The sequence below is a fragment of the Peromyscus leucopus genome, chromosome 5 (assembly GCF_004664715.2).
Source record: "Peromyscus leucopus breed LL Stock chromosome 5, UCI_PerLeu_2.1, whole genome shotgun sequence".
Taxonomy (NCBI): Eukaryota; Metazoa; Chordata; class Mammalia; order Rodentia; family Cricetidae; genus Peromyscus; species Peromyscus leucopus.
Window position 1 is genome coordinate 77,842,354 of NC_051067.1, and position 72,089 is coordinate 77,914,442.

General features: G+C 45.2%; 2 protein-coding genes across 4 annotated transcripts; one reads left to right on the forward strand and one right to left on the reverse strand.

The window, feature by feature from the left end:
- Nucleotides 1-259: 259 nt before the first annotated feature.
- Nucleotides 260-28,055, reverse strand: Siah1 (siah E3 ubiquitin protein ligase 1). Of its 3 annotated transcripts, none has more exons than XM_028893974.1 (2): nt 27,888-28,055; nt 260-1,662 (listed from the first exon to the last, which is right to left on the reverse strand). In XM_028893974.1, the coding sequence occupies exon 2, from the start codon at nt 1,658-1,660 to the stop codon at nt 812-814; it is 849 nt and encodes a 282-aa protein (XP_028749807.1). In that variant the 5' UTR covers nt 1,661-1,662; nt 27,888-28,055; the 3' UTR covers nt 260-811. The 3 variants fall into 3 exon arrangements, with proteins under 3 accessions (XP_028749807.1, XP_028749808.1, XP_028749806.1); XM_028893975.2 differs by lacking the exon at nt 27,888-28,055 and adding an exon at nt 22,436-22,458; XM_028893973.2 differs by lacking the exon at nt 27,888-28,055 and adding an exon at nt 4,363-5,930.
- Nucleotides 27,179-28,752, forward strand: LOC114709960 (serine/arginine repetitive matrix protein 3-like). The gene has a single exon (XM_028893965.2). It carries the CDS (start codon nt 27,321-27,323, stop codon nt 28,446-28,448), a length of 1,128 nt encoding a protein of 375 aa, XP_028749798.2. The 5' UTR covers nt 27,179-27,320; the 3' UTR covers nt 28,449-28,752.
- Nucleotides 28,753-72,089: the final 43,337 nt, after the last annotated feature.

Below are 72,089 nucleotides of genomic sequence, written 5' to 3' on the forward strand. Positions count from 1 at the left end.
CCTTTCAAAGAGTAAGCCTGACAGTGTGACTCACACAGACAAGACCATCCTACACCTGCTGCAGCTGTGACAGCTGCTCTCACGTCGCCTTTCCTTTCTGGAATTCCTATTTTCACAAAAGGGCTGAATTAAAAATATTTCTAATAAATTGACTGAAGGAAAAGAAAGTATGTACTGAACACAAACTATTGACATAAGCAATTATGAATATAAAAAAGACACTAACTTAAAAGGTACAAAAGTGAGAAAAACCTGAATTACAGAAAAGAAAGTCAAATTTATTTCATGAAAAACTAGAATAAAAATTAGCAAATACACACACACAAAAAAAAGGAGAAAAAACCCAACAAAACAAAAAACACAGCAGCACTATGTATTGACTCACAAGGGGAAAGCAGTGGTCTATGACCACGCAGATGGCTTGTCAGTTAAAGGAAAACCAACCACACATGTGCACGCATGTGTGCACAGACACACACCCCCCAAAAAATTGTTGTCAACAATACAATCAATCTACAACAAACACAAAGTTCAGAAATATTTTACAATGTTTCCTTTCTTAATACAAAAGATGCCCATCTTGGGTATATATATATTTTTTTCAGTGGTTTACTGTTGAATTATTTTTAAATATATTAGTGTTACTACATGCAACTGTTTCCTGTATTAACAGCCTTTCTTTTTATTTACCTTCATGTGTCTAGCTTCTACCTACCAGGAGAGTTTTAGGTTGGCAAGCAGATGGGTGCCTTATTCTCTGTGAAGTCAAATGCAAATTTTAAACACTGGCCAGAAATATTTGATTGCCGTTTCAACACATGGAAATAGTTACATTGATGCCTAAATTGCCATTTTCTGCAAAAAGCTGTGCAATGCTGGTGTCAAACACTAGGCAGTCACTATTCATAATGGCTGTTGCAATTCCCTCATGAATAGATCGAGGAGTCGCTTCCCAAGTCAATCGCCGCCTATGACCATTTAGCTCAAGTCGATAAGCAAAATTTTCAGCTTGCTTGCGTGTTCCTATCAGCTGTACAATTGCGAAGAACTGCTGGTGACCATCGTATTTTTCCTGTTTCTCCAAGACTAACATGAAATGAAAGCCAAAACAAGACTGCATCATCACCCAGTCAACAGCACCAGGAAGGTTAATGTCTGTAGCAAGGAAAACTATGTCTTCTCCTTGCAGGGTTGTAATGGACTTGTGCTGATGCATCAGGTGGGGCATGACAGCATCCAAGGAGCCTTGCCACTTACAGGAAGCACCAGGGCAGGGGCAGGAGTAAGGCCTGAACTCACAGAGCTCCTCATGCTCTGCCTTTTCTGTGTGCGGCAGAGTTATTTCACATCCAGAAGAGGCATATTTACAAGGGAAAAGTACTGAATTGGCCACTTTCTCCATAGCCAAGTTGCGAATGGATCCCAATGGGCCCCGGCAGGTTGGACAACATGTGAGTTTGGGGCGACAGTTGCTACAAACAAGATGGCCACTTTGACACTGAAGAATGGGTGGCAACACATAGTCAAAGCACACAGGACACTCAAAAAGACTCGCCAAGTCATTGTTGGATGCAGTTGTGCCAGTCAGGGCAGGTACCCTCTGGGATGGCGGACACTTTGATGTGCCAGTGGGTAATGCTGTAGCAGTCTGACGGCTCATTTCTGTAATAAAACACAAGAAAATAAAAGGAGGCAGGAGAAAAAGTTATAACTATAACACATTTATAAATAATGTATATATGTCATAAACACTTGTAAAAATTCCACAAAATTATCATGAGCAAAAGAATAAAGTTAAATAAATATGGTTTTAAAACTATATACAAATAAAATAAAAATTAATGTTAAAAGGTGAGTTTTATTAGAGTTATAAGTAAACCATATTTCCAAAATGTTCTATAGCACACTTAGAATACCTTTCTGTTTAAAACAAGTACTGGAAATATTCGGGTAGACTACATAAGAACCACAACCAGGCAGCGGTGGCACACACCTTTAATCCCAGCACTTGGGAAACAAGAGTCAGGTGGATCTCAGCGAGTTTGAGGCCAGCCTGAGTTCCAGGACAGCCAGGACTACACAGAGGAACCCTGTCTCAAAACAAAACAAAAAAACACAAAACAAGCAAACAAACAAACAAAAAATGTAAATATAACCAGGCAGTGTGGTGCACACCTTTAAGCCCAGCACTCAGGAGGCAGAAGCACATGAATTTCTGAGTTTGAGGACAGCCTGATCTATAGAGAAAGTTCCAGAACAGCCAGGGCTACACAGAAAAATCCCATTTTTGGAAAAAAGAAAAAGAAAGAAAGAAGAAAGAACATAAATACAAGGCTGGAGAGATGCCCTAACAGTTAAGAACACTGGTTGCTCTTCCAGGGACCAGGGTTCAAATCCTAGTATCCAAATGGAAGTTCAAGAGACGCCTCCAAGGCACTGCATACATGTGGTGCACAGACATACAGGCAGGCAAAACACCCATACACATAAAGTGGAAATAAATCTTTTTTAAAAGACGAAGACCTTAAAATACAACAGAAGACTTATTTGGCCTGACTTTTTCTCCTCAGAGTCTCGCTCTCTGTCTATTTCTTCTCAGGTCTGAATTAACTCTCACAGCTTCAGGACCTACAGCTTGCGTCCTATGTACTTCATATGCCAAAGACTATCACAGCCAGACCAACTCTTCCCGGCAGTGAACAGCATCTTCTGGAGAGGTGTGTTCTGGGAAAGGGGCTCAGAGGGCCCAGGGAAAGGAAAAGCTATTATTCCGTTATCCACCTGCAGCTATCTACTAGGTCTTCATTTGAATCAGCTAAGCATCATTTTGTTTCTTGTCAATCAATGCCCACCTCCAGGCTGGAGAAGCAGGGAGAAGTGGGGAAGCATCCTTCAGTAAGTTATTGCTCTGGTATTTAAGAAAAGTCCTTATTTTGCTTCCATTCTGCAGCACAAATCTCATATAACGTACAAGGGGAAGGGGAACTCAGCAAAAGATAGGAGGAAATAAGGGTAAAAGCACCACAGAAACACAAATACTGGATGGGAATGAGGAGCGGACTCCACAAGCAAAAAACTCTCTGCCCCCTTCGGTTCCCTTGTGCCGCTGCAGCACACACTAACTATACACACAATTTCAGTCATCTGGAAAGGACCAGCGAGGGAGCATCAAGCACAATAAGCTCCTTTCCCCAGGACTCTGCCTCTGAGGGATATGGCAGGTCATAATTGATCTCAGAAGCTGACAAAGATCAATGTCCTAACAGTGTACTCTTGAGACTACACTAAATACTTAATGTAGTAATTCCTCCTAGTTATAACCATCCTGTTGTAAAGACCTTTAAGTTTCAAAAACAACCACAGTTATAAATGTAACCAAGTCAATACAAACGGATTTTTGGATTGCAATAGACAGTAGACATTGTAAATAAGGGAGCTAAGAGCAGCATTGAAGGTTTAACTTTTTTTTCTTGTTACTAAAGCATACTCTTAAGTTCAAAGGATGAAAAAGTCTAACAAATGTTTAGCTTGCCCATGTCCTTCGGGTTTCATCTCCAACACATACATAAAGTATTACAAAACTTATCACAACAGCTCTGCTATGGAAGAATATAACATGAATCAACTCTCATCATCTGAAGCCCTGTGATCCTGGTGTCACAATAAAAAGGGCGTTCTGTAATCTACTTCCCATCTGAGCAAATTCTTTATTTTGCAGATGATTTATCCATTTTAGGTCACTTGTAAAACAACGGGCTTGGCATTACCAAAGCCATCAGTTTCCCACCTACTCCACCATGGTAAGTGTGGCTCACTTAAAGGAACACAGTAATTGGAAAGTGATCCCTTGAAACCAGCCTCAGTCACATCAAAGAGCTCAGTTTATATTTAAACACAATATAGCCAAGTTCAGAAGAAAAACACTAGCCCAGTGCTTTGACCTGGCAAAATTCCTCTAACTTATCAGCGTAAGTTCAAGTCATGTTACAACGTATTTTTATTACCTTCCAAACACTGGAGAAAGCACACTGATTTCTACTGGCATGATAAACAAAATGTGGTTGGAAGTAAAAAAAAAAAAAAACTGCTACACGATTCCCAAGTTAGAAGGGTGGAATGTTACTCCATCTTGAGTCACAAAGACTCTCTCGACCAGGCAGCAGCCCAAGGTAGAAACCAAGGACAAGTCTTCAGAAGTCGTGGCACACCTGAAGCTAGATTTAAACCCGGAGTTGCCGAAGCTCCACTGAACCCTCACTGCCCACCCCTCAGCCAGACACAGCCATGTGTGGCCTAAACCAGAATCTATGGATTCACACAGTCCAGTTTCTGTCTTGAGAACAGATGCTTTTATGCCCGTACCTTTCCTCTTCCTGGTCCTGGTCCTAACTGTTGGCAAGCATGTGAGCAGGAATCCCTTCCAGGAATGCAGAAAGGGTGCAGGCGGCTTCCAGGTCATGAGAAGCGAGGCGTCAGGTTCCTGCAATCCACAAAGCCAGCCTGCACCAGAGGACCCTCGTAGGCCCTTGGCTCCTAAGCTTAGAAGGCTGCTCACTTCCATTCAGTCTTAAAGTAGCTCAAGGGTGGCCTGTCCCCAGGAGGGACAACACCTCCAATGAACTCTAAACTGGGTGGTCAGCAGAAGGCAGCCTGCGGCTCTGCTGCTTGGGCTCCAACACCTGGCAGGCATAGCGAAGGGGCGGACTTTGCCCCAAGCCCCGCCCCACAGACCACCTGAGCAGCTCTGGCAGGCACCACCCGCAACATGAAGCCTGTGCACTTGGCAGCACTGAAGTCTGGTAGAACATGTTTCCGGAGATCAGGATCTCAGTGCTTTCTAAAGGCTCCAGGGTAGGAAACATACAGGGACTAAGTCAAGTGTGCAGCCAGGCAAGCACTCCTAAAGTCAACTTCATCCTATGAATTCTCAAGTTTGCATGGAATGAAAGACATTCTCCCCAACTCACTCAATACTTACAGGCCTCAGCTACTATTTTCCTCAATTCTAACTCTGCCACTTGTGTGCCAGCCTATTTCAAGCACCCCCTTCCAGTGCAGTAAGAATCATAAACACACTCAGGACACATAAGACTCTACTTCTACCTCCAAATTGAGATTATATTCTCATTCCACTCTGGGAAAATTTTAACTGGCCTCATTAATCTGGAGTAGCTTGCCTTGTTTTTAAACAAGCATTGCCCTTGCCCCATAAAGTCCTATGCACTTCAGCCCTGAATGGTGTCAGCTGAAGCTTCAAAGGTTTCCGCTGGTATTACATCATGCTTTAGGACAACCTTCAAATACAACCAAAAACTGGCAGTGAGTGTCTCCAATACAATGGGTTTTACCCACTTTCAACAACTTCAACTCTCCAATCACTTGCCCACCTTTACTGTATTCAATTACTTCCACCTAATTTTAATACTAGACTACAATAAACATCTTTAAGAACAAAAATACAACCTACACTTTCTAAATTGTACACTAAGCCCATTTTTGGCAGAAAGCTTAAATAGCTATTATCTATATGGAAGAAAACAGTATTAATGCCTTTAATTTTCTCTTAATAGTTTCAGGGCATTTAGCCATGGCTGGGGTTTTTTGTTGTTGTTTTTTGGGGTTTCTTTTGATTGTTTGTTTGTTGAGTCAGGACTCATTCATTAATCCTAGACTGCCACTGAACTTTAAGAGCCTGAAAATGACCTTGAACTTCTGATCATCCATCTTCCACCACCTTCTAATGAGTACTGGGACTGCTCAGCACCACACCTTTTATGTGGTGCCATGCCTTTGCAAAAACTAAGCAAGCACTCCACCAACTGAGCTCTGTCTCCAGCTCATACACATTTGTTAACGTGTATCAGTGCTTTGCCTGCGTGTGTGTATATGTATACTACCTGCATGCATGGTGCCAGCAGAGGCCAGCAGAGGCACAGGATCCCCTAGAACTGGAGTTTGAGCGTTGTGAACCACCATATGGGTGCTGGAAACCAATCCACTGCAAGAGCAGCAAGTGCTCTTATCTCTTAAGCCATCTCTCCAAGCCCTGCATTCTTTATTTAGAGGAAAAAAGTGATAGAATGCAAAGACTATTCACCTCTTCTTGATTCTCTAAAATTCTCAGAAATTACATGTTTTACTATAAAGCTATAATGATGAGGGTATAAGATCAATGGTGTGAGGTCTCAAACTCAGAACAAATGGATGGCTGAGGTGCCTATTTAGCATATGAAAGTGGACCTGGCTGCCAGGTTCTCCCTGTATCCCACAATCTACCTGTTACAGGGTATGGCTGGCATACCCCATCCCCTTCTCTAAATTTCTCCAGACCAGGGGCTGAGCTGCACTTCCCTATATAATCCAGTCATTTTGGTTACTCCCCGCCTCCCACCTACTCTGTCTACTCTTTACTCTCCTGGGTCTCCCCTTCCTTGACATGGCCAGGCTCACTCACGGTCATGTTCACTCTGGACTCTCCCAGATGTTCCTGCCTCTGGTCTATGTTCCCCCTTTTACCTACAATTAACCTTCTCCTCCACCATACCTAGGAACAGTCACATCCTTCCTTTTCTTTCTTTATTTTCATTCATCTGGTACCCAAAGCCGGGACTGACATACATGAGCTCCCTTCCAAGGAACTCGGCTGCTCTGAACCAGACTGCTGACCTGACTCTCCTAAGCTATGTACGGATCATTTGTTTCCGCTGACTCCTGTCACCCATCAAATCTGACCCCACATCTACAGTCTGCCTTCTCACTATTTCTCCCCCCACCCCACATGCTCTAACCATGCCTCTCCTTGTCTACGCCATAAATGGATCTCTGACTCCTAGAGCCCTCTACATCCCTGGGATGGGCACCCACCCACCTGGGCACTCGCCTCACATCTCTCAGCTCTGGCCTGCTACATCCACCTGGGTCTCTACTAAAGATACTTAGCGTCTCCCTTCTCCCTGCTCGTTCATCTCTCTACAGGTAAGTGCCACCCCAAGCTGCCTGCGGTGTCTACTATTACTGTTAGTATTCTGACCCGCCCCTTGAAGCTGCCCTGTGTCCTGATGTAAAGTCCCCTTAAAAAAGAAAACCCCTCTTCCCACCTCGCTCTCTCTTTCTCTCTATCCCCACGAGATGTGCTCCCCCACCCTATCTCTCCCCTCTCTCTTCCCCCCACCAAATCAAACTCTTCACTGAGCGCTGTCTGCATGGCATCTCTGTCTCTCACCTGCCGTGGGCCACCTTGGTTCTACCCACCAAGGCCTCCCGCATGCTGTATCATAACAATTACCACAAAAGCCACACCAGTGTGCCAGAAAGCTCCTCTCGCCCTACTTGGGCCCCAGTCACATGGGAAGGGACATCTTTCCTCGTGATTTGGAACACTTCTCTTTGACAAGTTTCCCGTTCCCCTTGAGGATGCCCTGGATGGAAAGTCTTGTCACAAAGACTCTTTATCCACCTCAGCTCAGCTAGCTTTCTCTCGCCTCCCCCTAGGAACTTCATTCAGTCCTGCCTGCTATCTCTCAGCTCCCAACTACAGTGCACAGCTTCTGCTCTCAGCTCCCTCCTAAAGTTTCCTCTCCCTCTTGAGTTGCCTGCTCTCTTCTGAAGCCCTCCCAGGCCTCTCCTCCTCTGGCACAGTCTCTAAGCCCTCCTAGCCCAAGCCCCTCTGGGCCACTACTTGCTCTCTCAGCCCCTCTTGGAGCTTACAGAAATTTCCTCCAGAGGAGTTTCATTTTTCAACATCCACTACCCTCCTGTCCTCCAACTATAAACAGCTTGGCCTCAGTACAGATCAATGGCCAAAAACTGGCACACTTGATTTTCAAATTCTCACCAATCTTAACATCTGCCACAGCATAAACAACTGACCCCCAAACCTCTTATATCTAAACTAGCTCTGCTCTACCCTTCTACTTCCTACTCTTAAAAACCTTTATCTCTATAATTTCTCTTTGCTCTGCTCTCAAAAAAAAAAATCTCTTAAAACTATACTATAAATCCTATCTCAGGATTTGTAAGTTCTTTGGGTATAGTTTAAAAAAAAAAACAACTATAAATCTGTAACAAAACTTAGCTTTAAACTTTTAACAAAAGGCTTATAATTAAAAATCCATAAATAGGCAATCTTAATTTGCTACAACTTACTATATATATACATATATATACATGTGTGTGTGTGTGTGTGTGTGTGTGTGTGTGTGTGTGACTCAACTCTTGTTTAGAATATACTGTATATGCAACTCGGATTCAATTCAATTTGTTTTGGTTTTTTGGGTTTTTTGTTTGTTTGTTTGTTTGTTTTGTTTTGGTTTGGTTTGGTTTGGTTTGGTTTGATTTTGAGACAGGTTTCTCTGTGTAGCCTTGGCTGTCCTTGAACTCACAGAGATCCACCTGCCTCTGCTTGCCAAGTACTGGGATTAAAGGTGTGCACCATCACCGCCCAGTTGGATTCAATTCTTGTTTAAAAAAAAAAAAAATCTTTAAGGGCTGGAGAAATGGCTCAGTGGTTAAGAGAACTAGCTGCTCTTCCAGAGGACCTGAGTTCAATTCCCAGCAACCACATGGTGGCTCACAGTCATCTCTAATGAGATCTGTCTGGTTCCCTCTTCTGGCCTGCAGGCATACATGCAGACAGAACACTGTATACATAATAAATAAATAAATCTTTAAGTAACAGCTATGTGGCTGGCAGCCATCTTTACTAAGGTTAAAAAGTACATGCCATGGGACTTATCCACCATCTTATGATGACCACATAGTATAAATCAACTAAGGCAACACCTATATAACTTTTTAGTCCTATTGAGCCTTCTGCTTTCTAATGAAATAACAGGTCTCCAAAATATTTTGGATTAGTATAGATCATGATGATAAAACTTTAAGGTTATAAAGGTCTATTCAGATTAACATAAGCTGACTTAGAGGTTTCTACCTAACTACTTATATCTTTGCTAACTGTTCAACCCCAGGCTTCTAGAAAATTTAGGTAAGTAACAACATAAGTTTGATAAGTAAGGTATATTTGACCAATAAGGTTTATAAATTCCTAAGGTCCACTCAGGATCACAGTAATATCTGTCTAGTTCCTTTGTCTATGTTCATCTTGTTTAAGCTTTAGCTACCTGGATAAACTAAGTTATACAAAAAACTGATATTCTATAACAGCACACTTTTATAGTATATAGGATTAGAAAAGTTCCCAGTCTCCCTATGGGCTGTATTTATGGCTTAATTTTTATTTTGATGCTGCCAGGGACACTTCTGGGTTGACTGCTCTACTCTGCCTGGTCAAGGTGAGATTATCCCCAAGTCCTTCTCCACAGGAACATCTCTCAGACCTGGGTCTGGCCAAGCCTGCTCTATGTGGCAGCTACAGATTAAATGCTGTCCTAAATGACAGTCAAGACCTACGAACACTGAGACCACAGGAACCTAGGGCAACCATCTAGGTAATGGCCTCAGGGAATAGACTCGAATCCACCACTTGCAGGCCAAACAGACTCAAGTACTCCTTAATTCCCTCTACCTGCCTATTCCTGAGAGTGGGATTCCAACCCCCCCCCCGCCCCCCAGTATTGGGAATCCAGTCCTCCAACTACCAGGGACCATGGGTCTGAAAGTTTCAAATGTACACCCTAGATAAAAAAAATTTCCCCTAGGGGCTGGAAAGATGGCTCAGCAGTTAAGAGCACACTGGCTGCTCTTCCAGAGGACACAAGTTCAATTCCCAGCACCCACACAGCAGCTTACAACTGTCTGGAACTCCAGATCCAGAGGATCTGACACCCTCACACAGACATACATGCAGGCACAACACCAATCACTACTCATAAAAATAAATTATTTTTAAAAATTCCCCCTAAAATTCTTAACTTTACCTTCTGTCCCTAATCTATTTTATCTGTTTCAGCAGATCTCCAATCAACTAAATACTGCAAACTACTTCAAACTCACCAGCCCCATGTGCTTCATTCAGATGGACTTTCCAACCAGTCTGAGCCTCTGCATCCTAGACAGCTCCAAAGCAGCTGGTCCCAGATGGTCCAGCCTCACAGACTGCTCCAATGCAGGCCTGCACTTTCTTAGCCCCACTTTCTTGGTCCCACAGACCTGGACAGCAAGTGAAGCACCCTGCTCTTCCTGGCCTTGGCCAATATTCCAGCTGTCTTGGGTCCCCAACACCCCAATGTCGGCAGGAAGTAGTCACAGAAAAGATTGTGTCCCCCTTATCACTGATTAGCAGCAACAAAGAGACTGGAGGGGATGTTAGGTCTCAAACTCCAGACAAATGGCTAACTGAGGTGTCCATTTAACATATCAAATGGACCTAGCTGCCAGGTTCTCCCTGCATCCCTCTGTCCCAACCTGTTACAGGATATGGCTGGCATACCCCACTACCCTAAATTTCTCCAGCCCAGGGGCTCAGCTGCCCTTCTTTACATAATCCAGCCATGTTGGTCCCCTGCCTTCCACCCTGCACCCACCCCTTGTCTACCCTTTACCCTCCTGGCTCTCCCCTCGCCCCTTCTCCTCACATGGCCTGGCTTAGGGTCATATTCACTCTGGACTCTCCCAGATGTTCTGTCTCTGGTTATGCTCTCTCTTTTATCTACAATAAACCTTCTCCACCATGCCTAGGAGCACTCACATCCTTCCTTTTTTATTTCTTTTTTCATTCAAATGGTAGATCTCATGCCTAACTACCAGATGCAAAACCTTGAGTTCAAATTCTAAGTGGCAAAAAAAATGCTAATAAAATCGCAACTATCCAATTGTGAATTTACACTTTTTTTTTTTTTTTTGGTTTTTTGAGACAGGGTTTCTCTGTGTAGCTTTGTACCTTTCCTGGAACTCACTTGGTAGCCCAGGCTGGCCTCGAACTCACAGAGATTCGCCTGCCTCTGCCTCCCGAGTGCTGGGATTAAAGGCGTGCGCCACCACCGCCCGCCAAATTTACACTTTATATTATGGGTTTGAATTAAAAACATTTAAATATGATGGAGATAGCTCACTTCTGCAAGCATGAAGACCTAGTTCAACTCCTCACACATATAAAAAGCCAAGTGTAGGGGAGTACTTGTTATTCCAGCACTAGCAAATGAAGAAAGGAGGATTCCTGGAGCTCAAGGGCCAGTCATTCTAGCAAAAAATGGTGCATTCCAGGCCAATGAGACTCATTCTCAAAGGAGGATTTCTGAAGACAGGGGTTGTCCTTAGGTCTCTCTGTGTGTGTCAAGAAAAGGACCTGACAGACAGCTGCTATAGAAAAAGAACATAGGCATCACTACAAGGCAACTCTAATCTGTGAAGCATCTGCTTTTTCCAAGATTCCCTATTGAGGCTTCCACTTCAGAAAAATACCTGATCAGAACCTCATAGGTACTATATAAAAGAGATCCTGCAATATGGTTAATAAATAAAGTACAAACTAAGAGTAAGTCATCTAAGCAATGAGACATCCCAGCATCTGACGTGTTCATTAAAGAGTCCATCCCAGCCGGGCGGTAGTGGCACACGCCTTTAATCCCAGCACTTGGGGAGGCAGAGGCAGGCGGATTTTTGTGAGCTCGAGGCCAGCCTGGGCTACAGAGCGAGATCCAGGAAGGCGCAAAGCTACACAGAGAAACCCTGTCTCAGGAAAAAAAAAAAATTATAAAAAATAAAGAGTCCATCCCTAGACCACAATGGTTGTCAAGCCCACTGTGCTTACTAACCATCCAGGGGTCTTGAAAAAAAACATAGATTCTAATTTGCAAGGTCTGAAGCTGGACTCTGTCTTTTGGGTTTCATTTGGTTTTATATGTTGTACTGCTGAGGATCTAGCCCACGCATAGCCAGCCTGCCTGGCAAGTCTAAAGACATGCTTGTGCCTCTCTTACTGAAACCGATCCCCCAAAATGAGAATTCCTCAGGAATTGCCTGAGGCACTGAGGTACAAGAGGAGAATCTTGTTTCCAACAGAAAGATTTACAACTTATCAAATGACCTTGCAGGAAAGACAAGGAATAGAGACAATGATAAGGCAATACCTTGGCTACCTGGCCACACTGCTTAATTAGGTATATCTGTCCCCTTCCCTTTAAACTCTAGTTGGGGACAGGCATCACTTATCTTTATCCCTCTTCCCGATGTGACTACGTTGAACAAATCCCCCTTTCTGCTTTTCATTATTTTTTAAAGATTTATTTATTTTTTATGTATACAGTGTTCTGTCTGCGTGTATGCCTTAAGGCCAGAAGAGGGTACCAGATCTCATTACAGATGGTTGTGAGCCACCATGTGGTTGCTGGGAATTGAACTGAGGTCCTCTGGAAGAGCAGCCAGTGTTCTTAACTGCTGAGCCATCTCTCCAGCCCCTGCTTTTCATTATTAATTTGGCTCTTTTCATTGGTTTATTGAGGATGGGTGGCCAAACCTGGCATAATGGGGTATATTCTATGAACCTGAGTCCAGCAACACAGGGCTCTCAAATACTCCAGGGAAGTGCTCCACCAGCAGGCCTTCTGCATTTTCACAGAAGAACTCCTCCTAAGTATAGCCAGTTCTGCTGTCTACATGGAAAACCGTAACATGGAAGCCATAACAAAGCATAAAAACTGAAAAGGAGCCAGGCAGTGCTGATACACGGCCTTTAATCCCAACACTCAGAAGGCCAGCCTAATCTACAGAGAGAGTTCCAGGATAGCTAGAAACCAGAGAAACTCTATCTCAAAAACAAAACAAAACAAACAAACAAAAAAAGTTTAAATTATATTAATTAATTCTTCAAGAAACTCACATTATTCATATTTTAAAAAAAATAGTAAAATGATAATAAGCAGACATAACTATGCAAGGACTCAAATAACAGTGATGGAAGGAATCTTTAAGAAAACTACTACTGAAGTAATCAAACTAATCAAATAATTAACAAGAAATGGAAGTCTTAGCCCAGCACAGGGATTCAATCCCTAATCAGCACTTTGGAGAGGGAAGAGGGGAGGGCCAAAATCCTTGAAATCTTTATATGCTAATGAATCTGGGGTTGATATCTGGGGTTACAGGTTTGCTAGAGGACAGAGCTGGTGGCCATGGACACAACTCGACTTTTCAAAGAGGGGAATTTCTTGGCTAAAGGTAGGGTTGACTGCAAAAGGCCAGAGATTTAATCAACTATGTTTAAATAATGAGGCCTCCATAAAAATCCCAGAAGGATAGGGCTTAGTTTTCAGAAAAAGGAGCAGGAAGAAGTGTCTGGAGGATATACACAAGAAGACACAGAGCCCCTTCCCTCCTAACTTGCTTTATTCATTTCTTCTACTTGGCTGCTCATCATGTTATTTGTATCCTATATAACAAATGAACATCAGCAAAATATGTAACAGAGTTCTGTGAGCCACCCTAGCTAACTACCAAATCAGAGAAAGTAGTCCTGTAAACCCTACTTTATATCCATCCATAATGTATTGTTGGTCAGAAGTGTAAATTACAGTCTGAGAATGACATTCGAACCTCTAGACCCAGTGCTTAACCTGTAGGCTCAAACTTGTGACAGTGCACAGAACTGAATTACAGGATACCCAACTAGTACTGGCGGGAGATCTTGGTAGGTATGAAACCCCTACCTATCGAGGTTAAGGGCTTTGTAATTGTTGGGTTTTGTTTGTTTGTTTGTTTGTTTGTGTTTGGTTTGGTTTGGTTTTTGAGACAGGATTTCTCTGTGTAGCCCTGGCTCTTCTGGAAGTCTTTCTGTAGACGAGGCTGGACTCAAAAGAGATCCGCCTGCCTCTGCCTCCCGAGTGCTGGGATTAAAGGTGTGGGCCACCACCACCCAGCTGAGGTTCAGGTTCTTAAAAGTAAAGCAAAAGGGGTCTTTCACCCTACTCCCTTCAGCAAGGTAGTAATCACATGGTAAGGAAATAGCCCCAATCCAGGCCACCTAGAGGGGACTTCATCAAGAGCAGCCTTGGAGATACAATAGAGTAGAGTCACACAGAAGGTTGAGGAGGGTGTGCTCTGAGAGTAGCACTTAAGAAGACCATAAAGAGAAGCAAGTGCATGGTAGCTGGAAGGCTGAAACTTTAAACTTCTTTTCTGTCTTTAAATAGGAGATACCAGAATACTGCAAGCATTAGAGCCAGTAAACAGGGAAGGAGAGCGAGCACAAGAAACAGCAAAGCAGTAACATTCTTAGTAAGAACCAGACTGTTGCAAGAGAGAACTTCCCCCATATATCCAGGCCTGCTGGGTCTGGCCAGTAATCCCAGCTACATGGGAGGCTGAGCAAACAGACAAGAAAAGTGAGTTCAAGGCCAGCCTGGGCAACTTAGTGAGATCCTGTCTCAAAAACTAAAAAGACAGATTGAGCAGATACACAACTCTGTGCACATCTCTCAGTGCCTGAGAAAATAAAGGAACTTCTTCTATATCAACAGAAGAAAGTATATACATATAGTCAGGCTGGAGAAGGCTAAGAAAAAAACAGATTTCCATTTTCCTTGTAAAGGAAGCATAGTCACCCTCTCTTGGGGGAGGGGAATGGGTGATGAGAAAGACAAAGTAAGTTTTAAGGAATCCCTTTGAAACATCAAAAGAGCATGTAAACCAGGCATCGTAACAACTTGTGCCTTTAATCCCAGCAAGCAAAAGCAGGTGAGTTCTCAGCCAGCCAGAGCTACATAGAGACCCTGTCTCAAAAACAAATAAACAAACAAACAAAAACTCAACCAACCAAAGAAGGCATTGCAGACAGAAGTAAGCCTGCTAAATGTTACATCACTGTGAATCCCCTAAACCTCTTCCTACTGTCTTTCTTAGCCAAACAAAAAGTGATCTGTCATTAGCTTATACCAAGGAGAACTAAATGACTGTCACCAGGACTGAGTGCTTTAAGTACGTGGAGCCCTGCAAACATCAGACTTCACTGTAAGAAAGGTACAGTCATAACTTCACCACTGTAGTCAGTTCTGTACACAGCACACACAATTTGTCTACATAATGTCAAAAACGAAGTATTAGCATTCCCCAAACAAAACACTTTACCATCCACCGAGTCTTTTTCCTTCCTTATTCATGAGCAGATCCAAAACCCAGTTGATGCTAGAGATTGTGGACAGTATTGCACACTACATATATTGTGGTTTGGGGTAGTATATACATATATATTATATACAGACCTGTGACAAAGTTTAAATTAAAATTAGGCACAATTAAGAGACTACCAGTAATTTACTCTATGTGTTCTCTGATAACTTTTCTTCCCTATTAAATCAAGAGCTTGATCTTTTCATTTAAAGAAAGCTGTTTCTACCCTCTCAAGATCTTAATCACCAGTAATAAAACTCTTAGATTTCTGAGCTAGTGTTTAAATTTTCTTTTTCTTAAAATTCTATGTGTATAAATGTTTTGCTTGTGTGTATGTCTCTGCACCATGTGTGTGTCTATTGCCTATGGAGGCCAGAAGAGGATTTCAGATATCCTGGAACTGGAGTGACTGCCAGAAGCTACCATGTGGGTGCTAGGACTCAAACCTGGGTCCTATGGAAGAGCAGCCAATGCTCTTAACTGCTGAGCTCTCTCTCTCTAGCCCTCTTTTTAAGCCACTTTTTAAGTAAAACAAGGACTATTCAGACTTACTCACTGTAATGCCATAACAATCTATCTTGTTGGTAGATGGTATGATAACTTAGTTGGCTGCAGGTAGCACATACAACATGGACACACTAGATGAGGGTAATTCATGACTCAAGTGATTCCATCATACAAATCTGAAATTCATGTATTCTCTCGAGAATTTTCCATATATTTTTGAGACATATGATCACAGATAAATGAAACTTCAGTAACTAAAATAACAAATATAGGGAAATACCATAATAGATTTTTCCCTTTCCCATTTACCAGGAAAAATAAATGTGGTACCTTTTCTGTTACAACCACAGTATCTCAAGAAAGTTTTGAGAAGTCAGACAACTGACTGACTCTCGACATCTGAAGGTCTTGCCTTTTCCACTTGGGCTGTGTGAACTCTCTGCTGTGTTCTGATATTTAGTGACACACATGAAATGCAATATATGTTGATTTTAGGTAGCCTTCACCCCCAACAGGCTGTCTAGACACACACAAAGCATCAATAAATTCAAAATCCAAAATGATATGACACTTAAACGCTTTTTAATTTTGAGGCATTTCAGATTTCTAGATGAGAAATGCTTAACTCACAAAGTCTATGCAAATATCCCCAAATCCAAAGAAACACCAGAATTTGAACTATTTTGGGGTTCAATGAGACAAACTGGCCTAGACATTGAGCTCTCTAATAAAACCGTGTGTGTGTGTGTGTGTGTGTGTGTGTGTGTGTGTGTGTGTGCGCGCGAGAGAGAGAGAGAGAGAGAGAGAGAGAGAGAAGAGAGAGAGAGAGAGAGAGAGAGAGAGAGAGAGAAGAGAGAGAGAGAGAGAGAGAGAGAGTGTGTTTCATGTAGTCCAGACTAGTCTCTAACTCACTATGTAAATTCTTGAGCCTCCTGCCACCATGCCCAGTTTTATCAAGTCCTGTGGATCGAACTCAGAGCTTCATGCTAGGCAAAAATGCTATCAACTAACCCGGATCCCAGCCAGCTATTCTGACCTCCAGAACCAACTGCCAGCATGCTGACCAGCTCATTCCACAACTGCCTTAAGACATAAATTTAGCACACAGTATCCAATATTTCAGGACATTTTGTTTGCAAGTTGTGAACCGTCAGCCTCCTGCCTTATAAACTTTAATCACTAACTGATGACTTTCTATCCTTTTCACCATCCTTTGATTACTCATTTTCTCTCCTAACTCCTGAACGTCAGAGTTGCCCACAGCCACCTTTTCTTACACTGGTAACTTGTATGATTCTTTAAATTCTCCAAGAACTTTAATTTGTATCTCTAGGTACATCCTTCACCAGAGTCTAGACCGGCAAATGGAGAGAACTAGAAAAGATAACATTGAGAGGGGTGAACTGCAAGTTCTCTCTCATCTGAGGCTCCTAACTTCAAATCTTCAGATGTGAGTATAAAACCTGGAGTAACCTCAGAAACTAGGGAAGTAAAGGGGACTGTGGAAAGGGGGGAAGAGCAACAAAGAGGAAACAGATTATAAGTGATTTTGTGGAAGAAATGGTAAAAACCGGGAGGGCCTTTAATTATGGAGGAGGGAGATAAACTACAGGAGGGTAAAATAACAGGAAGTCTGTCAGAAAGTCTTAAGGAATCATTTATTATCTATCTACTGAAATTATACATAATACATATAAATCTCTGTGTGTGTGTGTGTGTGTGTGTGTGTGTGTGTATAGTTTAAATGAAATTTTTCCTTCTGGGCTAACAATGCTCCCACAAGAACCATAGCATATCTAGCAAAAATCCCAACACCATGCATGAAATCTTTTGAGTTGTTGGTCAGGGTTGTCCAATAGACTCCCAAAACATTACAGGCTATTGCTATTGTCCTTGGTTGCCTCACAGAGGTGCAAGGTTAAATCCCTATTTTTGAAGACACCATGTACTTTGGACACAGGACCCAGAGGACCTGAACTAGACCTGACCTGAAAGTCTCCTCTGAGGACTAGCATTCATGGTACCAGAAGATGCCATGCAGGCTTCCAAAGGCAGGAAGCATCCAATACTCCCATACAGCTATGACACCCATGGACCAAAGTAACCACCGAGTGCAGTGGCATGACTACCTTGGCAGTAACCAACAGCTCTCTAATTGGACTTAAGACTCACTCAACAAGAGGGAATCATGCCTGGGACTGGAAACCTAGCCAATCACCTAGGGCTAGTAAAATCATGGATCTTGGAGAAGAACCTACAGCTCCACTTTACTAAGCCAACATAATTCCTAATTGCATTCTAAGTATTTCTTCTTATATACAGATAAGTGTTCTCACCCCTCATCAAAGGAAATTCTCTTTGCAACTGACCATTACAGAAAACTAAAACCAACCGAACTCCAGAGAACACGCGATCGTGTGGTGCCAGTCCCAACTGAACCATCTGCAACAGAACTCCTGAACCTAAAGCTCAAGGATCACCAGAGAAGAGGGAAGAGGGGTGGAAAAATTTGGAGACAAAAAACAAGAGTTTGTCAGTCTTCCGAGAGACTCTGTCTCCTAGAAATGTCGGAAGCTACACCCATGAAGTCTCAGCAACATGGCTACCTAAACAAGATCTGAACAATGACACCACCACTGGACATTGGGGAAACTCACAGGGAGCCTCAATCCTAGAAAAAGAACTACAGGCAAATGGGGGAATGCTGAGAGGAGAAAAAAATGGTTGTTCCCAGTAAAGAAGCCTCCCCCACAATTGGTTATCCAATACCAAGTGGTCAACTCTGAGATCATACACAGAGTAGCATTATACAAACTGAGCAAGTTTTATTTATATATTATGTAATGTACACAACTAAACAATTAAAGAAAAAGAGGCCATGAGTTGAAGTGAAGGGTGCATGGAAGGGTTGAGGGAGAAGAGAAAGGGGGAAATGATGTTAATTGTAAGTTCAAAAAGTAACTTTTAAAAAGTATATCCCTAGCCCAAATTTAAATTAAAAAAAAAAAAAAAAAAAAGCCCAGCTGTCTGTAATATCAGCACATGAGAGGAAGAGGTGGAAGATCAGGAGACTTAAGTCACCCCTCTTTTACACCATATACCTAAAACAACCAGTCAATCTTATTGTCTCTCCTTAAAAGTCATGTAAGAATCTAACCATTCCTCAACATCTCTATACTACCATCTGGTCTAAGATGACACCTGGAAGATTACAACATCTTCCTAATCCAGCCTTCCTCTCTTTCCATCTTTGTCTCCCACATTCATCCACTAATATGTTCAAGCACAGCAAGCTTAGTCCAATCCAAATTTATATCACATTATCTCACTCCTCTGCTCCATATCTTCCCATGACTGCACATACAGATTGAAAACTAAAATCCTATAAATGGCCTGTAAGGCCCTAAACAATATGATGATGTGTCTGCAATACTCTGTATCGATCACTTCTTTCTCCTCACTCTTCCATAACAAAGCTAGGTTGTTTCAGTGGACCTTCTGTCTTCAAACACTTTTCTCCTAGATTCAAATCTTCATTCATACATTACCTCCTCAATGAGACCAACCTTGTTTCTCTATTTTAAATTGTAACCTCATCTGAGCATGGTGGGGCATGTCTGCAACTCAGGAGGATGAAGCAGCAAGAACCTCATTCAAGCAGGCTGGAAAGATGGCTCAGTAGTTAAGAGCACTGGATGTTCTTCCAGAGGACCCGGGCTCAAGTCCCAGCACCCACATGGCAACTTACAACTGTCTGTAACTCTAGTTCTAGGGGATCTGACATCCTCACACAGACATATATGCAGGCAAAGCACCAATGTACATAAAATTTAAAAAAAAAAAAAAAAGGTCCTCATTCAAGGACAGTTCAATCCTGAGTTCAATCCCCAGGACCCATACTTAAGTGGAAGGAAAAGAACCAACTCCTACAGGGTATCATCTTGCTTACACACGCATTATCATGTCACATGGACATGTGTACACCCCCACACTAAAATGTAATAAAAAAAAAAAAAGCAACCCTGTGCCTCACTACTAACTCCTCTTTTGTGCACTCCTAAAGCCTCTACACCTCTTTTCTTCTCTCCTTACTTCCCAGGCATCTCTAATGTTTATTCCTTAGACTGCATTACTTTTTATATACTATACAATTTACTTATGTTAATTGCTCCAGGCCCATTCACCCTTATTTGGAAGGTGAAATTTGTCTAGTTCAATGATGTACCTCAAATGCTTAAAACAAGATTTAGGACACACAGCATCACCTCAAAATACATTTGCTGGATGGGTAAGTAGAAAGCACAGAAGCATTGCACTTTTGAATATCCAGTTACGAAGCAATATGGCATTGCTTTTTAAATTCTTGAAGAAAATAATTATCTAGATCAAACTTTGCTGGGAGTGCTGAGAGCAAAATAATGATGCAACGTTTTGAAATACTACCTCTTCTACATACGTTCTCAGGAAACTGGACAAGCTCTTCAAATTCAAGGAAATGAAGCAAGAAGGAACAGGGGTTGCAGTAAACAGAGCCTGAAATAAATTCAGTGCAGTAAAGGGGCTCTAAGAATGACAACTTAGGCTAGAGAAGGCAGTGACCTACAGTCTGCAGCCTGCAAGCAACTTGAATATTTAGAAAAGTAGCAAGGGATGTGGTGACAGTTACAGTAAAGCACAGAAAACAAAGTAAAGCTTAAAATAAAAAGAGGGTTTTAGCTGTAAGAAATAAAACTTTAAGAGTGCAAGGGGGAAATCATTGTCTACTATATAGATGCAATTATAAGCAACCTTTCCAGCCAGGCTGGGGGGCAGGGGGAGGAAGGGCCCTCACTTCATCCACAGCAGGAAATCAATAGACAATAAGTACAAAAATAATCAACTAGGCCGGGCGTTGGTGGCGCACGCCTTTAATCCCAGTACTCGGGAGGCAGAGCCAGGCGGATCTCTGTGAGTTCGAGGCCAGCCTGGGCTACCAAGTGAGCTCCAGGAAAGGCGCAAAGCTACACAGAGAAACCCTGTCTCGAAAAACCAAAAAAAAAAAAATCAACTAAGCCTAGCTGTTTCTGAAAAAGAAATGGGGAGTCATCCTTCTTTTAAAACCTTGCAGAGAGCTGGAGAAATGGCTCAGGGTTAAGAGCACACAGGCTTTTCTTCCTGAGGACCTAGGATCCCAGCACCCACATAGCACAGTTCACAACTGTATCTCCAGTTCCAGGGGATCCAATGCCTTCTTTTGGTCTCCTCAGGAAGTAGGCATATACCTGGTACATGCAGGCAAAATATGAAAGACATGAATTTAAAAAAACAAAACCCTTGTAGGGGGCTGTGAGTAGGCTTTTGTAAAGCTCACTGGCAGAACATTTGCCTGGCATTTGAGAGGCCCTAAGTTCTATCCCAAATACAGCAAAACAAAACTCTTGAGAAGTTAGGCATAGTGGCTCACACCTGCTATCTCAGTGACTGGGAAGCAGAGACAGGGGAATGGCTGTAAGTTAGCCAGACAGGACTACACAGTGAGTTCCAATCTGTGCTACACGGTACGACCCTGTCTCATAACAAAACAGAAACACACAAAAACCTTGTGAATTCTATACTATATATAAAACTTTTCAACCAAAGGGAAAGTTCAAAAAGTAAAGAAATGACATATATAAATTTGTTTTCAAAGATTTTTGTCTTAACTCTTGGCAAAAATGTAGGGAATTTTCCAACTCTTTGAGACATACTTATGTAAAAGGTGCTCACAATTAAGCAGTTTATACCACAATATTAAGTGTATATCTCTGTGATCTAGCACATTTTCTTCCAAGGGCCTTTCTTTTGATTCACATGTTGGCAAAGGTATATGAACACAAACGCCTACAACATGTATAAAAAGGAATTAGCTAAAAGCAGCTCTTCCTTGCCGGGTACTGGTGGCACACGCCTTTAATCCCAGCACTCGGGAGGCAGAGCCAGGCGGATCTCTGTGAGTTCCAGGCCAGCCTGGGCTACAAGTGAGTTCCAGGAAAGGCGCAAAGCTACACAGAGAAACCCTGTCTCGAAAAACCAAAAAAAAAAAAAAAAAAAAAAAAAAAAAGAAAGAAAGTGGTTTAAACGGGGCGTGGTGCAGCACACCTTCAGTCCCAGCACTCGGGAGCCAGAGGCAGGTGGATCTCTGTGAGTTCAAGACCAGGCTAGTCTATAGATCGAGTTCCATACAGTCCCATACAGCCAGGGCTACACAGAGAAACCCTATCTCAAAAAGAAAAAAAAAAAAAAAAAGTGATTTAAATGTGAATCTACTGCTAAAATTGGTAAGGTGTCTGGGAACAAAACTCAGTGGTAGAGCACTTTCCTAGCATGCCTGGGGCTCTAGACTTCTCCCCAGTGCCCCAAACAACAACAATAATAACAAGTAGAGGGAAGAAAAGTCTAGAATAGAATTAGCACAGAGGGCATGGGGCAAATGTACCTACCATCACAAGTATCAAGTTGTAAGAAAGATACCAAGACTTATAAGCACCGACTCCTTTTGAGATAGCCAGCTCAACAGTTACTAGCAGTTATCTAACATTTAATGGGAAATGCCAATTTCAGTCAGGTCAAGGAAGTTAACTTTAAAATATTTATGGCTGAGGCTAGAGATGGCTCCATGGTTAAGAGCATGTCTGCTCTTGCAGAGAATCTGAGTTCAGCTCCCAGCACCCACACTGGGCAGTTCACAACCACCTACAACTCCAACTACAGGAGATCCAATGCCCTCCTCTGGCTCTGAGGGCACAGCATACTCATAGACAAACCCACACAAAGAAAATAAATAAATGTTGTAAAAGAGAAAACCTTCAATAAACAGGGAGCTGCACAGAGGCTTAAAAGTACTTACTGCTCTTGCAGAGGACACAGGTTTGGTTCCCAGCACTCATATGGCAGCTCACAGCCACCTGTAACTCCAGTTCCAAGAGTTCCAGCTACAGAGCAAGAACATCTCACAGAAAACCAAAAAGGAAAGAGAAGAGGGGAAAAGGAGGGAAAGAAATATTTATCACTGTCAGTCTCTGCTTATAAATATAAATTAGTTTTTCTCCTTCTGGTTCATGTGCCCAAACCTTTGTTCCAAACAAACAAAAAATCTACAAAAAAAAAAAAAAAAAAAAACCAAACTTAATGAAAAGTCTTTGCCAGAATCACTTGGTCAGACTTTATCAACATTATTCAAACTGCACTTTCTGTTGACTTACAGCAAGGATGCATAAGATGTGTTAAGTACTGGGATGCTATGTCATTTGGCTGGTGACCTTGTCAGGAACAAACTCAAGAAGTAAAACAGATGGGAAGGAGCACATGCAGCATTAATCCATTCAGAGAAAGCTCAAAAGCAAATAAATTCCATCTTTGGCATTCAATGACAAGAGGTGCCTCCTGTCGGGAGCGGTAATTAGATGAGGAAAAGGGGTTTCTTGTTCTGGTAATGTTCTTAACTCCAGGGAATGGTTACAACAGGAGTTCACTTTGTGAAAATTCAAGGCCTGCACATGATTTGAGCACCTTTCTATATGTAGTTATGTAAAATGTCAATCAGAAAGCATACATTTAAGAACCAAAGTACATCATTCAATCACTTTAGTATTCTCCTAGGATCTCCTTGAACAGCAAGCAGCTCCTTTCACCCTGCACAGATGCTCAACCCATGTCTATACCTCTGACCTGCAACATACAGTTCCTGCTTTCACTGAGGGTTTCACCTCTCCTACTTTCAGAAAAGACAGCAGAAACCACCAAAGTCAAAACTACCTTATCTTCTCTCCATCAAGCCTACAGGCTAACTTCTCTCCCTTGAGAATTCAAGAAGAATCCTACTTGCTATCTTCTTGCTTCTAAATGTTACACTTCCCTCTTGGACCAGGTCTTTCCAACACAACGATGCACTAAGAGCCCCCATTTGGCTTCTAAGCCACTGCATGCCTATTGTGTTCTTTCTCCCTCCAATTGCATAGACATCTCAACTCAAGCACATGACAACTCTGAATTTTACTGCCATCCTGGCTCATCCTCTCCTCCAGTCTTTTTCATCTTGACAAGTGGCAATACAACCCAGAGTCACTATAGCCAGAAATCTTCATTCCTTCCTTTTCCTACCTCTCACATCAACCTATCAGCAAGATGTTATTATTACATATCAAAATATATCTGAAATCCATCTACTTTGTTCATCTTCACTGCCAGCTCTTTAATCCAAGTCATAATCAACTATCATGGATTATAAGAAATTAAAGTCTCCAAACAGCTTAAAGCAATCTTTTTTTTGGGGTGTGTGTGTGTGTGTGTGTGTGTGTGTGTGTGTGTGTGTGTTGCTTTTTCAAGACAGGGTTTCTCTGTGTAGCCCTGGCTGTCCTGAAACTCTTTCTGTAGATCAGGCTGGCCTCAAACTCAGAGATCCACCTGCCTCTGCCTCCCTAGTGCTGGGATTAAAGGCATTCACCACAATCACTACCCGGTTTAAAGCAATCTTTAAAAGTCAGTGGATTATGTTATCCTTGTAAGGAAACCTTTTTGAGTTTCCTCGGGACTCGGAAAATTCACATTTCTTGCTGACTCAACAAAATCTGACCACCACCACCACCCACCACCACCCCCCACCCCACCCCCACCACCCCCCCCCCCACCACCTGCCTGCTTCCTCAATCCATCATTTCATTTCAGTGACATTCTTCCAGCTTCTTAAGCACTCCAAATTCTCCAGCCTCAAGGACCTTTACTAGGCTGCTCCCCTGCTTCAAAGGGCTAGCTCCAGTTCTTCCTCTTCCTTTAAACGTTACCACCCCAAACAGCAGCTGTCCCTCCACCCTGTCTCTACTTCAGTACCTGTGACTCCTTTTATAGGACATAAAATAACTTGTAATTTTATTTCTCCACTCAAATGTAAGGCTAATATTTAGAAATATCTTGCTGCAATTTTAATTATTTAAGCTGTGTGTATAGGCATTGTTTTTTAATGGAGATGTAGGCAGTATCTCTGCTCTCAAGGATCTCAGACAACTGACAAATGACAGGGAAAAAGACACATGCAGGTCTGACTCTTAATGGCCTGTCCTTTTAATCACACAATTACAATGGTACTTCAACAGTAGGACCTGGGTGGTGGGTAGAGTAATATATTTAACAGCTATTCACATAGTAGTACTAGGAACTAAGACTCAGAGAAACTAATCTTCCCAAAGTAGCATAAGCAGACACTGAAGATTACACACAACCACCAAATACTACAGAAACCTACAGTACTCAAGAACAAAATAATCTAGTTTGAATAAGTAGGGCGGAGATGCCATGCTGGAATGAGGCTGGAAAAGTCTATTTAAGTCAATGGAAGTCGTTTAGCATTGATTTCCTGAGCACCAACTATATGAAAACGTAGTGCTGAACAAGCAGGCGAACAAAGCTAAATTGCAAAGACATCACAGCCTATTTGGAGAAGCAAAGAACTATACAGAAAAACAGCAGCTCAGGAGACACTGCAGTGGAGACAAGCAGAGTACTGTGGGAATATGGAGAGATGGCGCCCAATTCAATGTGGGGAGTCCAGGAAGAGCTCGGCTAATGATGACTAGGCTATTATGAAATTAGTAGAAACAGGGACCTGGAAGCACACAGTCCACCAACAAGGCAAGGAAGCAACAGTAGGGACCAGCTCAGGCAAGGCGCTGTACTTACTAAACACATCAAGGGACTTGGGACTCCATCTTGCAGGCCTTTCAAGTCAGGTTTCATAGGTTTAATAAGAACAACGCTCATTTACACTGATACACTAGGCAGCCATAGGAATGGCTAAAGCAGGGCTGGAGAGAAGGCTCAGCTGTTAAGAGCATTTGCTGTTCTTCCAGTGGACCCCAGTTCAGTCATCCATGTCAGGAGCTCACAGCTACCTATAACTCCAGCTCCAAATGATCTGATTGCCCTCTTCTGGCCTCTGTAACTATATTTATTGTAAAGAAGAAAATTTCTTTCCCATATTTGTCTGTTTCTAGGGAAGGGTGAGCTCTAAAATTCTCATACAGATCTGGCTGAAGGCAAGATCTAAATGAAATACATCAAACATTTAAATATTTTACAGATTACATGTAGAAATTCCTATTTTTATTTAAAGATCTGGAACAGATCTTGCTAAGAGAATGTCCAGTCTTTAAAGTTGAGTGTATCAACTACCATAAAATAAGATGTAAGTCATCTACAACTATGCAAAGTCACTCAACTTGTTCTGTTACCTTCATTATGTAAGACTGGTTTTCAAAATAACTTACACACTGAAAACAAAACTCTACTCTTCCAATCACTGGCAAATTTGGCTATTTCTCTTGTTACCACTTTTAACAAAATAGAATATTTTTCTGAATTACAGATAATAAGAATACAGCAATTTTTTTGAGATGTGTGTGTGTGTGTGTGTGTGTGTGTGTGTGTGTGTGTGTTGTTGTGTGTCCCTAGCTGGTCTAAAATTTTTCTCCTACCTCAGCCTCTCAAATGTTGGAATCATAGGCAAGTAATGTGAGTATAGGTTTCTACCACCAAACCCAGCTTTCTGGTGTAGGAATTTCCTGAAGACTTGAGAGATATTCTGATGCAAAATGAATTACATTTGTTCCTAAATGTAATTTTTTTTGTGAGACACTATCCCGACAAATTTGCAATTCCCCAAATTTGCTACACTGTATTTCAGTTTTAGATACTGTTACAAAGCTATGCTGCAAAGATGCCAAAGGGGTCTCTTAAACTAATTCTAATTCAAAACAAATCGGGCAAAACCCATGTTAAGTAAAAAGGTCTGAACAAAATCGCACCTAACCTATTCAGATTTACAGAAGTCAGTATTGTTATTTAAATTTCCAAAACAAAAAAGTATGGGTAATTTATGTAATCCACTTTGGGAAAATCTACCAGTCACAAACTTATCCCACAGGTAAATACACTCTCCACCACGTGAGCCAATCTCTCTGTGACAGTTACTAAGTCATTCCATTTGTCACAGCAGCTTCTGAAGGAGACGGTGACACCACAGGTAACCACACTAATTAAAGGGATTCACTGTCCTACTTTTCCAAGTTAGGTAACTGAAGTCCTTGAAAGTGAACTGATCCATAATCTAAAACTGCCAAAAGGAACCTTCATTTTAATCTATTTGACTTTCCAAATTCCAGAATGTATGTACAGTATCCACCAATTCATATCCCCATCACTCAAGTCCCAAAATTCCACCATCTCAGAAAGCATGTCATTCTGTCCCCTAAAATCCTTTCATTTAACAACAAAACTCAAGCACTAACGATTTATAATTCCAAATATTTTGGTCTACGTACTTCCAACGCATCCCTGCCAAGACAAGTTAAGCGTATTTTATGAGACAAGAGCCTTAGCAGTAATCATTTGCTGAGCACTTACTGTAAGAGCTCTTTGCACTTCAACTATTTCCTATCTCATCAGTTCTCAACAGTCTTGAGGTAAATACTCTCCGTTAGACCCATTTTGCAGAATAGGAAAATGAAGCACCCAAGAAATCAGGAATCTTGCCCAAGGTCACAAACCGGTGGGGCAGGATTTGATTCAAAGCAGGAGAGCAGAGTTCGGAGCCCGTGCTCCTAACGCTTCAACGAGTTAACATTTCACCCTTGACAGTCGCCTATCAAGAAATGGCAAATGTTCAACGCTAGGAAGAGCAGTTAAGATCCCTGTCCTACATCCACACTCGGGGCTTCCAATGACTTTGACAAATCAACTACATGGCCTCATTTTGCGAATGCACAAATGTGACTCCTGCCAGGGTAAACAAATTCCCTATCTTTCCAGGAACCGGAGCTCCGCAGCGGCCCAGGGCGTGCACACTAAGTTGCATCTGGGAGCGTGGAGGAAGGACCCCAACTATCCCGCAAAGGAAGCTGGGCGGAGCAAGGCTTATGCTTAAAGGTTGGAGCGGCCCGGGCGGGCGTCCGCGCGCTCGCTCGTGGCGACATAAACAAGGGAGGAGGCTGCGTTCTTCCCCGCACAATGAAGGCGCAGGTCCGGGGGAAGGCCGCCCGACCGGAGCCGCCGAGGCGAGGCCCGGCCGCGGCCCGCGTAGCGCGCGGCTGACCTCCGCCATGTTGGCCGTACACCCGGCCGCACAACAAAGGCTGCGCGAGGGCGCGGGCCGGAGCCTCGGCGCGCCCGCCGGCCCGCCGCCGCCCCACACGGCCGCTCTCGGCTGGGCCCGCCCGGGGCGGCCGAGACAAAGGCGCCGCGGCTCCGCGAGGGACCCGCCGGCCCTCCCCGGGCCGCCGCCGGCTCCTCCCTCCAGGCCGCCCGCTTACCTGTGGGCGGAGAGCGCGCCGCGGACCCGGCCCCGTCTAACGCGCCCGGTCGCCAGCTGCCGCCGCCGCCGCCACCGCCGCCGCCACGGGCCGCGCCTCCACCTCTCCCAGCGCCGAGACCGACGGGACACCCTGGGCCGCCGCCCTCGAGAGCGCGCCCGCCCGGCAGCCCGGCTCCCCTGCCGCCGCCGCCGCCGCCCCGCGCGTCCTCGAGCCCGCCGCGCGCGCCCGCTAAACACCACACACTGCGGCGGCCGCCATGAGCGGGCGCGCGCCGAGAGCCCGTTGGGGCGGGGCTTCCCACGGCCGCGCAGGCGCAGAGGCGGCCGGCGGCTTCGGCCCGCGCGCCTGCCGCCGTACTGGTTTCCCGCGGTGGCGGTTGGCGTCGGGACGCTTCGGTTACCGGAGCTGCGCCCCGAGCATCCCCGCGAGGCGGCTGTGCGTCTCCGGCCCTTCTGTGGGGCTGACGGGGTTTGCGCCTCTCCTCTCCCCGGGCCCGCGGCCTGGAGCGGCCGCCACGACCCCACTCCTGGAAGGAGAGAGGGCCGCCCCTCCCGGTAGGCTAGTTGGAAGCTGGCCAGTTAGAAGCACGCCTTTTCTTCTACATCCCCTCTCATCTAGGACGGTCCTCGTTGGGGACTGTCCATCCTGCTGCTTTAAATTAAAATGGAAAAAAAAAAGGGGGGGCGGGGAAGCCAGGCACTGTGGAGCACGTCTGTGACCCCGAGCACTCGGGCAGCAGAAACGGGGTCCTCACAAGTTTGAGGCCAGTCCGGTCTATATCTATGTAGAGAGTTCTGGGGCTTCACGGTGAGACCCTGTATCTAAAATAATAAAATGAAGACCTCATCTTCAGGGCCAGGGATGTATTCATGAGGAGTTCTTGCCTAGGGTGGAGGGGTGAAGCCTTTACATTTGATCCTGTGGTGAGAGGCTGTGTGTGTGGAGATCAGGGGGACAACTTGTGGGTTCTGGGGGTGGAACGCAAGTGGTGAGCCTTGGTGGCGGGGCTGAGCCATGTCACCAGTCCCCGTTACAACTTTTTTGATGGGTGCCTGAGTCTGACCGAGTTCCTGAGTGGATTTCCAGGGAAGAACTGAAGAAATGGAATGCTGTGTGCAAACAAAGTACTTTTTATATGGGATTTCAGGAAAGTCTCCAACCAGCCGAACCATCAGCACAAACACTGCCCCAGCCAGAACCCAGATTGTGCTCAAAGGCAGAATTTTCAGCTTCCCTCAGCATGTATGTAGACTGTGCCTGCGTTGATACTTATGTTCTCAATCTAATATTTTTCTTATTGTGGCATTCCTCTGGGACCATTAGCACATCCAGTTGACAAAGTTTTTTTTAAGGTGTTTTTAGCCAAAAACATCATATACTCCTAATATATTGGTCCTCAGAGTCCAAAAGCTAGATGAAGAATTTGCGTTATGTAGGTCCACAAAGATTTTAGATTTTAGTAGGGTTCTTGTTCATTTCAACAAATATTTATTTACTCAGGCCGTCTAAAATAATCAGTCATACACTGTGCTTAGTCACGGACCTTACCAAATAGGAAGATATTTATTCACTCTCCAATTCATTGAACAAATGATAGTCACCACGCTAGTCCTGAGAATACAGAACCATTGGCTGGGCACTTAGGAAGTATTTATAATCTTTAGGAGACACAAACATTAGTCTCATAAACATATCCCTACTGTTGTGAAAAAAAATCCCCAAAGAAGATGCTTGACTCGGGGATGTGAGTGCACAGGTGTATGGCACAAAGCTGAAGGATAAGGAATTAGCCAGGTTGGAGGGAGCCTGGAAAGTGTGGGGACACTAATGAAGTAAGAAAAATGTCAGAAGACAGCCCTGTCCACTTCTCCACTGGGTTTTTTTCTTAGGGGGTGGGCTGAGGAAGGGAGGGCATAAGACCCTGGGGTGATGCAAAGCCAGTGGAGTTCAGAGATGCTGTGCTTTGAGGACCAAGGTGCTCACTTGTGGTTCCTAAGGGACAGTACTCAGCCTGGTGACAAGTGTGAGCCTGAATGGGATTGGTGGGGAGGCCAAAGAAGCTGATGGGGAGAAGAAATGGAGGAAATTCGAGAGAAAACCCACAAAATGAAAGCCTAACCCGGGAAGTGGCCACAGAGAAGGATCTTTTTCAGGTGATCTGGAATGGGCACAGGAAAATATCAAATGCTACTACACCTCAGTGCCAGATTCACGTTTTACTTCATCAGTCCCACAAAAACTCCATAAAATAAGCCAAATGGTGGTGGCACATGCCTTTAATTCCAGCACTCCAGAGGCAGAAGCAGGCAGATCTCTGAGTTCAAGGCCAGCCTGATCTACACAGGACAGCCAGGGCAGCCAGGGCAGCCAGGACAGCCAGGGCTACACAGAGAAACTATCTCAGGAAGAAAAAAAAAACAGAAACCTTCACGAAATAACTACCATTATTGTTCCCATTCTTGCTCTGCTAGAGCAAGTAAGGCACAGGAAACCTAGAAGGTGCTAGATGTCAGTCAGGATCCAAATCCAACCCAGGTAGTGCACAGTGGAACATGCTTGTAGACCCGGTACTTGGGAGAATGAGACAAATGAGTCATCACTGAAGACATTGTCAAAAAACCTAAATTAAACGAGGCTTCAATGTCCTAACTGCTATTCCAAGGTTCTAGCAGAAAGCAGGATGCATGCTTGTTTTTGTTTTTCAAGACAGGATTTCTCTATGTAGCCTGGCTGCCCTGAAACTCAGTCTGTAGGCTAGGCTGGCCTCGAACTCAGCCACCTGCCTCTGCTTGGGATTAAGGGCATGTGCTCATCACAAGACACATTCTTTAAATAGAAAGAGCTTAGAGCACATGTAGAAAGCATGGAAACGGGGATCGAGAATTCAAGATCACAAGTACCTTGACCCTAAAGGGAACCCCTGTGTGGCTACATGAAGGCAGATTTTCTGAAGTCACGGGTAAACTGATGTGAAATTAACCAAAAAGGGTTTGTTTTGGAATGGACATTTTGAGTTTTGTCGATATCATTACTGCATAACTAGATATTATACAATGGAATTATGGAATATAATTTTAAATAATATGGCTCATGGCTGAGGCAAGAGTTCAAGTGCAGCTTTGACTACACTGTAATTCCAGGTCAGCACAAAATGAAACATTGTCTCAAAAGTAACAACAACAAACTGCCTACAGCTCTAATCTTAACAAACTGCAGGAATAAAATAGAAAAGGTGACAACCCAGGAATGATGTCTCACTCTTTTGGCCTCACAACATTCTTCAGTTACCTCGTAAGACTTTGTTTACAAAAGTGAGACCGATGTGGTGAATGTCATTAATCCTAGCACTCAGAAGGCAGAGGCAGTCAGATCACTGAGTTCAACAGGATCAAGGTCAGCCATAACAAGACCCTGTCTCAATAAGTTATAAAGACTACAGAAATATCAGAGGCTCTAGCTTAGTGGTAAAGCACTCGCTAGAACTGGTGAGGCCCAGGGTCTGATCCCCAGTAGTAAGGAAAAAATATTTTAAAACTAGCTGTTTTTCTTTCACTTTTTACAATAAACTTACAATTCCTTTGTAAGAGAAAATAAAGACAGTTCAGGAGTGAACTTTGCGTTTTCACAGGCACTGGACCTGGATACAGGCTTGGGAAAGAGAGCACTAACCCCGCCCCACCCCCAATCTCTTGGTCTTTCTGAACACAGCAAGATGAATAAGAGAAGCTGCCTTTGAGATCCTGCCGGCCCAAAGACAGGGCATCTCTGCCCCTCACACCTTAACCCTCCTTTCTCCCAATAGCATTTGTCCATTTGAAAATGACAGCATCTGTCTGGACTGATGCTAACAGACAGCCAAGAACCTTATAAATGACTGGAGTCTTTGAAGTTGCTGGGTACCCAGGACAGAGCGTTCCCAGAGATGCCAGAGAAAGGCAAGTGTCAAAGTGTCGGCACTTTTACATCAGCACCCAGATGCAGTCCTGCCTCCTGAATTTGTTCATTCCTTTTCCTCTTGACCTGTTGCTTTTCCCTTTGGCTGTTTCAAGCCTCCTCTCCTCCAGAAACCAAAATTCTCTCTTTCCTTTTTCTGATTCCTTTTTATAAAAAGCTAATCTCATCAGATTAATTTCATCTCAGGGGTTTAATGAGATTTAAAAACCCGGTTGGCTAAGTCTGGGTGATAAGTATGGGTAGGACATGAACCTCACTGTCATAAAGTTAATGGACCTCCCATTTTAAAGTCAAATGCCACATGGATGGTGGCATTTCCATGATACTGTAGTAAAGCACTATTTTACTACTTGCCCTGTTGGGGGAATCAAACCCCAAACCCCTTGCTTGCTACAGAAGCACTGTGTCACTATGCTGTGGGATATTAGTTGAAGATGTGTTACATTCATTTATGCTGTGGAATATTTGTTTAATGATGCAAAGATGTGTTGCATTCTTTTATATTGCATTTATTTAACTCTGTAAAGCTGTGTTACTTTGCCTGTCTAAAACACCTGATTGGTCTAATAAAGAGCTGAATGGTCAATAGCTAGGCAGGAGATAGAAACAGGTGGGACTGGCAGACAGAGAGAATAAATAAGAAGAGAAGAAGGAAGAACAAAAAAAGGAAGAGAGGAGGATGCTGGGAACCAGCCACATAGCCAGCCACAGAATAAGAAGGAAAGAAAAGATATACAGAAATAGAGAAAGGTAAAAGCCTGGAGGCAAAAGGTAGATGAGATAATTTAAGAAAAGCTGACTAGAAATAGGCCAAGCTAAGACCGGCCATTCATAAGAATAAGTCTCCATGTGATTATTTGGGAGCCGGGTGGTAGGCCCTCCCAAAGAGCAAAGAGAAAAACACAAAACAAAACCCAACTACACCACCAAGTTGCATCTCTAGACCAGAAAGGTATTTTGTAAACAATAATGCTGTAATGAGGGCATTTCAGGTCCTGAAATACTTCAAAATAAGAGTGTCTAAGGATCCTGTTGAGTGGCAATCGCATCTCCAATGGGATATAAAGCACCTGTCCTGTACTAACCCTTGAAGGGCCCCTTCACAGAAATGACTCACTTTCCTCTTAGGAACAAAGCGGACATCCATGACTGTATCTTTATTGGGATAGTTAATATAGATGAGATACACAGTTCCTGGCATTGTCTCACAAGAAGTCTTTCTTTCTTTCTTTTTTTTTGGGTTTTTTTTTTTTTTTTTTTTTTTTTTTTTTTTGGTTTTTTGAGACAGGGTTTCTCTGTGCAGCTTTGCACCTTTCCTGGAATTCACAGAGAGATCCGCCTGGCTCTGCCTCCCGAGTGCTGGGATTAAAGGCGTGCACCACCACCACCGCCCGGCCCGATTTTCTTAAGAAATGAAGTAGGAACAAGCAGAATAAACACACTGGGTCTGGCATTGCCCGCCTCCCTTTTCCCTGAGATAATGTCTTGCTGACTATCTCACACTGGTTTCCAACTTACAGTCCTCCTGAGTGCTGGGATTATAGGTGTGTGCTACCACACCTGTTTTAAATTCAAGTTTCAAATGCTCTGGGATGCCTATAAACCTGACTAGCTGGGCGTACTGAGAACTCTTAATCCCCACTGTGCTGTAGAGCAAGTTCAAGGACAACCTGGGATATATGAGACCCTGCCTCAGCGCAAACATACACAAAGGTGAATTCAAGCTTTATGTATGTATACAGTTCGGATATCCAGAAAATCATCCCTCCAATATGCGACACCACAGTAACTTTTTTTTTTTTTTTTTTTTTTTTTTTTTGGTTATTTGAGACAGGGTTTCTCTGTGTAGCTTTGCGCCTTTCCTGGAACTCACTTGGTAGCCCAGGCTGGCCTCAAACTCACAAAGATCCGCCTGCCTCTGCCTCCCGAGTGCTGGGATTAAAGGCGTGCGCCGCCGCCGCCGCCGCCGCCACCCCCCCCCGCCACAGTCTTTCAAGTGTCTCAGCCGCCGCCGCCGCCGCCGCCGCCGCCGCCGCCACCACCACCACCACCACCAACCGGCCACAGTAACTTTCAAAGTGTCTCAGCCAGCATGGCCTTGGCCCCAGCAGTCTGCAGTGCCCTGTTCCAAAGCACAGATCCTGCTCTTATTTCACCTGTTTGCTGCTACACTCATGAACAGTTTTCCAGGGTCTCTGCAGTCTCTCCACTTTTAAAAAACCTACTCAATCTCTCCTCCATCAAGCCACTACGGTTCACTGACTCTATGAGGAATGAATGTATTCCTGGTGTTTAAAGAAGCCCACTGGCTGACTGGCCTCTACTGTCCATGCATGGTGTCCTCTGCATGCGTTTAAAGCAGTTCATGTCAGACAGGGTATCCCACCCCTGTCCTCCCAACATTTGAGAGGCTGAGACAGGAGGTTATCAAGCGGGAAGCCAGCCTTGGCTACATAGCAAGACTAGGTTTTAGCAAATAAGAAAACAAAAGAACCAAGCCCTATAATGGTGCCAAATTGGCCGAATCAGTCACATGTTCTCCAGATGCCTTGTGACTACAACAGATCACCTCACACCTCACAAGGACAACCTCCTGCTTAGGTCTCTCACTTGTGCTCCTTGTTTCTGGGCAGTTACAGTGTCTTTTGCCCTGGAAGACACTTTCCCCTTTTCTCCTATTTTTGTTGTTTTAATTTTTAAATTTATTTTGTGTGCCTGTGTATGTGTGTGAGTGTGTAGTTGGCAAGCTGTATGTATGCAAGTCAGAGAACAACCTGCTGAAGCCCGTTCTCTCCATTCCCCGTGTGGATTCCAGGGCTTGAGCTCAGGTCCTCAGCTTGATGGCAAACACCTTTTCTTAATGAGCCACCTCACTGGCTAGATTTTTTTCTTTTTGAGACAAGATTTTATTCTCTAGCTCTGGCGCCCTGGTTACACCATGTAGCGCAGGATGACCTCATATTCACAGCAATCTTCCTGCCTCTGCCTCACAAGTGCTAGAATTATACAGGTAAGGGCCCAGCTATATTATCTCGTTTTATGTATGGCTGTGAGTTCACATTTATGGTCCTGGAGACATAATCGCATTCCTCTCAACACTTCACTCTGCCGCTAGTCAGACAGCAGAGCCTTTCTTGGCCTGAAACTGGGAAGTGCTCCTCCCTCCCAGATTCCTATCAGCTCTGCAAAGAAAAGCAGTTCCCAGGCTTGTCAGACATGCCTGAAGCAGAGCAGAAACAATGTTTCCTTTATCAGACACACCTGTCCCCATCCATTCACTGTCTGGGGTTGAAGAACTCATTAAGCAGCATCCAGAAAAAGACTCTTAACAAGTGGGAAGTTGAAAGAAGAATTGAGGTATTCAAGAATGGAACTAGCTGCAAAAGAAGTTCCTGAATGGTCAGGGGATGCATGTGCCCACCACTACAGCTGACTGTAGTTTTCCGTACTATTCTATGTCTTTGGGGAAAGGGTCATGTGTTGGCCAACACATTTTGCAAGAAGTTAGAAAACCCGAATGGAAACACATGAACTATGAACCAAAGGCTGAGGGCCCCCCAACTGGATCAGGCCCTCTGAACAGGTGAGACAGTTGATTGGCTTGATCTGTTTGGGAGGCATCTAGGCAGTGGTACCAGGTCCTGGGCTCGCTGCATGAGATAGATGTTTGAAACCTGGGACTTATACAGGGACGCTTGGCTCAATCTGGGAGGAGGGGACTGGACCTGCCTGGACTGAGTCTATCAGGTCGATCTCAGTCCTGGGGGGGGGGGGTGGCCTTGATCTGGAGGTGGTGGGAATGGGGGGTGGGCTGGGGGGAAGGGGGGCAGGAGGGGGAGAACAAGGGAATCTGTGGCTGTTATGTAGAACTGAATAGTATTGTAAAATAAAATAAATAAAAATAAATAAATAAATATAAAAAAAGAAGAAGTTAGAAAACCATGTACAGGGGACTAGAGAGCTGGCTCAGTGATTTAGATACTTGTTACTCTTGCAGTGGATCCAGGTTCGAGACCCAGCACCCAAGTGATGGCTTACAACCACCTATAACTCCAATTCTAGGGGATCTGACACCTTCTTCTGGCCTCTGCAGGCATCAGGCATGCACATAGTGCCCATACATACATTCAGATTAAACACTGACACATATAACATAGAATTTTTTAAAAATCTAAAAAATTAAAAAGAAAAGAAAATCCTTTACGTTTTTATTATTTTGTCATTTTGGTGGTCCTAGGCAGGCAAGTGGTATTGACAATTACTTTTCAAATGTCTTTTTTTTTTTTGAGGGGGAAGGGGCAAAGTCATCTCTGTTTTGAAATTTTTATTCTTTCATAATTTCATGTTTATGTATGATGTACCTTGATTACATATTTTTCCTACTGTTATCTTCTCCCTTCCACCCAGCCCCTTCATCTTCTCATCAAGTCCTCTGCCTGCTTTCATATTTGTTGGCTTGTTGGTTAGTGTCTTAGTTACTTTTATACTGCTGTGATAAAACATCATGACCAAGCAAAGTATAGATGGGTTTATTTGGGGTTTATGGTTCCAGAGGGATGGAGTCCTTAACCATAGGTTGAAGGCAAGGCAGCAGGCAGCTGGATCAGCTGAGAGCTCACATCTTGATCTGTAAGTAGTAGCCAGAGAGTGTACTGGGCATGAGGGAGGCTTTTGAAGCATCAAACTTGTACCCAGTGAGACACCTCTTCCAAAAAGACCACACCTCCTAACTTTTCCCAAGGAGTTCTACCAACTGAGAACCAAGCAGTCAAGTGCATGGACCTATGGGGCCATCCTCATTAAAACCACCATAGTGTATAGAGTATTGGAGAAAGGGCAACTTATAGGTGGTTACCCCAACAGCCCTGAACTGCCCATAGCTTTCCAGAGAGGAATGAGGCCTTGTGAAACTTTTCCCCATCCATAGTGGAATCTTTTTGTTTGTTTGTTTGTTTGTTTGTTTGTTTGAGACAGGGTTTCTCTGTGCAACAGTCCTGACTGTCCTACAACTCTCTCTGTAGACCAGACTGGCCTCAAACTCACTGAGACCCGCCTGCCTCTGCCAAGTGCTGGGGTCAAAGGCGTGAGCCTCCACTGCCTGGCCATAATGGTATCTTGATGAACCTAATCTTGTGCTGGTGGCTACTCCTGCTGTGAGTTAATGAACATGACAGCCATTCATATTCACAAGGGAGCTCTCTGTGGCACTTCTTTCTATCCTTTAGCTCTTACATTCTTCCTATCCCCTCCCACAATGTTTCCCACCCTTGAAGGGAGTATTGTAGATATTCAGAGCACTCATAGCCACCTATCCTCAGGACTGTGATTGGTCATGAATTAACCATTGCCCACTTCAAACACAAGTTTCTCTCGCCAAGACTGGGAGTAACACTAATCAATGAAACATAAATATTTAGAAGGCAATTAGAGACATCATGACTATATAGCAAATCACAGTAATGTGACCTCTCCAGATAGGGAGATTTTTGACCAGGTTTATAATACCAGGCTCTTATGGAACAGGCCTCAAATGCAATGGGGAAAAAGTGGTTGGTTACTATTGTAGGGTTTCTATTGCTGTGAGGAGACACCACGACCATGGCAACTCTTATAAAGGAAAACATTTAATTGGGTGGCTTACAGTTTCAGAGAATTAGTCTATTACCATCATGATGGGACATGGTGGCATGCAGGCAGACATGGTGCTGAAGAAGGAACTGAGAGTAGAGAAGGAACTTCATCTTGATCCCACAGGCAACAGGAAGTGATCTGTCTCACTGGGTGTAGCTCGAGCATTAGAGACCTCAAAGCCCACCCCTCAAAATGACACACTTCCTCCAACAAGGCCACACCTACTCCAACAAGGCCACACCTCCCATTAGTGCCACTCCCTTTGGGGGCCATTTTCTTTCAAACCACCACAGTTACCCACGTGAAGTCAATCTACTATTGCATCAGTGGGCACATCTTGCCTGGCAGGTTGGTTCTGTAGCTCACAGGGTTCACAGCTAGATCCGACCGTTGATGACTTCTCTCCCCTCACAGTCTGTAGAGCATTATGAAAGCCAGACAACAGGAGGACACCTCTAGCTCAGCTCCAGTTTGTTTTCTCTATGTCCTGCAGACAGTGTGGTGGTGTACACCTTATGGTAGTTTGAATGTAATTGACCCCCATAAAGTCATAGGGAGTGGCACTATTAGAAGGTATGACTTTGTTGGCATAGGTATGGCCTTGTGTTGGAAGAAGTGTGCCACTGTGAGGGTGGACTTTGAGGTCTCCTATGCTCAAGTGTGCCCAGTGACACAGTTCACTTCCTGTTCTCTGTAGATCAAGATGTAGAACTCTCAGCTCCTTCTCCAGCACCTTGTCTGTCTGCATTCTTTAACTGTAAGCCACCCCTGTTGTAGGATATTTGATCTCACTGTAAAACTCCGAGACTGTCTGTGTTAATAAAGTTAACCTTGAGTGGGGGGCAGGGGGAGGGGCAGAGCCAATGACTAGTTGACAAGAATCAGTCACAGAGAATACGGAGGACCTAGAGTATGAATTGAGTGACACAGGAAGGAGTAGGGAGAGACTTGGAGATTTGAGGGCTTCTTGTCCTTCCTTTTGGGGTCTTAGAAGGTCAGCTGGTCGCTCCTCCTCTGCTTCTTTGAGCTATCAGGTTTTCACCCCAATATCTGACTCTCGAGTCTTTATTGATAATAGAATGACTTAGATAAACACAATACACCCTAATTAAATGTTTTCCTTTATAAGAGTTGCTATGGTCTTGGTGTCTCTTCACAGAAATAGAAACCCTAACTAAGACAGAAATCTTTAGTACTAGGGTTTTGTCTTCTAGTTCTGGTGGGTAACCATGAGCAATGGAAACAGACTATTTGGTTTGTGGGGTTGGGGATTGTTTCTGGGACCTCCTTAATCAATGATTCATAGGAAGTATCCTATATACCGCATTAGAATTTTTGTTTAATGGCTTTTAGAAGCATTGTCTTTCCATGTGGATTACTGCCTTTCAAACTCTATTTCTTAATTATCTAATGACCCTTTCAGTGGGGTTGCCTAAGACCATCAGAAAACACAGATATTTTACATTACAACTATAGCTAAACTACGGTTACAGTGTAGCAACAAAAATAATTTTATGGTTGGGGGTCACGACATGAACTGAATTCAAGGGTCACATTAGGAAGGTTGAGAACCTCTTTATTAGAGGCTTGCACCACCAGGCACAGGTGTGGGACAGGGAATCCAGTTGAAGGCTTTTGCATTCCAGACAAACACTCTCAACTGAGATATGTCCCCATCTCCTGCTTTCATTGGAATTGTTTTAACCACATGTAGTTGAGTCTCTATATCCAGGTTCCCTACATCATGGATTCTACGAATTTTTTTTTTTTGAGATAGGGTCTCATTCTGTAGCCTTAATTACCCTCAGTTTCTTTTGATCTACCTGACATTGCCTCCTAAGTGCTGGGACTAAAGGTGTGCACTACCACACCTAGCTTGGATGTTTTTCTTGTTACCTGCTGAATAATAAAGTATAACACTGTTTACATGCATTTTCATTGTGTTAGGCATTTAAAATTAGAGATGATTTCAAGTTGGTGGTAGAGTGCTCAGCACACCCAGCCCCTCAGTGAGCTTGCAGTACCACAGAAATTAGGGAAGTAATCTCAACTATAGGGATGATAAGAAGGTCGAGGGATTAAAGCTGGTTTGGAGTACATAGTCTCAAAATAAATAAATAAAATTTTAAAAGGGCTAAGGCTGTAGCCCAGTGATAGAGTGCTTGCCCAGTATTTTAAAGGTCCTGGACTCCATCCCTGGCATGACACTAAACAAATACACAGAAGAATGTGCACAGATCGTATGCAATTAGATCTTTTGCTTGCCCATCCTGGTACCTGCAGATGTCTTAAGAATATCTCCATGCTCCCATGGATACAGCTGAATACTGCATTACCTTTTTTTTTTTTTTTTTTTTCTTTTTTGGGTGTGTGTGAGGTGGTAGTGGAGGGTTTCTTCTTCTGTTGTTCAAGCTGGATTGGAATCCACTAACATAGCACAGGCTGGCCCAGAACTTACAATAATCCTCCTGTCTCAGTCTCTCCAATGTTGGTGCTGGGATTACAGGCCTGCCTCTACCATGCCTGGTTTTATATTGTGCTGCTTTTATAATTAAAGATAATAAGGCCAATAAATACTCTCCCAAAATAAAGTCTGTGTGATTACTGAGTAAGAATATAAGCACAGAAGCCATTTTTAAAAGACATTTTTTTTAATTACACATAGATACGTGCATGTCCGTACAGGTGTCTGTGGAGACCAGAAAAGAGTGTCAGATTTCCTGTCTGCCTGATGTGGGTCCTAGGAATTAAACCCAGGTCCTCAGGAAGAACAGCCAGCTCTTAACCACTGAGCCATCTCTCCATACCCCCTGAATGGGCTCCAGTCCCGCTGAATGGGTTCTAATCCCAGTCCCAACAAACAGCCGGCTGAGGCAAGAGGATGAGGATTTTTTTTTTAAATTTTATTTATTTTATTTTACAATACCATTCAGTTCTACATATCAGCCACGGGTTCCCCTATTCTCCCCCCTCCCACCCCCTCCCCTTACCCCCAACCCACCCCCCATTCCCACCTCCTCCAGGGCAAATCCTCCTCCGAGGACTGCGATCAACCTGATAGACTCAGTCGAGGCAGGTCCAGTCCCTTCCTCCCAGCCTGAGCCAAGTGTCCCTGCATAAGCTCCAGGTTTCAAACAGCCAACTCATGCAATGAGCACAGGACTTGGTCATACTGCCTAGTTGCCTTCCAAACTGATCAAGCCAATCAACACCTATTCAGAGGGCCTGATCCGGCTGGGGGCCCCTCAGCCTTTGGTTCATAGTTCATGTGTTTCCATTCATTTGGCTATTTTTTTTTCAATAATTGAGTAAAACCGAAATTTATTATAAGCCACAGTCGTCCTAGGGACCTCCATGCTATATATATAGCCTCCATGGTTCTATGGGTTGTGGTCTGATTGTTCTTTATTTTATATCTAGAATCCACTTATGAGTGAGAATATTCCATGACTGTCTTTCTGGGTTTGGGTTACCTCACTCAGGATGATTTTTTCTAGTTCCAGAGGATGGGGATTTTTGAGACTAGGCCAAACTACAGAGCAAGACTCCAAGAAAACAAAATAAATATGAGGATGTGGGAAAGTGGTGGAGCAACTGCCTGGTCTGTGTGACTCTGGCTTCAACTCCCGGTATAAAACAGGAGGCATTGACTAGCCCGACTTTTCAGTAGTGTGCTGCTTTCCTTGTCTTTGTCCCCTTTCTTAATAAAAATGTAGACCTTAAAGATATGTTGAAAATGTTGCTCAGGCTTACATCATTATGGTTTGAATGAGCCAAAAATTCTATTCCCCTCCCCCCCTCCATTACCCAGAATAATAACTCTTAAGAGCTAAAAACTTCAAAGCACTTCGAGAGCACTTAATTAATCCTCTCTGGTGCCAAAGAGAAAGACACAGATATTCACAGAACTTCATCCTGACCTTCTTCAATTTGGCAAGCCTTCTGCTGACTTCGAAAAGCCATGTCTGTCCCACGAAGGTTATTTGGGCCACCTCAGCATCAGTGGCCCTTACCTAATGAAACCTGGTAATCCGAGCGGTTCGAATTGCTGTCTCCTTGGACTCTGGCGGGCCAAGGGGAGCTGCTGAAAGCCTAGAAGAGAAAGGGCAGTGATTCCCGGGAGAGCAGGAATACAAAGTGCGTCTGTAGGGAACCTGCGAGAACTGCGCGCGATTGAGCAGATTGCATCAGCGTCCGATTGACTCGCTGGAACTGGGGCACCGTGGTAACCCAGCTCTTCTCAGAATTCCGCTCTCCTGAGGCCCTGAGCACCGGCGGCGGGCCTCCACGTGCTCATAGCTCACCTCCTGTGCGTGGGAAGCTCCAGGCCACACTTTTCTCTCTATTCAGACTTGCTTCCTGCGGAAGGTCTAACGAAAATAGAGCAGCCGTGCCTGGGGGGAACCCAGTTCACGAGTGGCTGCCTCTCACAGCCCTCCCCACCCCCCTCAAAATCTGGTCTAGTTCTTAAAATTCTCACCACCTGATCTGTTACACAATGGCAGGAATGACATCAAATAGTATTATTTTTTTATCTTGATATATAGTCCAGCCTGGTCTTGAACTCCTATATATAATTCAGACGGACCTTGAACTCTTGGCAATCCTCCTGCCTCAGCCTCAAGTTCTGGAATTACAGGCTTGTGTCACCAAGCCCATCTTCAGATTTTTAAAAAAGACATTAGTATGTATGAGTGTTTTGTGTGTGTGTGTGTGTGTGTGTGTGTGTGTGTGTGTGTGTGTGTGTGCGTGCGCGCCTGGTGCAGTTAGAGGTCGGAAGACAGTATTAGATTCCCTGGAATTGGAGTTACAGATAGTTGCAAACCATTGTGTCATTCTGGGAATCGAACTCAGGTCCTCTGTAACTCTTATAACAGGTGCTCTTAACTGCTGAGCTATCTCTCTAGCCCTCATGTTCAGATCTTACTTTCAATTCTGATGTAAAAGATTAAGAAATGCTTACTGAGGGTTTGTTATATGTCAGGCACTTTTGGAGCCCTGGGTCTGGCCCAGACCTCAAGGGCCTTCATTTTCAGAAAATAACCACACTGCAAACCCAGTGGTGGAGGCACCAGGCAGCCACCACCGAGAGGAGCTGCACGTGAGAAGGGGCGCTGATCGTCAGGAGCAGGAAGGACTCGCCCTATGGTGTTTCATCCTATGGTGTTTCTGCTTTGGTTTGCGGTGTGAGAGGTCAAACCCAAGGCCTTGCAATGCTAGACAAGCACCCTATGGAGGGACATCCCACATCCATCTTTGGTCTTTTTGTGATTTTAATCGCTGTCAGAATATTCTGAAGAGCCACAGACTGTCTGCACCGTTCCTCACTTGACAGAATTCTTGAGTCACTTGGCTGCTTTATGCTCAAATAAAAACTCCTGACAGTAGGAGTTAGCAAGCGGCCTCGTGAGCTCTGAACAACCCACTAGCCAAGATGAGGTTTTACATTTGTAAGTGGTTAGGAAAACATAGTCATGACACGTAAAAATGACTTTAAGGTGCAGTTTCTAGTGTTCATGAGTCAAGTTTTACTGCGACATGGCCACACCCCTTCATTTACAAACCGTCCACTCACTCTGGAGTTTGCTACAATAGCAGAGCTGAATACTGGCCTCCTGGACCACACAGCTTGCCTTAGCTAAATATTTACTCTTTTGCTCTTTATAGAAAGCCTGCCAGCCTCTGCTAGAGTAAACACATTGATACAAGCCTTTGAAAATCTTATCATTTGTCACAAATGAATAGTAAACTAGAAAAGATCATTTTAAAACCAAAGTACAGATGAGTAGTAACTAGAAGAGATAATTTTCAAAGGAAAGTAACCCAGAGGTACATCCTCTAGTGAAACCTTGGGAAATGCTGTTGCGCTCCTCAGGGTAGCACTTTGGCTAGGTAAACTTCTTTATATGGGCTAATGAGAGCAGTAAAAAAGTAGTTCATGGTCTAACGTGAACAAGGTTAAGGACTTCACATATAGAACGCCGTTCTGACGCCAGAAGGTAAAGGCTCACAGAGGTGAAGCAGTTTGCCCAGCCAGAGTCACACCAGTAGAAAAAGACACCTTTAAGGGTTTTTACCAGGTTTTGAAATTTTAAGGCTACTGCAACTTAAACATTAACCCACCATAATTTGACACACTGTGACACCTGTATGGTACCAAGCTGAAAAGTCCATCCCTCAATCTGTCCTCAGAAAAATCCATTGGCAGGTTCTGGGCAGGGGGTGTTACCTACACAGAGTCCAGCTGTATTGTGATTCATCTGTACAAGCTGAGCAGAAAAGATGTGATGCCATCTAGGGGTGCAGGAACAGGTTTGTTTTCTCCTCCAATTAAAGAATTAAATCTTGGGGAGTCCTGGCAGAGCCATCATATGATAATGGGGAAAATGGGATCCCCTCTTAGGGTTCTCAGTCTCATAATTACACACACACACACACACACACACACACACACACACATACACACACATGTTTGAATATATATATATATATATATAACCTGAGAAACAGTTTATCCGAGTTTAAGAGGAAAACCCCAAGGCAGGCAAGCTCTCACAGCTGCAGGGAAGAAGAGGAAGGAGAAACTGAGCCAGCATGGAGGCCAGCGTCATGGTTGCAGACAGCCTCATAGCTGGGGAGGAAGCTCAAGAGAGAACACAAGGATGCCCACCATACACCCCCACCATAATATGCCAACTCACCATTGGCCCAACGCTCAACCAATCACAGACTGAAGCCTCCAGAGGGCTAGTTGGGGAATTTAAAAATAGATGTGGGTTCTGGCCAGCATCAGGAACAAAAAGAAGGAAGGGAATTATGTCCCTCTGAATCAGAACCCAGAAAGACAGACTGATCCAGCTGAACATCATAGCTAAGCAGAAGACCGGAGTAAATTAGCCCAGCAGTGGTGGTAGAACAAGATAAAATGCTTATTTTAATAAAACAGACACATGAGGGGAGGCACTGGGGATTTGACCGTATGGTAAAGTGCTTGCTTCGAATTTGCGAGGACATGGGTTTAAGTTGAAGCACAGCAGAACAGGTGTATAAGGAGAGAGAAAGGTCAGAACACCCCAAGTTGTGAATCTCAGTGACAAGGATGGTGATGGGCTTGGGGGAGGGAAGGGAGATGTGTCTCAGGGGTGTTCTGTGGGGTGTTCAGGTAGAGAACGGCAGCAGCGGACAGCAGGGAACTGTGGAATGGAAGTTAAGAGGGTAGCATGCTTTAGGGTATCATCTACCTAGAGCAGATGTTTGAAGCCATAGCAGGTCTGTGTTAGAAATGCTGAGTGCCAGCATGGCCTGCTGGGAGGTGGTGAAATCTTTACCACAAGGAGCCTAGGGAGGGGGCTCTAGGTTGTGGTGAGTGTGTCCTTGAAGGGCATAGGGCACCTCCTCTTGATCTCTTTCACTTTCAGGCCACAAACAGAGAAGCTTGACTCCCCCAGACACCTCTGCTGCAGTGTGCTGACTCACCAGGAGACGCAATGCTAAACCAATCACAGACTGAAGCTTCCAACACTGTGAGCAAAAAGAACCTTTCTGTAGGTGGATAGCCTCAGGTATTTGCTATCAGAACAAAAAGCTTTCCTGGAAGCCAGTGAGAATTCAAAGGGCAAGAGGTAGAGGAAGAGCCACAGAGAAAGGCAAGAGAGTAGGAAGAGGAGAGTCAGCCTAGCGTGGGGAGAGCAGGAGGAGGTGGGGCTCCATCTCAGAACCAGAGCAACAACAAGCAGGGTGCAAGCGGGGCTGGGGGGTGGGGGGTGGGGGGGCGCGGGACGACTTGGAAGAATGCTGGGTCTGTGCCTTTCTCGGGGTGATTTTGAACTTCTCTTCCTCCTGACTCTACCTCCTGAGGTTAGAGGAATGGAACTCCACAGTCGGCAAGTTTTTTCTTCCTTGCTTTCTTTTTTTCTTTGAGACAGGGTTTTTTTTGTGTAGCTTTGGCTGTCCTGGAGCTGGCTCTGTAGACCAGGCTGGCCTGGAACTCAGAGATCTGCCTGCCTCTGCCTCCCGAGTGCTGGGATTAAAGGTATGTGCACCACCATCACCTGGCAGCAAAATCCTTTTCTAAATACAGAGAATTTAGGGAGTTCTCATGCTAGGTTTAAGTGTTTTTGTCTTTCATCAGTAGCATAACCTCCTTCTGTTTACTTCTACCGGGTAGGATAAAATTTAGTAGAAAAGCAGATATTTACGTGGACAGATTGGAACTGTTTTTCATCACCCTGACATAATAAGTTTTTGGCCAAAGGAAACAAAGCACTCCTAGCAAAGAAGCCAACCATGAGGACCTGGAGAGATGGTACAGTGACTAAGAGCAGAGATCCTTACAGCAGAACTTAAAAATTGGCTTACAACCACCTGTAACTCAGTTCCAGAAAATCTCACACCCTCTTCTGACTTTCTGCAGGTACTGCATGCACTTGGTACACACACACACACACACACACACACACACACACACACACACACACACGCAGGCAAATAAGTAAACAAATAAAAAATAAATGTAAAAAGAAGAAGAAGCAACAGAAGCCAGCTGTGGTGGTATATGCCTGTAATCCCAGCACTTGGGAAGTGGAAGCAGAAGGCTCAAGAGTTAAGTCCAACCTCAACTATATATGGAGTTTGAGGTTAGCCTGGCTACTTAAGACTGTCTCAAAAGCAAAAACAAAGCATCCAGTGAAGAATAGCCATGGCACCAACCCCTGACATTTAGTACTGGAGGAGAGAACTGTCTAGACGGGTCTAAAAGATTCATAGCAGTCCTTTGCTGGCATGGGAAGTGTGGTGAGGCCTGAAAGCCATGCAAGGTGCCTTCAGGCCTGATACAGGAGGTTTTAAAAGCCCAGAGTAGGTAAAAGTCTTGTTAAGGAAGATCTTCCATTCAGTTCTGTTTCTTTCAGTGCTGAAGATTGAACTAGAGCCTTATGCTTGCTATGGAAGGCCCTACCACTGAATTCTATCCCAGCCCAGGACCCTCCAAATAACTCTTTATGTGACTTTCTTAGAATCACGTTAAAGCCCCTACCGCCCCACCAGAAAGAGGGTGCAAGTTCTAAACAGTCCCCGGTTCCTCCTGGGTATTAAGAGACAAAGCGGGGTGTTATGCACCTGGCATCCTTCAGGACCTTGGAATAGCAAGAAAGACACTAAGGGCCTTGAACTCAGTGCAAGGATGTGCACTGACAAAATCCAGCGAGTGAGTGAAAAAGGCAGTCACTACTGTGCCCTCTGGATCCTGGCTGGGCCAGCACAAGAGTTAAACTAACTGGCACAGGCCCAGCTGGGGTGCTCACAAACTCTAGGTGGGGTACAGTTTCTCAATCCTCCTGCGGCGGCGGCAGCAGCAGCAGTGGGGGGGGGCTCTCAAAACCTTTCTTCCATCTTAAGTAAGTGGGTCACTGGGGCCCACAGAGATGAGAGCCCAGCAAGGTGTGGGAGCTGGCAGAGAGAGCTGGACAGGGCCAATACCTTATTCCTGAGTTTCCCTGTCATGAAATGAGGGAACTTTCCCATTCTGGTTCTGCGTGCACAGGCACTTCTTCGCAGGGTGGGAGGTCTAGGAAGATTAAAAGCCACCTTCTGTCACCACAGCCATGACAATGCAGTTGCTGGACTGTTCTCCCTGTTCCATAAGTAAGGAAATGTGCTTCAGGAAATGTCACATGCTGCACCAAGGCCACTGTGGTTAGATGGCCATAGGGCTGCCCTTCACATTGAGGTCTGTGTCTGCTTTTCGGGCCCCCCTCCCAATCACTTTTGATTACAAGTTTCAGGCTCTGATAAACCTCTGATAGAAGAGAACAGCCAAAACCCCATTGCTCTCCCTGGAGCCCTCAGAGCCTCTGTCTTGTATTTAGGGTTCACAGTTGAGCCTTCAACAGCAGGCCCTGGCCCACTCCATCTTGCGACAGTGAGTATAGACTGAAACTTTGCTTTGGACCGGGCACTAGCGGTGAGGGGCTCTCCCAGTGGTCCTGTGACCCTCAGTACCAGTCTATGACATGAGCACCATGTGATCCACACTTCAGACCCAGAGTGTTCATGAAACCCACCAGGAACTGCTCAAACAGGTTGGAATAAGAGGTTGACTGTCTCATGCACTAGACAAATAGCTGCCTTGTAAAGGAAATGACCATTCCCAAAGGCTGATGATCGCTCCATAATGCAGGTTGTATCAGCTATGAAGCATCCACATTCCACACATCAAGAATGCAATGTTAGTCTAACTTGCTCCTTTCCATGTCTCTTTTCTGCATGCCCACCCTGCCAATGTTGGGACACATCTGCTTTCAGAGGCAGTCTATGATTATATTTTAAGATGACTGGCTGGATATGACCACTCTCATGATGACCCAAAGCCTAGGACATGAGGATAGGGAGGTAGGTGACCCTTTGAGTAGGTCTATTTCTTTTTATATCACATGACCCAGACCTATTTAAGCCTTCCAGTAGATCTCTATACACCTAAACAAAGTCCAGGATTTTGCCTTAGGTGATCTGGCCTCTTGTCTGATTTTCACATGGCCAGATAATTCTGACTTGGGTTTATTTGTTATGTTTTCAAAGACTTTTAGTTTATTTATTAATTTTGTTCCTGGAGCTGGGAATGAAGCGTAGTGATAGAATACTAGCCTGGCATGCAGAAGGCCCTGGCTCCAGTCTCCTCAAATGACTTTCTGACCTCCTTCCCTCCTCAAGCAAAAGCACTCTGAAGTTATGGCCACTCCTCAGTGTTTTTCTTCTTTTCATTTAATATTCAAAGTAATGAGTTTTGTGATGACATTTTCATGATGTGTTGTACTTTGCTCATTGTCACACCCTGATTATCCTGTCCCCTCGACCCCTCCCACTGATCCTTGATGAACAGAAAACATCAGCACAAACACAATCCCGCTCTGAGAACAGTTCTCCACTAGAAGAGAGGCTCTGCTTGCCTTGTTCCAGACCCTTCTCAAGGGTCTGTCTGGTGAGCAGCCTTTGAAGACAGAGATGATACCTCCTTCAAAGAGCAGGGCTGCTTACAGCATCAGAAGATGGAAAATGCCTCTCACTGACCAGCAAGGGAAGGACCTCAGGTTCCTCACTCTGGGGGGCCTCTTCTGTGCTATAACCAGCTGTAAATGTGTATATCATTTGTTCCCTGGGCTTGGGGAACTGATGGGGAAATCCTGATGTTCTGCCACTGCTAACCTTGAAATAAAAATCTGCCTCTTGTGTCTCCCAGGCCCCAGTGAATCTATAGACTGGCTAGTGAGGTCATATGCAAAGCTTCCCATACTTCCCAACAAGCCACCCCATGCTCAGTTCCGGTGACACACTTTTGTGCACTCATACTGCCAGCATCCAGGGCCAGCACAAGTTCAGGCAGCCCTGAAATCCATGCTGCTCCTGGTCTGTGCATTGCCAGGAAGTGGACGCAGAGGCCGTCACGAGACGACTTGATGGCACCGCCGACAGGACCCATTAGAACCGAGTTGCATACGCTCCCTCCGCAGTAGAAAGAGCTCACTGATTTCCCTTCATCCTTAGAGGAGCGAGGACCGTCTGGAGCCTTGTCCTGCCCTTTCGTGCACCCCGCCCCATTGCTGTCCACTCTGTGGTGCTCCAGTACATGTGAATTCTCTTCCACAACCCTGGCAGAGTAGCCACTGAGGGGAGTTCTGTTCTCATGGGACAGAATGTAATAACTATCCGTACTTAGTTGTATGGTAAAGCAATTTCAAACACTAAAAATAAAATGTAATTCATTATGTCAAAAATAAATTCTAATATCACGTTCCCTTTCCCCTGTTTTATAAAGAGATTAGTATCGCTGAGGCATATTATTCTGTGGGGAATCAATAATTGGACTGAGATAAAGAGAAAAGAGAAGTTCTTTTAAAATTCAATCAGGGAAGGGGGTGTAGCTCAGTGGTAGCAGGGTGTGTTTAACATCCGTCATCCTTAGCGCCATTGAAAGCAAGCAAATTCATTCACTACCTACCTACCTATCTATCTACTATGTTACCTATATCTAAAACATAGACACACACATATAAGTGAGGGACAGGTGTAGCTCCAGGCTAGAGCACTCACCCAGTGAAGTAGAAAAGCATATGAGCTCTGACCTCTTGCTGAGAAGGTGGCTGGGCACAGAAATGGAACAAAGCAGAAGTGAGTCTGTGGAAGAGGTGGAATTTAAGGCAGGGGCACATTGCCTTTGACCTGGACACAGGAGGCTGGAGAAGGTGGAGAACATCCGTGGTCTGAGAGCCTTGTTTGGGGGACACAGAGGAGTGTGTGCATTTGAGGAGGGTGGAGTTGGAGTTGGATCCCAGACCTGGAGTGAAGCTGAGACGTGGCTTTAGGAGAACTTTGAACTGAGTGAGTAAACGTGTGCTCTGTGTGAGTGCGGGCTCAAGGTACCAGCTGGAGAAGGCGGGCCACACAAGGCGACATGTGAAGAACAGGGGGGGTTGGAGGGTTGAAAGTCACAGCAGAGGGAAATGTGATAAGATGGGAACAGGGAGGAGGCCAGAGGGAGTTCCCCGGGGAACTATGCTCCCCTTTGCCCTGGTTGTGGAGAGATCCACGGAGACTCACGCTGACAGACAGAGACCTCTGCCATCTTCCTTCAGAATGCTAGCTCAGCAAGGGTGCAGCCTCCACCTAAAGTCACACTTCATCCTGGCTTCGGAACAGATCTGGGAGGCACAGATCTGAGTCATGAAAGTTTAAGATGTTAGACGTGGGAAGCATTTGTGTTTGTGGATCCAACTGGATCTCCCTTTAATAGCTAACTCTTAGAATCTGAGGTATTTTCAGATTGGGCACCTTGAATGTTTCTATCCGACCAGAGAAAAATAAGAGCCCACATCTTCCAGCTCCCCCTCTCCTCTCCTCTTTAAAAAATTTATCTGACCTTTTAAGGCAGTGTCTCTCTATGTAATCAGTCTAGGGTGGTCTAGAACCTATGATCTTCCTGCATCCATCTCTCAAGTGCTGAGATTACAGGTATCGACTACCACACATGGCTCTTCCTTTTCTTTTTTTTCTAAGATTTTTTAAGTGTGTATGAGTGTTTTTCCTGTATGTATGTGCACTGTAGAGGCCAGGGAAAAGTGTGGGATCGCCTGGAATTGGAGTTACAGCTGTCAGCTGCTATGTGGGTGCTGGGAATGGAACCTGGGTCCTCTGGAAGAGCATTCAGTACCCTTGACCACTGAGCCATCTCTCCAGCCCTCTTCCTCCTTTTAATAAAAACAAATAGACAAATCTGTTTGTTAGGTGAAGCTTGTGAGAGCCTTGCCAGGCAACGCCTTTGGGATGGCCTGGAATACTACAAGCAGACTTCGCATTCCATTCTCTCCAAGGTGACACTTGTCCCAAGTCCACACTTGCTGCAAGGAGGCTTCTTTGTCACCCTTGACAGCCAGTTCAGTGGCTCCACCTCTTAAGTCCCTGACAAGCAACAACCCATCAGAAGTAGGCCAAGGGTCATGGTGCACACTCTTGAGCAATCCTGAGGTGAGGGTGGTGTTCTCTGCCCTCAGCATTCCAGCCTCAAGTTCTCAGCAGGCACCTGTGAGGTGACTTAGAGTCTTTTAGAGTTCAAGGGTGGGTGACATCCAGGAAAAGGGTTTGTCCTTGAACTCACAGAGTAAAGTGGGAGCCTTCCTGATCCGATGGTAGTCCTGCCCCACCTTGGCACTCACACAAAAATTCTGTGACATCTCTCCACACCTCTTAAGTGCTAATTACAGAGGTTTGTCCACACATGTGACCAACCTCCTCAGCCAGCTCTGCAGCAGCCTCTGCTAATGGAAATACCTTGAGGTAACCAGGGCAAGGATATCATTGCACAATCCTTGCCTCAGCCAATTTTTCCACTAAAAACCAATTGTTACTTAGCAACCAAAGCAATTTGGCCCAGCTCAAAAAAATTACCCATCCCTAAATAGTACACTAAGATAGGCTATACCCACCAGCTTTCTCTGAAAGAATTGCAAGTATTCGTTGACAGTTTTGTAAAGGTGGGATTAGGCAACAAACAGATAAAAAATGTATTGTTGACTAATGAAGGTAGTTGGTTGTCGAAGGTGGGGTGGACGAGATGTTCTGAGAGCCAGCTAAACATCATTCCTCATTTCCAAGCCCTATTAATTACTGCTAATCGAAAAAGCCCTCGATCAGAGAAGGAATCAACTCAGGGCAACACTTAACACTTCTCTTTCCACCCAGTGTTGGCCTTGAGGTCATGGCTCTATCCTCCAGAGGTGGTAGATAGATTGGGCAGCCTTCTATGCATGTTTCAGGGCTTCCCCGCAGTAACCACACCGACTGGAACCATTTCTCAGACCCCTTTGAGCATTGTCAAATAGCATGCCCCTATTTGGTTTTGAACTTAATTTCTAACCAGGTGCCAGTGTGGTAGTACACTCTCAGATTCTTAAGAGATTGAAGCAGGATGATTCTGATTGTGAGTTCAAAGCCTGTCTGGGCAACTTTGAAAGATCCTGACTCAAAATAATAAAAGGGTAGTGTGGAGCTGAGGGTGTAGTTCAATCAGTAGAGTGCTGGCCTGGCATGCATGAATCCCTAGCTCAAGTCTCGACATCACATAAAACCAAGCATGTTAGTACAGGCTTGTAGTTCTGCTGCTCAGGTTCAAGATCCCAAAGTCATTTTCTACTATATGAATTCGAGGCCAGTAGGTTACAGGAGACCCTGTCTCTATGTAGATAGATAGATAGATAGATAGATAGATAGATAGATAGATAGATGGATAGATAGCTGTTAGGGAGAGAGATAGGGAGGGAGAGAGAGGGGGGAGGGAGAGAGGGAGGGAGAGAGAGAAAGAGAGAGAGAGAGAGAGAGAGAGAGAGAGAGAGAGAGAGAGAGAGAGGAAGCTGAGGATGTAGTTCAATGATAGAGCACCTCCCTAGCATTTGCAGGGTCCTGGGCTTAATTGCCAGTACAGAAAAAAATTAAAACGGGTGATTCACCCCAATAATAAATAGAGGAGGCCTTGATGAAGATGGACTCAACTTTAATCGTTCTGCTAGGAGTTGGAGACAGGGTTGGTGGGCGCCATTTGGGGAGCAGGTATGGAAATAGAAAAGAAGCTGCTTCTAGCGAAGAAGTCCAGAGAGAAGCAAGCACAGGTGGGATACATGAGCACGAAGTACCAGTGTGAGTCCACATGGAGGTGTGAGAGATGATGTGGGAGACAGGATGACTGGGGAATCTTCTACGTCATGGTACAAAGCTTCCATTTTAGCTTATAGCTGTTGGGGAGTCCAAAAGAGCCCAAGCAAACAAGTAACTAGGCTGTGTCTGGGCAAGACCATTCTAGTCACCAAGTTCTGGAGGGCTGGAGAGAGGCCAAAGAGGCTTCAGGGAACCAGGGAAGGGCTGTTGCCGTGACTCAGGCATGAGACAGTCTTTGTTTTGGTCATGATCTGGGCGCAGAAAGAAGGGTAAGTAGGAAAAGATAGCTTTGGGCCAAACTGTGGCGTGGATAGGGAGGTAAGAGCTGAGGCCAGAGCAAAACATCTGGGGCTCTCAGGAGTGGGGGGAAGAGGAGGGAGGGGGAGAGGGGGGGAGGGAGGGGAGGGAGGGAGGGAGAGGGAGGGAGGGAGGGGGAGAGAGAAGGGGGGGAGGGAGGGAGGGAGGGAGACAGCAGGTGCAGGAGCCTGTGCTTGTAATCTCCACAATGTTGAGACAGGAGCCAGAGACAAGAGGATCCTGGAGCTCAGTAAACTGTAACCTACTTGGTGGAGTTTCAGGCCATAAAAGCCCAGTCTCAAACAAAAGGTACAGTGTACCTAAGGCTACCCTCTGACTTCCACATGCAATTATGTTCATACCTGCACGTATATACCCACACACATGCTCACATGCATGCATCCCCACACATACACACAAGTATGTACTCCTTACATGTAGATGCACACACGTGTGGACACATACATCTCCTCACATACACACACAACACAAACATCTTGTTTGAGTACCTCCTGAATGTGATTCGATCACATGGTATAATGAACTAATTATATCCCTTCTCCAAATATATAGGCTGAAACTCTAATTCTTTGTTGTTTTGTTTGTTGTTTGTTTTTGGTTTCTTGAGACAGTGTTTCTCTGTGTAGCCCTGGCTATCCCGGGACTTGCTGTGTAGACCAGGCTGGTCTCAAACTCAGAGATCTGCCTGCCTCTGCCTCCTGAGTCCTGGGACTAAAGAAATACGCCACCACCACCCGGCACTGAACCCTAATTCTTTTTTCTTTTTTTTCTTTTTTTTTTTTTTTTTTTTGGTTTTTTGAGACAGGGTTTCTCTGTGTATCTTTGCACCTTTCTTGGAACTCACTTGGTAGCCCAGGCTGGCCTTGAACTCACAGAGATCCGCCTGGCTCTGCCTCCCGAGTGCTGGGATTAAAGGCGTGCGCCACCACCGCCCGGCCAGAACCCTAATTCTTAATAAGACATTAAGAGATGGAGTCTGCTGGGCGGTGGTGGCGCATTCCTTTAATCCCAGCACTCAGGAGGTAGAGGCAGGAGGATCTCTGTGAGTTCGAGGCCAGCCTGGCCTATAAAGTGAGTTCCAGGACTGTCAGGGCAGTTACACAGAGAAACCCTGTCTCGGAAGAGAGTGTGTGTGTGTGTGTGGGGGGGGGGGGTCTTTGGGAGGTGACTACTTGGTCATGAGGGTGGAGTCCTCATAAAGACTGATTCCTTTATAAGAGACACAGGAAGCTCTCATCGGCCCTCTTTCCCACATGTAAGGATACAACGGTAAGTTGTTGGTCACCCAAAAGAGGGCCCTCACCAGAACCCAGCCCTGCTGGGTTCCCTGATCATGGCCTTGTAGCTTTCAAGAATTGTGATAAATAAGTTTGTCATATATAAGTCATCTGTTTTGTGGCTCTTTGCCAAAGTAAGAGACATGGCAAATTAACCCAGACTTGTGTGCTCAGGATGGAGCTGGAAAAATCAACAGTGAAGTTTGAAATGCTGTTAAGAAATTTGTGGAATTCATGCACATGCTGAAGAGAAACTCCAAGAACACGCGAGTGCATGGCAGACCAGTGTATTGCAACTTAGTGCCTCCTGCGGTGCCTCTTGCCCACGGCACTGGTTTAGCCTGTCTGTATTCCTGAGCCCCAGGACGCCTCCTACACAGCCTGTGACTTAAGGCCCAGGGCTTCTGCAAGACTTGTGCAGAATCAGTCGCAGTGAACTGGCTCCATGTAGATTTGCAGGCTGTTTATAATTCTACATTTTTGTTTGAAAAACAAATATTTATACATAGTAAAAGTTCAAATACAAAATTACAGCAATAACAATGACGTCCCAAAGGAAATCATCAAAACAGAAAGCCAGAAGTCCCTCCCACTGACAGGCTTGTTGACAAGGTGGTATTGTCAACCACATCTGGGATACTGGAGTTGTGAGTCCTTCCCTAATAATGGGTGTAGGTTGCCAGCAAGCTACTTAGCTGGGAAACTCCTCCCTCATGAGTCACTTAAGAGAAAGTTAAGACAGCCTGAAGTTCCAAGAAGGTATAGAAGCCACAGCTTCAGGAGAGCGGAGCTTGCCCAGCCAATCAGCTGGACTGCAGTTCTGGGCTATCAGGCAGAGCGGCCTCCAGGGCTCAGGGCAGAGCCAGAGCTGGGGGAGGAGACTGCGGCCAGCCTGTCTCTTTACTTTGATTCTTCAAAACCTGCAAGACATGGTGGCTCACATCTGTAATCCCCACACGTGAGAGGTTAGGCAGAAGGGTTACTCTGAGATCCAGGCTAACCTGGGCTGCCTAGTAACACTGTCAAAACAAACAAACAAACAACAACAACAACAAAACAGATGTGCTTGGTGGTGCATGCCTGTAACCCCAGCATTGGGTGAGTAAGGCAAGAAGATGGAGGATTCAGTGTTGCTGGTTGCTTTTACTCTTTGGGGGATCCGACACCCAGCTCCCAAATAAATCACACATAGAGGTTTATTCTTAATTATAAGTGCCTGGCTTAGCCTGGCTTGTTTCTAACCAGCTTTTCTTAACTTAAATTATCCCATCTATTTTTGGCCTCGGGGATTTTATCTTTCTCTATTCCTGTATACCTTTTTTTTCCTTCTTACTCTGTGTCTGACTCTGTAGCTGGGTGTTTGGCCCCTGTTCTCCTCCTCCTCCCTCTCTTATTCCTTGCTCTTTCTTCTTTTTCTCCCAGATTTCTCATTCTATTTATTCTCTTTGCCTGGTAGCCTATCCTTTCTCCTGCCTCACTATTGGCCAATCATCTCTTTATTAGAACATCAGGTGTTTAACACAGGCACAGTAAAACAGCTTCACAGAGTTAAACAAATGCAACATAAAAGAATGCAACACAAGCCCGGGCATTGGTGGCACACACCTTTAATCCTAGCACTTGGGAGGCAGAGGCAGGCGGATCTCTGAGTTCGAGGCCAGCCTGGGCTACAAAGTGAGTTCCAGGAAAGGCTCAAAGCTACACAGAGAAACTCTGTTTCAAAAAACTAAAAAAAAAAAAAAAAAAAAAAAAAGAATGCAACACATCTTTGCATCATTAAGTGAATGTTCCACAGCATAAACAAATGTAACACATCTTAAAATAATATCCTACAACAATTCAGTGTCTAGGCTCCATAGTGAGTTATAGGACAATCCAGGCTCCATGGGAAGATCCATATTAAAATGATACATCAGTGGTTAAAGGCACCTGCTGCTAAGCCTTATGACCTGTGTTTGATCCCTGGAACCCACATAGCAGAAGGAGAGAACCTGACTCTTGTAAGTTGTCCTCTGACCTCCACCTGTGCACTGTGGCACATGAGCACACACACTCATCAACAAAAAATATACAAATGTAAAAAAAAAAAATTCATTCTAAAAGCCAACACCTCTGTCGGGACTAGACAACACAGACCCATGATAAAAATACAAATAAACCAAACTCTAACTTTATCAAAAGCATCTGCAATAAAAAGGAATTCTTTTATCCCAGTGTCCCAGGGCTGTTGGAAAACGCCGTTTCCTTCTAGAAGCATAGTGATATGGATATGTCTGACCTCTGACCCTTTCTTCTTTGCTCCATGAGTCTCTATCATGACGGTGCCGTGCTTTTCGGGCTCTCTTGGGTCTCCTTCTCCCTCATGGGCAGCAAAGGCTGAGCCACCTGCTGCTCTGTGGCATTCTGAATGAGGATCTGGTCGCTAATAGCTGTGATCCTAGCAGCTCGGGTTGGGAGGCCCATGCCACTCCTGGTCATGCAGGGGAGGGGCTGTGACTTAGATGCCTTGCTGAAGGCATGTGAGTTCTCAGGGGTGGTTTATGGAAGCAGAAGAAAGAGTGAGTTTGTGAGTCGCACCAATGATCTAGGGACCTCAGTTTTCTCTACCTCCCTCAAGCACATGGAAAACCTGACTGGATGCTTAACATCCAAGATAACCTCAAGGAGGGGTCTTGTGGAGGCAGATGGACACTAAGACGCTCATCTGGATTAGGCTGAATATGGCAACAAAGCAACATGGCTCACACAAACCTACCCCACATGTTCCCAGGCTTCCCAGAGCTGGCGTTCTGGTGGGGGCGAGGCAACAGCTCTGTCCATCAACTGTGGGAAGTGCCACAGAAGGGTCTCGTCAGAGGATGCTGCACCGCAAGGGCATGACAAACAGGTGCAGGAATCCAGAAAGGCTTCCCAGAGGAGGCGATATTTTGGCTTAGATCTAGAGTGACTCATATTAGTTGGGCAAAGTAGAGGGTATATGAAGAAGAAGAAACTACAGAGCCAGCTGTGCCAGCTGTGCTCCTGCATGTCTGTCATCCAAGCACTTAGGAGGCTGAGGCAGGAGAATTGTAAGTTTGAGGTCAGCATGGGTTACAGAGCAAGAATCTATCTTTGGGGTGCGGGGGTGGGGGGGCTTTAGTTTAGTGCCTGCCTAGCAACACTGCAGAGCCACAGAAGGCCATGGAAGTCCCTGTTGATGGGTGAGCATTCATCAAGACCCAGAGCAGGCTGCAACCAAAGGGTTAAGGCCTTGGAGTAGATTGAGGGCTTTCCCAGGAAAGGTGTGGACAAGGGCACCACCTTATTGGGCCTGAATTAGATTGTTGGGGCCTTGAATTGTTGAGAGGAGGGAGGTCAGAGGTCTCATGGTACCTAGCACAGGCCAGTTTCCCCTGGTGCCTGCCCTTTGTACTTGGCAGTTCTCTGGTGCTCATTCATATTCTGCAGCCTCGTCCTAACTCAGCCAGGCTCCCTCTCCACCAAGAGCTCTGAGATTGTGCTCCACAGACTCCACCTCATCTGCCCTTGCTGGCACCATGTCACAGAGTCAGGCTGTCAGCTTTACTTCAGTGTCTCATCCCTTAGGGGTGCTCTGGTATCCTTAACATCTTCCAACAACCTCAGAGGTTACATTAGCATCACTGAAATGTTCCAATCAGTAAAACCTCTCTGAAGAGGAATGGGTGGAGCCAAACCAGTAACGAATGAGTGTGGAATGCTTTTAACATCAGCAGCAGCAGCAGGTCTAGAGGACTGTCAGGATGCCATGCTGTTTTTGCCTAGAGATTGTATTAATCCTGAAATAGTGTCTCATGGGTTTATCAGCAATATCCAGGAAAATTATAACTCAGTGCAGTGACTCAAACATTGATCGAGGCCCTTCTCTGGGCCAGATCTAGGCCATAACCTGAAGATACAAAGATGAGCTTGCAGACTTAGAACACAGCATCTGTGGGGAAGATAAGAAACTGAAGCCCACACTGTAAATGCTAGAAAAGAGCTCCAGAAGAGCCTGTAGGCGGGGCTCCTGGGGGCCATTCACATGGACCATCCACTGCACAACTCCAGGGCACTGATCACACAGACCAAAGTGTTAGGGTTTAGATGTGAAATGTCCTCTGAAGGGCTCAGGGATTGAAGGCTTAATCCCTCGATGCTGAGGCCAACTGTTCAGAGGTGAGTAGCCCACAAAGATGCTGTCTTAATCTTTCGGTTAATTTGATAGCACTGTCCGGAGGAGGTGAAAACTTTCAGAAGTGGGCCTCGTTGGAGGAAGGAGCGTGTTTTAGAGGGATAGCTCTTATCCTGGCCCCTTTCTCATCTTCTCTTCTTCTTGGCTGTGTGGTGTACAGGTCTGTTCTGCCCCACCCTCCTGCCATGATGCTGTCCCTCATCACAGGCCCAGAAACAATGGAACCAGCTGACCATGGATTAAATGCTCCAAAATGTCAATTCTCCAATATGCCAAATAAATCCTTCCTCCTTTTCAGTTGTTTCTGTCAGGAATTCTATTATAATGACAGGTCGATCAACACAGAGAGGGCAGCACTTTCTGCCAAGGACTAGGTAGGAAGAAATCTGCGTTGACAAGCCAGGTCTGGCTCTGTTGTAACCACTCAGATCTGCTCTCACAGCCCAAACAGCCACACACAATGTGTAAGCAAGGGCTTGGCCCTTGGACCGTCCTTGGGTGACCCTGACTAGTGCCATGGAAATGGTCTCCCCTGGAGTCATGCAGCACTCAGGCCATGCCTGGGGGTGACATTAGGCTGGCTTCCTCAGAAGATTCATTTCATTTTAGTTATCTGAAACTCTGTCTAGCTCTGTGGTCCAGACTGGCCTCAAACTTGATATCGTCTTGCTTCAGCCTCTGGCCGCTAGGATTACAAGCACGTGCCACCATACCCAGCTAGAAGATTCTTCTTGACCTAAGATTTAAAGTAGACATCACAAGGAAGGGGTTGTAGGCAGAGGGAGCTGGATTGGCAAGGCATAGAGTTAAGGCTCTCCTATCCCATGCTCAGTAGCACGGACTCTGCCCTGTGGGCAGTAGGGAGGCATTTGAGGCCGAAAGTGACCACCTGAGACTGCACTTCTGGACAGAGTAGAGAATGGAGAAACCTGTTAGGAGGCTCCACACCAGGCCATGGAGAATGGTGATGACCTGGCCAATGAGGGCAGGAGAGTTAGAAAGGAGAGAGAATGGAAGATATTCAGTATCACCAGTCACTAGAGAACTGTCAGTCAAGACTACCATGAGATGCCACATCATACCCGCCAGGGATGGTTATAATTAAAAAGGCAAGTAACAAGTGCTGGCCAGGGTGAAGACAATTGGAAGCCTCCTTCACTGCTGTGAGGAGTAGTGATGGTGCAGCCACTCTGGAAATCATTCTGGAAGTTCCTCAAGTCAGCTTCTACATGACTTAGCTAGCAATCCACTCACTGAATATGTACCGTGAGAACTGAGGACACGTGCACATTTGTGGATGCTTGTGGAAGCATTGTTCACGATGGCCCAAAAGTGGTAAGCCTGTCAGCTGATGTAGAGATAAATAAAATGTGGTCTACCCATGCAATAGGGTATTATTCATGAGTCAAAAAGAACACAGCATTGCCACACTCTGGGGCATACATAAACCCCAGAGACACTGGGCTAAGGAAACAAAATACCACATCCATGACTGTTAGGTGAAAAGCCCCGAGTCAGCAGATCTACAACAGACAGAAAGGTTAGTGGCTGCCTAGACTTCGGGAGGAGCTGAAGTGGGACCTGAGGTGGGACTGCTAAAGTGTTTGGAGTTTCTTGTGGGGGAAATAAGTTTTAGAGTTGGATGTGGTGATGATCTGAGAACTTTGTGAATACACTAAATATTCACCAAGAAATACATAAATACTCCTGAACTGTACATCCTAGACGGGTGAAATGTGTAATGTGTGACTCAGGTCCCAATACAGCTGTTAACAAGACTGCATTAATGGAACTCACGCACTGCAATTTTCTCTTGGCGTCTCACTAAATAAATCATTGAAACCAGTCATCTTTTGGTTATAAGATACATGCAGATTTCTGTAATTTAGATTTTTGTGTCTTGTTAATTTAATTTGATGCATGTGTTTTTATCTTAGAAATGCTAGTCCAACAATCACTTCTTAAAAACTAGTTCAGGCCAGAGAGGTGACTCAGTGGGTGAGGCGGGAAAGAAAACCTGCCTTGGAGCCTGACAACCGGAGCTCCATCTCTGGGTCCTGAATGGAAAAAAATAAAATAAAGGAAGGGCATAACTATTCCTAGGTATGATGGAGGAGAAGGTTTATTGTAGATAAAAGATAAAAGGGAGACCATAGACCAGAGGCAGGAACATCTGGGAGAGTCCAGAGTGGACATGACCCTGAGCTGGGCCATGTGTGGAGAGGGGGAGAAGAGAGGGAAGAGCCAGACCAAGAGGCCAGGAGGGAAAAGGGTAGACCAAAGGGGACTGGGTGACCAAATGGCTGGATTATATAGGGAAGAGCCGCTGGGGGAAGGGCAGTTCAGACCCTGGGCTGGAGTAGTTTAGGGTAGGGGGCAGGGTGTGCCAGTCATACCCTGTAACAGGTAGGGACTGAGGGACGCACGGAGAACCTGGTGGCCCGGCCCACTTTGGTATGTTAAATAGGCACCTCAGTTAGCCATTTGTCCAGGTTTGAGACCTAACAGGACCCACGTGGTAGAAGAGTCTTGTGCATTTCAGGCTGGTCTTGAACTGAGGGCTGCCCTTGAATTCCAGATTCTCCTGTGGTGCTCCTCTGAGGAGTATAGGCATGTGCCACCAGGCCTGGCTTTCACTCCTTTTTAATTTTTAGTTTGAAACCTGGTTTCCCTAAGCTGCCCAGGCTGCTCTTAAACTCGTGACCTTCAGGCCTCAACCTCTGAGTAACCGAGATCACAGCCCCGTGCCTCTGCACCCGGCACATCCAGCTCATCAGCATGACTCAAAGCGAACCTCGCCACACCACGTGATCTCCTCTCAGCTTTTCATTTCATTTCATGATAATCACAGGATGAGAGGGGTGCAGGCAAGCATGTTCTTCCTTCCTCTTTACAGGCTTGCTTGCTTCTCGTCAGGGAGCAAACAGAACCAGAGACACGGTTGCCACAGCAGGCCTGGCTCCTGCAGGTGGGCATCCAGTGCAGCCCTGCTCCACAAAGCATCCACCCTCTCCAGGATTCTTTCTTTAAACAGTGTTGGAAGACTCTGTACAACAACAAGACATATAACTTTGCCTACTTTTTTTTTTTTTTTTTTTTTTTTTTTTTTTTGAGACAGGGTTTCTCTGAGGAACAGCTCTGGCTGTCCTGGAACTCACTATGAAGACCAGGTTGGCCTTGAACTCACAGAGATCTGCCTGCCTCTGCCTCTGAGTGCTGGGATTAAAGGCGTGCGCCACCACCGCCCGGCAACTCCACCTCCTTTTAAGGGTACAATTTCGTGGCGTTAATTAAGTCCCTAACATTGCACAGCTGTCAGCATTGTCTATTTCCAAACCTTTTCCATTTACACGAACAGAAACTCCTAACCTCTTTAAAAAAAACCCTCAGTTCCTCCCTCTTGCCCCTGGTGACCTCTAGTCTACTTTGTGTGAATTCCCCTAGGCTAGACATGCCACATAAGTGGGCCACACAGCATGTCTCCTTTTGTAACTGGCTTATTTTCCTTAGCGTAGTGTTCTCAAGTCCATCACTCAACCATCCCCTCATCCAGTGACGAGGGTTGCTTCCATCTTATGGCTGTTGTGAACAATGACCAGTGACATGGGACATTCTAGTGATAGGTTTGAGTCCCCCTGTTCTGTTCTCTGGTGTTCTAGAGGTGGAGCTGCTGGGTCATGTGGGAATTCTGTGTTTAACTTTTTTTTTTAATTCCCATACTTTCCAAAGCACATGCGCCATTTTACATTCCTACCACAGCCCATAAGGATCCCAATCTGTTACACCTACATCATTACTTAGTTCTTAAATTATAAAACTCTTATTCTAATTGGGTGTGGCAGTGCATGCCTTTAATTCTAGTGTTGGGAGGCAGAGGCAGGTGGATCTCTGTGAGTTTGAGGCCAGCCTGGCCTTCATAGTGAGTTCCAGGATAGCCAGAAATACAAAGGGAGACCTTGTCTCAAAATCCTTATTCTTTCTTTTCCCTTTGGTTGGTTGGTTGGTTGGTTTTTGAGACAGGATTTCTTTGTGTAGCTCTGGCTGTCCTTGAATTTGCTTTGTAGACCAGGCTGGCCTCAAACTCAGAGGTCCACCTACCTCTGCCTCTTGATTGCTGGGATTAAAGTTGTGTGCCACCATTTCCCAACCAAAATATTCTTATTCTAGGAAGTATGAGATGATGTGCACTGTGGATTGATTTGCCTTTTCCTGGTGATTAATTTTACTGAGATCTTAGCCATTTTTATACCTTCGAATAAATATTTGTTCAAGTTTTTGATCTCTCTTCAACCTCCCCTCCGTGTGTGTGTGTGTGTGTGTGTGTGTGTGTGTGTACATGTGCTTATGCCTACATGTGGAAGTGGTTCCACATACCTGTGCATGCATGTGTTGGGGGCAGAGGTCAACTTGGGTGTCTTCTTCTATTGCTCATTGCCTTAGGTTTTGAGACAGGGTCTCTACTCAATCTGGAGCTCACTGTTTTGGTTAAGACCAGCAAGTCAACAAGACCCCAAGACACACCTGCCTCTGCTTCCCCATGGCCTGCCTCTCAGGGCTGGGTACCCATGTACGCTGCATGTCTGGCTTTTTATGTGGATGGGGGAATTTGAACTCAGGTCCCCAGGCCTGCACAGCCAGCGCTCTCCCCGACGAGCTGGCGCCCCATTCCCTTTGCCCACTTTTAATTGCCCTGTTTTTCTTTTCTTTATTGAGTTCTTTACACATTCTGAATCTCAAACCTCAGGGTTTGAAATCGATGTATTTTTCCCTACATTTCTATGTATTATTTCTCATTCTCTAGGTTACCTTTTCACTTTTTTGATAATGTCCTTTGAAGCACAAAAGCCTTTCATTTTGATTAAATCCATTCATCTATTGTTTGTTTCCACCTGTGTTGATATGAATGCTTTTTGCTACCTTCAGACTCGTATGCAGGAGAGCCAGGGCACATAGATAGACCACAAAGGGATAAACAGTTAAATCAACATCCTTGTATGTAGAAATATTTGGAAAGCTACATATTTACACTATTGGCTAAAACATTTTATCAGACACTTTTTCCATACAAGATTATTTCTTATTTCATGAATTATTTGGTTCCCGCCACAGTGGGCAGTTAGAAGGGCATTTGCCTAGCCTAATCCAGAAAACATTGTGCTTTCCAAATGACCTACCCACATACCATCTTGTCCCACATGTAGGAGGGTGTCCCTGGAAGCCATATCTGTACCTCATGATCCCATGCCCTGGCAGGCAAATTGTTTCTTCCATGGGAATCAATATTTGAGGCTAGAAATGTCATGTTCCTTACTACAGGGGCCTGAGAGTGGAGTTGGGCCTGGCCTGTTGCTTCTGCTTCCCTGCCTGCCTACAGGGCCACGTGAGACCCACATTTCTTGACAATAAATGGTCCTTTTCATGTTTACCTCAGTTCACTGCACACCAGTGTAATCTTTCGAAGCGGTGTTTATAAGGTCTCTTTACTGATGTACTGTCTTCTCCTCGGCCACCGGGGAAGCTGTGACACGAGAGCTGGAGGGGAGGTGGCTTGTGGAAATCGCAGGCACACAGGAGTGGACACGAAGCATCCCCTTCCCTCCACAAAAGAGTGAAAAGAAGGGAGCTGGGGGGAGTCTGAGAAGGTTGCCACTTCCTGTGTCCTCAGGGCTGTGCTTCCAATGAGGATTAGGGTGTGTGTGATGAGTCTAAGGTCCAGGCTTGTCACCTCTAGACATGATCTGGGGAGGCTGCTGGCCCAGAGGATAACTCTGCTCTCTGATTTGGCCCATTTTAAAACTTCACTTTCTTTTTTAAAGTGAGTTTGTGAAAACATGAGTCTTATTATGATGTACTCATATATGCATGTGGCACTTCACACATAATCACTCCATTACCCACACCCTCACACCCCATTATTCTGCACATCTGATATTTGTCTTTCTAAAGCTGCTGATTTTTTAACACAATGGTCTCCAGTTCCATGACTCCCCTGAGGGTAATATGATTTCATTTCTGAATAACTGCCCCCCACCCGTGTGTGTGTGTGTGTGTGTGTGTGTGTGTGTGTGTATGATGTTTTCTCTGCTTATTCATGTTGATAGACATCTAGGCTGGTTTTATAACTTGGCTATTATGAAAGTGGTCCAGTGACTTGGATTCATGTTAACGGGATATCGGAGAAATGACAAGGATCTAGCCTCAAAGGTAGCTAGCTACAAAAACCAGTCTAACATCGTGGCTCTCTGAAGTGCGGCATTCGAGGCCTCTGGTGTTTCTCTGTGTCCCAGCGAGAAGACTCAGAGAACCCTGTATCATCAAAAGCCTGGATTGTGTGAAGAGCCACCATGGTAGGGATCGAGGCATGAATTGTGGAAGCCAGAATAACAGTCATACTTCAGTGGTCACCAATCTGAAGGGCAGGTGGAGGAGATACTTAGCTTTAAATCAGGGAGCATCTACAGGTACCAGATAGGAGTGACCTTGCTATTGGTTGCAAGACTCAGGAACCAGCTGAATCAAAGCACTACTTTAGGGAAGCTAAGGGGTGTCCTGGAAAGGGGCTGTGAATCACTGCCTTGGCTCTCTATTTGGAGGAGACAGGTGCCCTGCTTTTCTTTCTCATCTTTATTTTTCTGCAGAGTATGTATTCATAATACACTGAAAAACTAAGATTCCATATTTTCTGTACACCTGCTCTATGAACTTACTGTGATGGTTAATTGTGACTGCATTTGTAGTCACCTAGGAGATACACCTCTAAGCATGTCTGTAAGGCTGTTTCCAGAGAGGATGAGTTGATAAAGGAAAACCCACCCTGAATGTGGGCAGCACCATCCCATGGGCTGAATAAAAAGAAAAAAAGGATAAAGTAAATAGAGTAATACACACACAGACACACACAGAGACACACATACAGACACACATATAGACACACACACACACACACATACACAGACACAGAGACACATACACAGATAGACAGACAGACAGACAGACACACACACACACACACACACACACGCACACGCACACACACGGAGTCACAAAATAGAAAGGGATAAACCCAGTGGTCCATTTGTTGCTCTATGCTGTCAAGGCTGGCTCCGGGCCATTTTCTCCATTTCCCTGTTTGATGAGTTCTGTTTGGAGTAATTTTACAGCTGTCCCTGGCAGGAGAAGCCTCAGTATCCCTCATCCTTGACCAGCCTGGCTCTTGAAAAAACTAGAACTTGGAAAGCATCAGGCATCAGCATCAGTGGATCCTAAACCCACAGTCATCCCACTGCCTCCACCAGCCAGCTCCTAAATCATAACATGGAGACTTCTTATGAGTTATGAATGCTTGGCCTTATCTTATGCTTGTCCCACTAGCTCTTATAACTTAATTTAACGTCTTTCTCTTAATCTAATTTTGCCTCAGAGCTTTTTACCTTTTTTCATTCTGTACGTCCTGCTTTTCCTGCTTCCTCCGTGTTTGGCTGGCGGCTGGCGGGCTGGCTGACCCCAGGCATCTCCCCCCTCTTTCTCCCTTGTTCTCTTCTCTTGAGCCTAGATTCCTCCTTCTACTCATTCTCTCTGTCTGCCAGCCCCGCCTATCCCTCTACTGACTAACTATTGGCTATTCAGCTTTTTATGAGACCAATCAGGTGCCTTAGGCAGGCAGGCAAGGTAAAACAAATGCAACACATCTTTATATAGCTAAACAAATGCAGCATAAACAAATATAACACACTTTTACATAGTTAAAGTAATATTCCACAACACTTCTTAAACAAAGTACATGTCACAATTGAGGCCACCGTGAGGGGAGCAGATCCCACTCTCTGGAAAACTCTCTTGTGTGCCTGCCTTGGGATCAGTTTAGGGAGACAGACACTTGAACCAGGCACCTAGGCTGCCCCAGTTTTGGGATCCTCTGTTCCCCAGGCCTGCCCACTAGAACTCCTTTCTGGTTCTCTCTAATCTTAGCCCATTTTCCGTGAAAAAGTGGCATCTCATGCCCAGCAGGCACAGCATCAGGGTCCCAGCCTCAACGTTAACCCCACTTCTCTTTCTCCTCCCAACGTTCCCACCCAGACCCTCTGTGAAATTCTCACTGGTGGGGCTGGAGAGTCGGCTCAGACGTTAAGGGAGAGATGGCTTGGCAGTTAAGAGCATTGGCTGCTCTTGCAGAGGACCCGGGTTCAGTTTCTAGCACCTACATGGGCAGCTTACAACCATCTGGAACTCCAGTTCCAGGGGATCCAACACCCTTTTCTGGCCTCCATAGGAATTTGCGCACACATGGTGCACAAACATGCATGCAGACAAACCTCTCATGTGCACGAAACTAAAGTAAACACGTCTTTAGAATTTTTTCATTGGTACCCTAAGAAACAGCGTGAGGGAACTGGGCTTTATAAAACCATCCACTTAAGTGGTTTCAGATTAAGTCCTACTGTGTTTTCTCTCTGTCTGTTTATGTTCTAGTTGTTAAGATGCTAGGTGAGGCAACTGATAAATTATGGTTTTTTTTTTTAATAAGCCAGATGCTATGGTGTGAATATGGTATCCCCAAAGGCCAGTATATTGAAGATTTGGTCCTCAGATGGTGGTGATATTTTAGAGGTTCTGGAACCTTCAGGACATGGGACCTCAACGGTACTTTGCCCAGCCCCTTCTTCCTGTCTGCCCAGACATGATCCCACTGTCATGATGCTCTGCCCAAGTGCTCGGGCCACAGACTAAGTCCTATGGAACCAGGAGCTACAATGAGACCTTCCTCTTTAAAGTTGTTCTCAAGAGCTGTCTCACAGCAGTGACAGAAGGGACTGAGGTCCAGAGCCCAGGCCCCGGCAGTCCTGACAAGCTAGGCTTCGTCACCCACCCTCAGCAGGCCAAGTAAACAGACGAAGATGAGCAGGGAAAGAAGATGTGTTCAGTGTGGCCACACTGGGAAGAGAACAAACGAAGAGGTCCAGTGACCGATGCAAGTCTGTCTTCAGGCTTGAGGCATGGGTTTAGCTTTAAATGGAAGGCAATGGTATTCATAGGTCTTACTCAGGGTTACTTATTGCTGTGAGGAGGCACCATGACCACGGCAACTCTTATAAAGGAAACGTTTAACTGATGGGGCTCACTTACAGTTTTAAAAGTTCATTCTGTTATCATCAAGATGGGGAACGTGGCAGCATGCAGGCAGACGTGGTGCCGGACCAAGAGTGCTACATCTTGCATACAACAGTATGACACAGTTGACTGATTGTCATATTGAGTGAAGCTTGAAAAAAAGACCTCAATGCCCACCCCCCGCAGTGACACACTTCCTCCAACAAGACCACATCTCCCAACAGTGCCACTCCCTTTGGGGGCCATTTTCTTTCAAACCACCACAGCATAACTAAGCAATCCCGGTAAAGATGTGTTTCCACCCACTGACCCATCATTGTCTCCACCTCAAGACTGTCAGAACTGTGTGAAATCTTTTCCTGGAAGACTGATCCTTGCCATGGCTGGCAACAGGCTCCCATCTCTTTCCTTCTCTCAGCATGAGTTTCCTGAGGAAATTCCAATTTTTTGGGGTCCAGTGTTTCAGTAGTCTGATAGACAAACAGGGACACACATATCTCTTTAGAATATCTGCACTCCTGCCAAGACGGTTATGAACTAATACAATAGCAGGAAGGCATTGGTCCTAACTAACCACAGCAGGAAGGAAGAGGAGAAGGGAATGAGCAAGGTCAAGACCAGGACTATGAACTCATACCTGGGTTTCCAAGAGACCTGTGGAGAGTTGATTCTCCCACCTCCACTTGTATTATATCTAGGACTTAAGCAGGGACAATGAGATGACTTTTGCAAACAAATCATTGGACTTACCATAGATGTATGCAGAACTTCCTAGAGGTCACATTGTACACTACATGTGTGCTACCTTATCTAGCTTGTTGCTTGTTTGAGAGAGGTCTTTCTGGCAGCCCAAACTAGCCTAGAATTTACTTTCTAGCCTAGACTGGTCTTGAACTTAGACCTTCTGAGAGCAGGGGTTATAGGTTCATACCACCACATTCAGCTCTGGCTCGCTTCTTCTCTGAGTCAGTAGTGAAGAAGGACTCTAGGTTTCTGATCTACCAGCAGAGAAAACTGAACACAATGAACTGGTTATGCAGACAATGGGTAAGATAGCAAGTTGGACGGGGCATAGTGAAGAGCACATCACAGGAAGCAGAAAGCCAGATCCCCAGGCTAAGGTAGTGCTGGCCAGCAGAGGCTAGACCTGCAAAGGCAGCCTGTGGAGCAGGCTCTGTGGAGGTGAGAGTGGTCCTCAGGAGCTGGGCTACAGGCGGGGCCATTGTAGAATGTGCCACCCTGTGGTGATTTGAATGAAAATGTCTTCCCAGAGGCTCTCGTATTTGAACATTGGTCCCCAGTTGGTGGCGCTGTTTGGGGGTAGGTTATGGAACCTTTAGGAGATGGAGACTTGCTAGAGGAAATAGGTAACTGGGGACAGGCTTTAGGAGTTTGTAGCCTCATCCCACTTTCAGTTCTCTCTCTCTGCTTCACATTTGTGGTTGAAGATGTGGTCTCTCTGCTCTCTGCCCCAGCTGCCATGCCTACCTGTCACGATGGGCTCTCATCCCTCTGCAACCACAAACTGAAACAAAGTCTTCCTTCTATAAGCTGCTGTTAGCCAGGATATTTTATCACAGCAGTGGAAAAGAAGCCGGTATACACTTGAAGGAGCAGCAGGGCAAAAGCCCCACCTCTCCCCCTCTTCCTTCAGGTGGGTTCTCCACTAGGCAAAGCTACATAAAAGCCCTTTTGGGGAATCTGGAAATGCAGCCTTTTGCAATACAGAGCAGAGGAAGGGAGAACTAAACCCCATGCCTCACCAAGAAAGTAAGGCTGCTCGATGACATTGCTGGGAAATGGAGACCTTTGTAGAGAGGCAGAGCTGGGCAGGCAGCCTGGGGCCTCACGGGATCAAGTTCCAAGGCACGGAACACATGGCTGAGCTGCCCGAGAGGTGTTGAGGCCAGTGGCAAGCAGACCAGGCAGAACACGGAGTAACAGTTCACCTGTGAGTGACCCACTGGCCACGTCTCAGTTCTCTCCTGTTCCTCTGATGCCTCGAGGAGAACGTGACAACTGCTTACTGTGCTTGTCCCCAAAGGCTCATTGCTGGAAGCTCAGTTTCTGGTGTGACCATGCTGGCTGGGGTGGTAGACCGTTTAAGGCGTAGGGCTAACACAGGTAATGAGGTGACAAGGACATGGCTCTGAGATTTGGAGGGCTAGCCTCCCACAGTGAGCTTGTTCTGGTGACAGCAGCTTGTTGGACAGCAGAGCCGCTCGATGGGACAGGGCCACCTGTGTGCCAGGAGAGTAGGCACAGAAAAAAGTGCACCACAGTTAACACATGAAAGAAGCTGGTTGGCAAAAGAATAAAAACATTCCCCCACTTAGGCTACACGTAACTAACAGAGCATGCACTAGAAAGGCCACAGTATGTGAACAACCAAGAGCAGGGTGCTGTGAAAACGACCTGTAAAAGGCCATGAGTCCTGGAGTCCTGTGCTTTTGAGTAGGCGCCTTTCCTTGCTCCTAGCCCACTCTGATCTTCAGGAGAATAGCAGCTGGAACATCTGCACTGGGACTATCAGTCTTCAACACTGTAGGCTGAACAAAACTCTTCCTTCCTTTCTCTTGGTTTAGTTATTTAAATACTCTGCTACTACTACTATTACTACTACTGCTAATATTATTTTGTTTTTTTGAGACAAGGTTTCTCTGTGTAGTCCTGGCTGTCCTGGAACTTACTCTGTAGACCAGGCTGGTCTCAAGCTCACAGAGATCCACTTGCCTCTGCTTCTCAAGTGCTGGGATTAAAGGCATGCACCACCACTGCCAGCCTTATTATTTTATTTTATGTGTATATGTGTCTGAGTACATGTGTGTGTACCACATGAGTACAAGATCCATCCTTTAGAGGCCAGAAGAGATGCCTGATCCCCTGTTGTGAGCTACCATTGATATGCTGGGAATTGAGCCTGGGTCTTGCAAGAACAGTCAGTGTTCTTAATCACTGAGATTTCAGCCCCCCAAAACATATTTAATTTTAAATTATTATTATTATTATTATTATTATTATTATTATTATTATTATTAGTGTGTGTGCATGTGTGCATGCTCAGAGGCCACAGGTGGTATCAGATCCCTCAGAGCTGGAGGTACAGGCTTCTACACGACTACCAGCTTGTTAAGTGGGTACTGGGATATGAACTTTAGTCCTCATGATTTCTCAGCACATGCTTTTATCTACTGAGCCCTCTGCCCAGCTCTGGCCTTAAAAAACAACACACACACACACACACACACACACACACACACACACACACACACACACAAATATCCCTGGTAAAAAAAAGGCAGAAGTTACTAAGGTAGGTGGCAAATAAAGATCTTCTGATCACCTTTGGGAGGTGCAGGGTGCGGGGGACACACACACACACACACACACACACACACACACACACACACGTCAGAAGTGTGCTTGATGATAGCAGAGGGACAGGTAGCCATAGCAAAGCCCCCAAGAGTCACTCAGCCCAGAGTCCTTCTCTGCTTTCAGCCTCCAAGTTTCTCTGCCTCACATCTCTGTCTCTGACTCTTTGATGGAGGCTAAAGCTGAAACAGATGGGATTCTGAAACAAAGCCTATGAAGGAGCTTGTTGCTGTATCCTGTAACCATGGAGTCAACTTCTCCAGACTCCAGCTGCCCTACTGAATCAAGTTAAATGCCTTCCCACAATGAAGGACCCATCTGGGTGTTTGTTTTGCATCTTGTGAACAAATAAGGAAATTGGACAATGATGTTGAAAACAGAAAAGAGTCCCGAGGAGCAGATGGCTGAGGCCACTGTATTCTTGAGCAGGCTGCTTCTGCCTGGTCCCCACCCCTTGCTCCAGGAGCCCCTGCCTCAGCTGAAGATACCAGCAGGCTCTACAGTCCATTTGGCTGCTCACATGAGAAGTGTCTGGAGGAGGCTCTACCCACCTTTCCCCATAGTGGGCTGGTTTATTTCAAGAACAGCGCGAACAAGTGTGTGGTTGTAGAAAGCCTATCAGTGGTAAACATTCCTAAGAGGTTTATTTTCTTTCTTTCTGGAACTAGGGTTTCAGTCCACAGCCTTGCATGTGCTGAGTTCTGTAGTACTGAATCACGTTCCACTCTCATTAATTAATGCTAATGGAAGATAAGGGGCAAAAAGCTTTCTGGTCGCCTTCTGAGTGCACAATTGCCTGTAAGTTCTTCTTCAGTGCATTGTCCACCATTTACAGAGCATGTATCCCCTCCCTGTCTGTCCTACCATTCACTCAGCATCTCTCCCTCTGAGCCCACGAGATGGGGCACAGATGAGGAAGGAATGGAAAGTAGCCCAGAACCCTCTGTAAGGTCACCTTTGAGAAAGGACATGGGCACTGTCTTGTATCAGTTCTCGTCAAGTCTGAATGTCTACTTCTGAATGCAGGTGTGTGGCCTGCCCTTGGCCTCAAGGCACTCACACCCTGTACACACCCGGAATCCATCCACAGCTCTGTCCCCTGTAAGTCACTCAACTGTCCACCAGTAAGAACGGGCCATCTGTTGA

Coding starts and splice junctions, on each gene's coding strand:
- Siah1 (XM_028893973.2), bottom strand. CDS start 4,561: ATGGAAGTGAGCAGCCTTCTAAGCTTAGGAGCCAAGGGCCTACGAGGG. Junction 1,663..4,362: donor CAGGACCAGGAAGAGGAAAG/GTACGGGCATAA, acceptor GTTTTATTACAG/AAATGAGCCGTCAGACTGCT.
- LOC114709960 (XM_028893965.2), top strand. CDS start 27,321: ATGGCCTCATTTTGCGAATGCACAAATGTGACTCCTGCCAGGGTAAAC.